The 67,727-nt window shown below is 49.0% G+C and overlaps 24 non-coding genes across 24 annotated transcripts; all 24 read left to right on the plus strand.

Moving 5' to 3' along the window:
* The first annotated feature begins 14,528 nt into the window (after nucleotides 1–14,528).
* Nucleotides 14,529–14,624, plus strand: trnai-uau (transfer RNA isoleucine (anticodon UAU)). Its single transcript has 2 exons — nucleotides 14,529–14,566; nucleotides 14,589–14,624. It is a non-coding gene; the product is annotated as a tRNA-Ile (tRNA).
* A 1,278-nt stretch (nucleotides 14,625–15,902) lies between these two features.
* Nucleotides 15,903–15,998, plus strand: trnai-uau (transfer RNA isoleucine (anticodon UAU)). The gene is made up of 2 exons: nucleotides 15,903–15,940; nucleotides 15,963–15,998. It is a non-coding gene; the product is annotated as a tRNA-Ile (tRNA).
* A 1,278-nt stretch (nucleotides 15,999–17,276) lies between these two features.
* trnai-uau (transfer RNA isoleucine (anticodon UAU)) lies at nucleotides 17,277–17,372 on the plus strand. The gene is made up of 2 exons: nucleotides 17,277–17,314; nucleotides 17,337–17,372. It is a non-coding gene; the product is annotated as a tRNA-Ile (tRNA).
* A 1,278-nt stretch (nucleotides 17,373–18,650) lies between these two features.
* Nucleotides 18,651–18,746, plus strand: trnai-uau (transfer RNA isoleucine (anticodon UAU)). The gene is made up of 2 exons: nucleotides 18,651–18,688; nucleotides 18,711–18,746. It is a non-coding gene; the product is annotated as a tRNA-Ile (tRNA).
* A 1,278-nt stretch (nucleotides 18,747–20,024) lies between these two features.
* trnai-uau (transfer RNA isoleucine (anticodon UAU)) lies at nucleotides 20,025–20,120 on the plus strand. Its single transcript has 2 exons — nucleotides 20,025–20,062; nucleotides 20,085–20,120. It is a non-coding gene; the product is annotated as a tRNA-Ile (tRNA).
* A 1,278-nt stretch (nucleotides 20,121–21,398) lies between these two features.
* On the plus strand, nucleotides 21,399–21,494 carry trnai-uau (transfer RNA isoleucine (anticodon UAU)). Its single transcript has 2 exons — nucleotides 21,399–21,436; nucleotides 21,459–21,494. It is a non-coding gene; the product is annotated as a tRNA-Ile (tRNA).
* A 1,279-nt stretch (nucleotides 21,495–22,773) lies between these two features.
* On the plus strand, nucleotides 22,774–22,869 carry trnai-uau (transfer RNA isoleucine (anticodon UAU)). The gene is made up of 2 exons: nucleotides 22,774–22,811; nucleotides 22,834–22,869. It is a non-coding gene; the product is annotated as a tRNA-Ile (tRNA).
* Nucleotides 22,870–24,147: 1,278 nt separating this feature from the next.
* On the plus strand, nucleotides 24,148–24,243 carry trnai-uau (transfer RNA isoleucine (anticodon UAU)). The gene is made up of 2 exons: nucleotides 24,148–24,185; nucleotides 24,208–24,243. It is a non-coding gene; the product is annotated as a tRNA-Ile (tRNA).
* A 1,279-nt stretch (nucleotides 24,244–25,522) lies between these two features.
* On the plus strand, nucleotides 25,523–25,618 carry trnai-uau (transfer RNA isoleucine (anticodon UAU)). Its single transcript has 2 exons — nucleotides 25,523–25,560; nucleotides 25,583–25,618. It is a non-coding gene; the product is annotated as a tRNA-Ile (tRNA).
* Nucleotides 25,619–26,870: 1,252 nt separating this feature from the next.
* On the plus strand, nucleotides 26,871–26,966 carry trnai-uau (transfer RNA isoleucine (anticodon UAU)). Its single transcript has 2 exons — nucleotides 26,871–26,908; nucleotides 26,931–26,966. It is a non-coding gene; the product is annotated as a tRNA-Ile (tRNA).
* A 1,278-nt stretch (nucleotides 26,967–28,244) lies between these two features.
* On the plus strand, nucleotides 28,245–28,340 carry trnai-uau (transfer RNA isoleucine (anticodon UAU)). Its single transcript has 2 exons — nucleotides 28,245–28,282; nucleotides 28,305–28,340. It is a non-coding gene; the product is annotated as a tRNA-Ile (tRNA).
* A 1,278-nt stretch (nucleotides 28,341–29,618) lies between these two features.
* trnai-uau (transfer RNA isoleucine (anticodon UAU)) lies at nucleotides 29,619–29,714 on the plus strand. The gene is made up of 2 exons: nucleotides 29,619–29,656; nucleotides 29,679–29,714. It is a non-coding gene; the product is annotated as a tRNA-Ile (tRNA).
* Nucleotides 29,715–30,992: 1,278 nt separating this feature from the next.
* trnai-uau (transfer RNA isoleucine (anticodon UAU)) lies at nucleotides 30,993–31,088 on the plus strand. Its single transcript has 2 exons — nucleotides 30,993–31,030; nucleotides 31,053–31,088. It is a non-coding gene; the product is annotated as a tRNA-Ile (tRNA).
* Nucleotides 31,089–32,366: 1,278 nt separating this feature from the next.
* On the plus strand, nucleotides 32,367–32,462 carry trnai-uau (transfer RNA isoleucine (anticodon UAU)). Its single transcript has 2 exons — nucleotides 32,367–32,404; nucleotides 32,427–32,462. It is a non-coding gene; the product is annotated as a tRNA-Ile (tRNA).
* Nucleotides 32,463–33,740: 1,278 nt separating this feature from the next.
* trnai-uau (transfer RNA isoleucine (anticodon UAU)) lies at nucleotides 33,741–33,836 on the plus strand. The gene is made up of 2 exons: nucleotides 33,741–33,778; nucleotides 33,801–33,836. It is a non-coding gene; the product is annotated as a tRNA-Ile (tRNA).
* A 1,278-nt stretch (nucleotides 33,837–35,114) lies between these two features.
* On the plus strand, nucleotides 35,115–35,210 carry trnai-uau (transfer RNA isoleucine (anticodon UAU)). The gene is made up of 2 exons: nucleotides 35,115–35,152; nucleotides 35,175–35,210. It is a non-coding gene; the product is annotated as a tRNA-Ile (tRNA).
* Nucleotides 35,211–36,488: 1,278 nt separating this feature from the next.
* trnai-uau (transfer RNA isoleucine (anticodon UAU)) lies at nucleotides 36,489–36,584 on the plus strand. The gene is made up of 2 exons: nucleotides 36,489–36,526; nucleotides 36,549–36,584. It is a non-coding gene; the product is annotated as a tRNA-Ile (tRNA).
* Nucleotides 36,585–37,862: 1,278 nt separating this feature from the next.
* On the plus strand, nucleotides 37,863–37,958 carry trnai-uau (transfer RNA isoleucine (anticodon UAU)). The gene is made up of 2 exons: nucleotides 37,863–37,900; nucleotides 37,923–37,958. It is a non-coding gene; the product is annotated as a tRNA-Ile (tRNA).
* Nucleotides 37,959–39,236: 1,278 nt separating this feature from the next.
* trnai-uau (transfer RNA isoleucine (anticodon UAU)) lies at nucleotides 39,237–39,332 on the plus strand. The gene is made up of 2 exons: nucleotides 39,237–39,274; nucleotides 39,297–39,332. It is a non-coding gene; the product is annotated as a tRNA-Ile (tRNA).
* Nucleotides 39,333–40,610: 1,278 nt separating this feature from the next.
* On the plus strand, nucleotides 40,611–40,706 carry trnai-uau (transfer RNA isoleucine (anticodon UAU)). The gene is made up of 2 exons: nucleotides 40,611–40,648; nucleotides 40,671–40,706. It is a non-coding gene; the product is annotated as a tRNA-Ile (tRNA).
* A 1,278-nt stretch (nucleotides 40,707–41,984) lies between these two features.
* Nucleotides 41,985–42,080, plus strand: trnai-uau (transfer RNA isoleucine (anticodon UAU)). The gene is made up of 2 exons: nucleotides 41,985–42,022; nucleotides 42,045–42,080. It is a non-coding gene; the product is annotated as a tRNA-Ile (tRNA).
* Nucleotides 42,081–43,358: 1,278 nt separating this feature from the next.
* trnai-uau (transfer RNA isoleucine (anticodon UAU)) lies at nucleotides 43,359–43,454 on the plus strand. Its single transcript has 2 exons — nucleotides 43,359–43,396; nucleotides 43,419–43,454. It is a non-coding gene; the product is annotated as a tRNA-Ile (tRNA).
* Nucleotides 43,455–44,732: 1,278 nt separating this feature from the next.
* On the plus strand, nucleotides 44,733–44,828 carry trnai-uau (transfer RNA isoleucine (anticodon UAU)). Its single transcript has 2 exons — nucleotides 44,733–44,770; nucleotides 44,793–44,828. It is a non-coding gene; the product is annotated as a tRNA-Ile (tRNA).
* A 1,540-nt stretch (nucleotides 44,829–46,368) lies between these two features.
* Nucleotides 46,369–46,464, plus strand: trnai-uau (transfer RNA isoleucine (anticodon UAU)). Its single transcript has 2 exons — nucleotides 46,369–46,406; nucleotides 46,429–46,464. It is a non-coding gene; the product is annotated as a tRNA-Ile (tRNA).
* The last annotated feature ends 21,263 nt before the right edge of the window (nucleotides 46,465–67,727 follow it).

Here is a 67,727-nt window from a genome sequence, read left to right on the forward strand (position 1 = left end):
CGGTGGCACAGTGGTTAGCACTGCTGCCTCACAGTGCTAGAGACCCGGGTTCAATTCCCGCCTCAGGCAACTGACTGTGTGGAGTTTGCACGTTCTCCCCGTGTCTGCGTGGGTTTTCTCCGGGTGCTCCGGTTTCCTCCCACAGTCCAAAGATGTGCAGGTCAGGTGAATTGGCCATGCTAAATTGCCCGTAGTGTTAGGTAAGGGGTAAATGTAGGGGTATGGGTGGGTTGCGCTTCGGCGGGGCGGTGTGGACTTGTTGGGCCGAAGGGCCTGTTTCCACACTGTAAGTAATCTAATCTAATCTAATCTACCTATCAGATCAATGTTCGGTGACAATTAATGATTGGGTTACTGTATTGATTGGTACTAGGACCTCAGCTATTCACAATATATGTCAATGATTTAGATGGGAGAACAGACTGGAATATTTCAAAGTTTGCAGATGACACAAAGCTGGGTAGATGGCTGCACGGTGAGGAGGATGCAATGTTTTTTGGATTGGCGCAGTGAGTGGGCAAATATATGGCATTTGCAGTCTGTGTGGAAAATGTGAGATGATTCACTTTGGTAGCAAAAATAGAAAAGCAGATTATTTGAATGGCTGTAAATTGAGAGAGACGAATTTTGACCGAGACCTCTGTGTCCTTGTGCACCAGTCACTGAAATTAAGTGTGCAGGTGCAACAAGCAGCAAAGAAGGCAAATGGTATCTTGGTCTTCATAGTGAGAGGATTCAAGGGCAGGAACACAAGGCAGTCTTGCTGCAATTATACAGGGCTATGGTGAGGCCACAGCTGGAATACCGTGTGTAGTGTTGGTATCCTTATCTGGGGAAGGATGCTCTTACTATGGTGGCAGTGCAGCAAAGGTTTACCAAATTGAATCCTGGGATATGAGAGGAGATTGCATCAGTTAGGATTGTATTGACTGGAATTAATAATAATGAGGGATGCTTCTCACAGTATTCAAAAGTTTTCTCCAGTGTGTAATCACAAAATGAATAAAACAAGCTCATAACTAAGGACTAGCTGGGTCAGTCAGAAATCAGTGGTCAATAAGGAGATTCCGTTCTTGAGGTTGGGAGATTTGTTAACAAAAAATTCACCATCTAATAATCTGATCAAATCTTAAACATTGTATTCAGAGCAGGAGATAGCCACTTGGCCCATCGATTCGAGAATGTGGTGCTGGAGAAGCACAGCAGGCCAGGCAGCATCTGAGCAGCAGGAAAATCGACATTTTCGGTAAAAGTCTTTCATCAGGAATCTTGTACAAATCATTGAGCCTGCTGTATCATTCAATACAATCAATGTCTACTTGACACATACTCAATACCTAAGCTTCCACAGCCCTCTGGAGTACAACATTCCAAAATCTGGGGGCATAAAAAGGGGAAGTGGTGGCACAAACACATGAGGTGGGTGCACAAAAATGGAGGAGGGATAACATTTGGGAGAGATCAACAGTTGGGAGAGGATGAGTCCCAAATACATGTGGGAGTGGGGGCAAGTCTCATGATTTTTGGGGTTGTGAAATCTGAGGATTGGAGAGGTGCAAAATTTAGGAACATAAAAGAGGGGGAACATAAGGGCTTGAAAATATTTTCAGGGGCTGCAAATTGTAGAGGTCACAAAATTGTGGGGTGGGGGAGTAGAATGTTGCAAAATTGTTGCAAAGGCAACACTTGGGGAGGTGCATCATTTGGGAATGGCCCTAATTTGAGGAGGGGCCACAAAACCTGGGATGGGTCACAAAATCAGAGGAGGTACTTTGCAGAGGGCTGCATAATTTGGTGACGGTGCTGCAAATGCAGCAATAGTTTGGAGGAGGAATACTTGGAGGTGCAAAATTTGGCAGGACCACAAAACCTGGGAGTGTGCAAAATGTGGAGAAGGCTGCAAAATGTTGGTTGTCATAGAAAAATGGAGAGGGGTGCAAAATTTGGGGAGGCATGCAAATTTTGAGGGAGGGCACAATATGAGGATTGCAAAATTGGAGGGCGCCACACAAACCAGGGAGGGGGAACCAAACATAGGTGTATAAAACTTATAAGAGGATGCAATACTGGAGGTGGGTTGGAATATTTGGGCGGGGGGGAGGTGAATGCATAATTTTGGAGGTGAATAATTTGTGGAGGGACTACAATACCTGGTGGGATCTGCAAAGAGACAGAAAAATAAAAGTTACAATGGAAAAGAAAGAGGGAGTGGAAAATGGGAACAGGACATAGGGCAAAAAGACACAAGGGCCGAAGTGAAGGGGCACAAAAACTGCAAAAAATAGCAGGAAAAGTGGAGATAGGAAGAAAAAGAGATGGGGAAAAGGTAGCATGAGAGAAGACAGGGAAAAAAGAGGTGGAGGGATAAAAGAGAAGGAAAAAGAAGAAAGAAAAGAGTGGGGAAGAACAGAGATAAAGCCAGAAAGATGAAGAGTCAGAAATACAAGAGAAAAGAAACAGAGAGAAAAAAAGACTGAAGCGAGGAAGAAATGAAGTGGTGAGACAGGGAAAGAAAAAATAAAGAGCAAGAAAGAACAGAAACATGGAGTAAAGACAGAAAGTCACAGCGATGCAAAGAGACACAGAGAGAGCAAGAAAATGGCAGAAAGATGTCAGACAGAGAGATAGACCAGTTAAGAAAAGACATGGAGAGACTCAGGAAAGGATTGTCACCATTACAGTAGATCCCAACACTCTCAATGGTTTCTCCTATCCCTCTCTCCCATGAGGGATAGACCCTGCTCCTGGAGCCTGCTTCAGCTTGGATGGTTCAGGGAAGGTAGGGGGAGGATAAAAATTCAAAACTGGCACTGAGGTTCTAACAATACCTCACACACACACAGAGGCAAACCCACTGATACTCACCCCTTCTACTCCGTTCAAATGGCACAAGGAGCTATGGCTGCCAGGGTCTACTTTAAATACCTTCAGTTCTGTCACTCAAAGCCCTCTCTCAACCAAAATCCCAGCTCATCCAGTCAACTCCCAGTTCCCTGTACCTGGAGTAACTTCCCCCAGGAGTAGAGCATACTAAGAGGCACTTTGTGTGAGATTAAAGAGGGGAGGGAGGAGGTGTGAGAGAAAGCAGCAGGTCAATAGTTTAGTTCGGACTGGATGCCAAAACGCTTTTTAAAGATGTACTGCCCTGCTTTAATAAAGGTAACAAGGAAAAGTGAGAGTGATTGCCTTGACATCAACGTAACATTTAGTTGAGTGTGGCACCAAGGAGTCCTACTAAAACTGAAATCAATAAAGTTCAGAATCAAAACTCTCCATAAGCCTTCTTCCAACATAACTTCCAACATCACGACGTTCACTGATAATTTTTGTTCATTTTACAATTCATCAGTCTTCTGAAGCAAGAGCTGAGAAACATCCAGGCTTGGGCAATGAATGTCAAGAAAGATCTATGTCATATGAGTGCCAAAAGGTGACCATCACCAATAAGAATTCTGTCTGTCCCTCTCCTGTCCCACATACTCACCTCATACACTGGCCACAGACTTAAAACCCACATCAAGACAAAGCTGCAGTTTCAAACCAGCAGCAGCCAGAACACATGTTAATTTAGACAATGGAAGAAAGGCTTCTGTAACCAATGGACAAATTTGTTCCACAAGGGAACACAGGATTTTCACACCCACCAACACAAGGTGTAAGTGGGACTGCAAGTCAGCAAGTTTACTTTAAACAAGATTCTGAAAATTCTATTGATGAATCAATGCAGCTTACAAACAAGTTGTGATTACACAAATCTCTTGTACGAATTAACATAGTTTATTATACAAATGAACCTGAGCTTACCGAATAGATCAATGATATACTTTGGGACATTATGTGTGCATCTGTATATGGCGGTGTTTGTGAGTGTCTGTGTCTCGATATGTCTATGACCATGTGTGTTTCTGTGTCTCTCTATCTGTACATGTATGTTTCTGTATGTATTTTTCTGTGCCTGTTTGTAATTGGTGTGATTAGGTCTGTCTGCAATAGGACACACTATCCGTGGAGGGGAGTTTGAGTGTGGCTGTGTTTACCCGTCTATGTGTGTGTCTCAGTCTGTGTCTCTCTGAATCTGGTTTTGTGCCTCTCTGTGTGTCAGTGTGTGCATGTGAATGAATGAAATAAACTGTAATGAATCAATCACGGTCTCTCTCTCTCTCTTTCTCTCTCTCTCTCTCTGTCCGACTGTTGTCGAGAAATGGCACAATGCCACCCTCTGCTGGCCACCCAACGTAACATCACAAGCATCGCATATTTCCTTATTCCACTGCGTCTGCTTACTGGTACTCCTCCAACGTATTGGTAACCCAGTTCTCCAGGGGATTGGATCAATTCACCGATCACATCGATCAACTAGTCCTCCATTACTTTCAGCAGAACCAGATCCCAATGGGCATGTTTCAATCGTCAATGCAGAAATGAGAAAAAAAAATCAAACCGCGCTAGCAAATCTTAGCAGGACTTAGACACTTAATGGGAGTGCTAGGGAATGTTGCTGAACAAAGAGATCTTGGAGTGCAGGTTCATAGCTCCTTGAAAGTAGAGTCGCAGGTAGATAGAATAGTGATGAAGGCATTTGGCATGCTTTCCTTTATTGGTTATTGAGTATAGGAATTGGGAGGTCATGTTACGGCTGTACAGGACATTGTTTAGGTCACTGTTGGAATATTGCGTGCAATTCTGGTCTCCTTCCTATCAGAAAGATGTGAAACTTGAAAGGGTTCAGAAAAGATTTACAAGGATGGTGCGAGGGTTGGCATATTTGAGCTATAGGGAGAGGCTGAACAGGCTGGGGCTGTTTTCCCTGGAGCGTCGGAGGCTGAGGGGTGAACTTATAGAGATTTATAAAATCATAGAACATAGAACATCAAAACGCAGTAAAGGCCCTTTGGCCCTCGATATTGTGCCGACCTGTGAAATTAATCTGATGCCCATCTAACCTGCACTGTTCCATTCTAATCCATATGTATGCCCAATGCCCATTTAAATGCCCTTAAGGTCGGCGAGTCTACGACTGTTGCGGGCAGGCCCTTCCACTCCCCGACTACTCTTGAGTGAGGGAAGTGCCCCTGATATCTGTCCTAAATCTATCACCCCTCAATTTAAAGCTTTATCCTCTCTTGTTAGCCTTCACGATCCGAGGGAAAATGTTCCCCCTATTTAACCTCTGATTATTACGTCTCGATTAAGTTTCCTCTCAACCTTCTCTCCAACGAAAACAGCCTCAGCCTTTTCAGGCACGACTTTCCTTCCACACCAGGTAACATCCTAATAGAACATGGAACGTGCAATGAGGGGCATGGATAGGATAAAGCCCTGGGGTGAGGGAGTCCAGAACTAGCGGGCATAGGTTCAGGGTGAGAGGGGAAAGATATAAGAGAGACCTAAGGGGCTTTTTTTTCATGGAGAAGGTGATGCGTGTATGGAATGAACTTCCAGAGGATGTGGTGGAGGCTGGTACAATTACATCATTTAAAAGGCATCTGGTTGGGTATATGAACAGGAAGTGGTCCGAGGGATATGTGTCAAGTGCTAGCAAATGGGAATAGATTAGGTTAGGATATCTGGTTGATATGGACGAGTTGGACAGAAGAATGTGTTTCCGTTCTGTACACCTTTATGTCTCCATGATTCCAAAACTCAGACGAAGGACAACCTCGGGAATCTGGTGCCCCACATGCGGTGCAGATCATTCATTGAGTCTGTTCAATAATGAGATTGACTGGTTCCTACAGACTAAAGACATCGATGGCTCAGGGGAGTGTTGAGAAAATATTGGAATGCATTTTTCAATATCAATCCAGTTTAGCACTGTGTAGTTAAGCAATTTCCTCAAATAAGTCAGGAACTACTGGTGAAGTCGATCGAAGAACCCCACGTTACAACCAATTTGCCAACCGCTGAGGTATAACCCGACATATTAAGCAATCGAAAAGAATCTAGCTCCAATGGAGGAATCGTTCCGCGCGCCGTACTTATATGGCAGAGTGAGCTATGCCGAGGTTCTGAGTTTAAGCATCACATGGAGCAGTTTCATCTTCTCATCGCCGATGCTGAGTTGACTAAAAAATACCAGTTTCCGTGGATTGAGAAATAGCTCACCAATCAACCAACACGTCCTGGAAATAATCAAAACGTGAAGAAATATATCGGGAGAAGCAAGAGAAGGTGATCTTGTTCAATTCGACGATGATTCTCAGAGAGCTGACTGCACTGAGTTAAATTGCGGGGAAAAGCTGTTCAGCTGGTATCTTTTAGTTCAATTTGCAGCAAACTCGCACAGGTTGTTTTGATAATCAAAAATGAATTAAATTTATCTCATTGAACAGTGTGAATGTTGTATTCAACTTTGTTTGGAACATTTATCAGCTTCAAATACAGAACTGCTGAGATGAACAGGATTCAAAATGCAAAAAGACAGCGCCTTGTTTGTGGGTTTCTTGAGTGGAGATCAGAGTGTACTAAATGGACCGAGCATCATCTGAATGTGATCAAATCTTTAAGGCACCAGGGTAAAGCAGGAATTGCATCTCCGAGAGACGGTTCACTTCAGACTCACGAGGGTCCAACTTTTCAAAACCATCAGCTTTTTTGCAAGTGTTCAATAAACCTCTCCACACGTGAGGTCAAAGAAATTCAGAGTTGTTCTCCATCCACTAATCGACTTTCTCCCACTGTTAAATTCTTTCCTTAGGGAATGGGGGTGCAGCCACATAATTCTTTGAAGTTTGAGGCACAATTGACAGGATGTTTAACAGTCTTTTGGTAAGCTTGCCTTTGTTGGCTCAATGTTTGTGGAATGGAATTCGGAAGCCAGGTTGAGATTGTACAGGACACTGGTGAGGGCTTTTCTGGAATGCTGTATCCTGTTCTGGCATTATCAAGCTGTCGAGGGTTCAGAAGAAATGTACCAAGATTTTGCCTGGTATGGAAGATTTGCGTTATAATGGAAGGTTAGTCAGACTGGGACTTTTTGTGTTCGAGGGTAGGAGATGGAGAGGGGAGCTTGAGAGAAGTTTATAAAATAATGAGAGGTATAGGTGATGTTAACGATAGTTGTCTTTTCCCTAGGTTGGGAGGATTCAAGATGCAGAGGCACATTTTTAAGTTGAGAGATATTTTTAAAAAACATGAGAGGCTTTTTTTGTTTCACACAGGGTGCTTTGCGTGTGGAATGAACCCCTTGAGGAAGTGTGGATGCAGGTACAATTACAACGTTTAAGAGTCATTAGAACAGGTACACGAATAGGAAAGGTTTGGAGGGACAGGGAGCAGGATCTGGCAGGTAGGACGAGTTTAGCTTGGGATTCTGTTCGGCATGGAGTCTTTGGACTGAAGCGTTTGTTTTAGTGCTGTATGATTCTGTGACTCTATACTCGTGTGAATTTTAAAACATGCTGGAATCAGCTTCTGTGTACGGTTTCTGGGAAAAGAAAAACAAAACATTCAGGAGATAAATAATTCTCTGAGTGAAAGAAACTCTGCTCTCGTCCTATATTTATCATACACCGTTTTAAATCTCTGACTTATTGATTCACCTGAAAGAGGGAATTCACTTCCTACTCAGTTAGTTCGAACATCACATCATCTGGAAAATCTGTTAGTTTACTTCCCAATTTTTCCTGTTTCTGCAACAGCATTTCCAGAATCTCGTGAATAAAATCCTTCAGCCTTCCCACCATCCCGATAAACCCCGTCTGTGTCCTTTCTGTCTTCATATCCCAGGAAACACTTCTTTGTCCTTTCCAAACTTTTCACATTTGTGGTGAAGATTGAAGATCAGGATTACACACAGTGCTCTAAGTGAGGCGGAATCATGGATATTACACTTGTACAAAGATCTCTACGCTTCTGTAGTATGATTTATTCAATTATAAACTCAAGTAATCCAATTCGTTATCTAAGCACATCATGAACATTGTCTCTATGGCGACCAAGATCTCTCCACTGACTTCTCTTTATTCGTTCATAGAATATGGGACTGGCTTGGAAGGTCAATCCCCGTGATCCCCGTGACTCTCAATTGTTTCAAAACGTAAGTGAGATTTAACCACCTCACTGTGGGGTATAATCACTTCTACTGCAGGTTGAATAAGGACAATAACTACCTTTAAACTGTCATTATGATTCAGAAATCGACACTTCAATGCAAACCTGTCCTATATATCGTGTGCTTTCTTTCTATATCAGTGTCCCGTTTGTGTACATTTCTTCATTTTACCCTTGGTCGAATTGTACACGATGATTAATTTTAGTGGATGAAGATATTGTCCTCAAATCTCATTATTCTAAACTCCATGGCACATGGACTGATTTTTTTGATATGCTCCCGGGGGACAATCTTCTCATTCCTTTGAATCCACTGAATATTTCTGATATGATCTTGAAGGCATATTTCCTTCTCCGGGTTTGGTAATCATCACCACACTGGCCGACATCGGTGTGCTCATTAATACCAAGACAATTGCAGTTAGAGTCATATCCAAATTTCACAATCTGATTTCAAGAAAGTTTGTCCCAACAGTTACATTCCTCACTGTTGTTTGTTTGTGGATGATAAGCTTTCCTGAATTGTACAGCTTCCTGACTCACTGTGCACAGTGATTTACAAAATTCTGAGAATGCTATCACTCACTGTTATCCCTTTCGAATCCCGTTCTATATATTGCTATCACATAATTGATCGAATTACCTTAGTTTTCCAACTATTCCAACCAATCTCACTCATGATTATCATGTGGGAGATGCTGGTGTTGGACTGGCATGGACAAAGTCAGAAGCCTCACGATATCAGGTTTATTTGAAATAACAAGCTTTCGGAGCGCTGCTCATTGATCAAGATAAATTATTAATTTATTAGAGCGGTACTTTCTAGACGCAACCACGAAAATGAAACTGAGGTAATTAATGACCTCAGAGTGCAGGACCCCCTCTGTAACTGAGTTTCCCGTTTACTTTGAGGGAGAGAAGGTTGGCCCTAAGCCAATCGTTTAAATCCTAAGCAAGGGCAATGGTATCAGGATGATGTTAGGGCTGAAGTTAAGTTGAAAATTAAATGAAGAGAGGGGTCAGCGTAGATGCTTTGCTGAAAAACTGCATGAATCCATGTAAGATAGTGTTAATTCATTTTTTTAAAGATTAGAATCAATCCAAACATTTTGACACAGAGAGCAGCACACAGAGGTGCTCAATACATTATCTGGGCTGACACCAAGTTTTGCGATTTACATATGAAAGAAATGACACTATCACGGTCATTCTAACAGGTGAGAGATTTAACAAACAATCAAGATATTTTTCAATCTATAATTTCAGTTACATCACACTGTAAACTTTTACTATAAGTTCTGTGTCTTACAATCGTGGACTCCACAACCACCTGCTGAAGGAGCAGCACACGGAAAGCTAGTGTTTCCAATTAAACCTGTTGGGCTGTAACCTGTGATTTTTAACTTTGTACACCCCAGTTCAACACCGGCATCTCCAAATTATGAAGTCAGGCCAGTTTAACACAAGCTCCTCAGCGACGATCGTGACCCGAGACAAAGGAGCCGGTGAAATTGTGGCATTTCGACCACCGAACCAGCTGAGAGTCGCTCAGAGCGAAGTACATCCCACGTTGCAGCAGGAATTCCAAGCAGCAAAGAATGTCAAGAATATCTGCTTCTCGTTCAGTCTCCTTGCTCTCGGGATGGTGCTGTTTGTCCCTTCCCCCTCGGACCAAGCTGTCTCCATTAGCGGAGAATTCAGCCATACAGGCAGCGCCAGGGCAGGGAAGGGCAAATGCTGCCATTTTGCCTCCTCCAACTTTGATTGTGAACTTCCTCATTTACCTGAGACAGAGAGAAAGGTGCTGAGCTGGTGGGAAAGAGCGAAATGGACACCAGGGACACGTGGGTAACTTAATATGGGATCTTTCTATGCAGCCTATTTGCTGTTGAGGATCCGTCTTCACACAGTATTCCTGCAGAAAGATCTTCGCAATGCGGGGTCGCTTTCTCTGCTGTGATCGGGCAGCAGTTAGTATCTGATCCCCAACGGTCCCAGATTAAGAGAATCCGATGGAAACCCTCACTCCCGGAGAGTCACCCCACGGCCCGGAGCTGGGGGGCTGCGGACAGTCGAAAGCGAAAGGTAGGGTTAAAAATGGGCCATTGCTTCTCCCTCAGCCGCTCTGTCCCAGAGACAGGGAGAGGGGCTTCACAAACATGTGGGTTCCTTCCCGCACAGATAGAAGCTGTTCAGCCCATCGAATCCACTGCGATTGTCTGTTGCTTCTGTCTCTCTGAGGTCATTCACAATTGGTGATATCTGTCGGAATAATGGGGAACTGTGTCTGTGTGGTGATGCTGTCTCCTATTTGTTGTTATTTACAATTTCCCATCTTCCCGGGAGGAGGCTGCTGTGTGGAACAGCGTGGGGAATTACTGCAGGGCGTCCTGAGCATCAAACACACTGTAACTGATGTGTTTCACCTTCACGCATTTATTATGGAGGATTCATTCAAGGTCGGATTGCGAGGGCAAACAACGTGAGATATTTAACAAAACCCAACAGTGCTGCGGATGCTGTAAGTCAAGAACAGCTGAAACGTATCAGCAGGTTGAAAACAACTACCATCATGCACTCCCCACACAACGGGAGCAAGAGACAGGGCTTGTAGGGGATTTGAACCCGGGACATCTCACAGATGCGAAAGTTTACCCCAAGCGAGAATCGTACCGGGAGAGCAACGAGTGCGCCGTAGCATAACTGTCTTTGAATATAAACCCAGTGACACTCAGGCGGTGACAATGTCCCCACCTCGGATGCAGGGGACCCGGGTTCAAGTTCCATCTGCTTCAGAGCTGCGCAGGGTGTTTCCATAAAAATACTATTGTCGTTGCTTCAGCCAGTAAAAACTACAATGAACAGCTCCTTCCCATTCTGTCTCTCTGCTCACAGGAGGCTTCCCTTTGCTCCCTCCCCGCGGGACCGGGATCTCTCCACGGGAAGATAGATGCAACCATTTCCCTCCACGGGGAGGCAGTGCTGGGGGCTAGTCCAAGCTCTGCAGCTCCCTCTCAAATCACTGGAAGCGGGGAGATGCAGGAGCAGCAGAATCAGGCGACTGGGATCTTCTGTCAATGACATTGATCAAAGACAGAGAGAAGGATACGGAGCTGCTGGGAAAGAATGAAGTCAAAATGGGATCCTTTTCTCTGGTAACTTAATGTGGGATCTTTCTGTGCAGCCCTTTTGCTGTTCAGGATTATTTTTCACACATCAATCCTGCAGTAAGACTTTAGCAATACGAATGTACGTTCATTTGCTTGGACCGGGCTTGATTTAAAATCTGACATGAATGGTCCCAGATTACCAGAATTTGAGGGAAGCCCTCACTCACCGAGAGTCATCCCCATGGCCCAGGCTGCGGGGCTCCAGACAGTCCAACACGGAAGGGTGAGTTAAAAATGGACCATTATTTCTCCCTCAGCCGCTCTGTCCCAGAGACAGGAGATGAGCATCACAACCGCGTTTTGTCATTCAGACAGAAGCCGTTCAACCTATCGAGTTCACGGCCACTCTGTCGCTTGCATTTGTCTAAGGTTATGACTAATGGGGAATTGGGGAATTGTGTCTTTGTGGTGATGCGGATTCAACATGCTGATCCTTTTGTTATTCACCGCTTTCCATGTCACCGGGAGGAGGCTGCTGTGTGGAACAGCGTGGGGAATTACTGCAGGGCGCCCTGAGCATCAAACACACTGTAACTGAGGTGTTTCACCTTCGCCCGTTTATTCCTATCTCAGAGAGCAGCGTTTGCAAATTAGATCAGAGCAGACCCATCGAGAACAGAAGAGCATCCAGACCTTCACAAGCGCGTCACCCCACCCTGTGTAAATGTGGCCCGTGTATCAATATGAAAGATTTATTTCAGATCCATGGAGTGACGGGAAGCAGAAAGCTGATTAAAAATGCAGCGAGTAGAACAGAGTTGTGTTACAGAGGAACACTGTCGGGACGGGGCACACATGCAGCAACATGCAGCTCGCTCACAGACCCGGACCACTCCCTGTGTGAAAACAGTCTTGCTCATGGCACTTTTACTCCTTTTCCCGGAGACTTAAAATCTCTGTCTAATCGTTCTCGATCCTTTCAGATGTGGCAGCATTTTCACTCCCGTATTTCCTCTGTCCAGATCCCCGATGACTTGGAAAGCTTCAATCAGACCAGCTTTCAGATTTCTGTTCTCCAAGGAGAAGTGTGTCTACTTCCCAATCTCTCTTCATTGCTGACATTCCTCAAACACTGCACCTTTCCTGTGAACCTGTCTCCAACCACTTCACCGCTTCCTGACGTTTCACACCCAGAATTCAGCAATGATGCAGCTGGGGGGATTCACTCAGAGTCGGATGGCGGGGGCGAACACTCGGAGACACTTGTTTTCACTTTGACCAAGTGATAGCCAATGCCCCATCTCTACTTCAGGTAGTCAAACCGCATTGAGCGAAGCTACTTTGTTGGAAAGCGGATCGTGCATTTTAGCGAAACTGAGAACAAGCAACAAGAGCTCGTCCGGGATTGGAACTGCTGACCTCTCCCATGTGTACAATATAACAAAGCGGAATCACAGGCTTCCAAGACCGAACCATCGGAGAAAACGAACAGCGCGCGTCTTATCAGCTGAGACTGTCTCAGAGCGAAGTCCATCCCACCTTGTTCCGGGAATTTGAAGCAGTGAAGAGTTTCAAGAACAGACGTTTCGTCCCCTGTCTAGATGACATCCTCAGTGCTTGGGAGCCTCCTGTGAAGCGCTTCTGTTACCTCCAACATTTATAGTGGTTTGTTTCTGCCGCTTCCGGTTGTCAGTTCTAGCTGGCCGCTTCAGTGGCCGGGAAATTGGGTGCAGGTCGAAGTTTTTTTGATAGAATCTATGGATGAGTGCCATGCCGCTAGGAATTCCCTGACTGTTCTCTGTTTGGCTTGTCCTATAAAAGTAGTGTTGTCCCAGTCGAACTCATGTTGCTGGTCATCCGCGTGTGTGACGACGAAGGATAGCTGGTCATGTCGTTTCCTGGCTAGTGGGTATTCACCAGCGGCAAAAATATGCGGCTCCAGAGACGCAATCAGTCGGCGCGCAGAACTCATACGTGAATGTTTCGGCGAGCGCAATGCCGAGGGAGTTAATTCGAGCCTCACCTGGAGCAGTTTTGAGGTTTGAGGCAGTACTTATATGTCAGTGTCTCGGCGTGCGCAATGCCGAGGTTGTGAGTTCGAGCCTCACCTGGAGCAGTTTTGTCTGCTCATGGCCAAAGCGTCTATTGGAAATTTCCAGTTTCTCTGCTTTGACAAATGTCTCGGCAATCAATCAACGTATCCTGGAAATATTTGAAATCTGAACAGATATCTGGGGGAGCACATGAGCAGGTGATCTTGTTCAGCTCAAAAATGCTTCGAATCAGCGGCCTGCTTGATTTAAATTGCCGGCAAGCCATGTTTAGTTGGTATTTCTTTATTCAACTGGCTACAAACTCACACAGGTCGATGTAGTAATCTAAAAGGAATTAGATTTATCTCATTGAACCGTATGAATGTTATATTCGGCTTTGCTTGGAACATTTGTCTGATTCAAATAAAGAACTGCTGAGAAGAAGAGGATCAAAATGCAAAAATACAGAACCTTGTTTGTGGGTTTCTTGGGCGGAGATCAGAGTGTTCCAAATGGACCTAGCATCATCTGAGTGTGATCAAACCTTTAAGGCACCAGGGTAAAGTAGGAAGTGCGTCTCCGGGAGATGGTTCATTTCAGACTCACGGGGGTCTAACTTTTCAAAACTCTCAGCTTTTTTCATACTCAATCTGAAGTGTTCAATAATCTTCTTCACACGTGAAGTCAAAGAAATTCGAAATTGTTCCCCAACCACCGCAAGTGGCTTTCTCTGACTGTTAAATTCCCTCCTGAGGAACCGAGGGTTGCAGGCACATAATTCTTTGAGGTTTGAGGCACACGTAGACACGTTGATCGAGGGAAAACAGCCCAAGACTGTTCACCCTCGGACTTTAGCTCAAGTCTTTTTAACCTGGCAACCTCCTTGTAAATCTTTTCTGAACACATTCATGTCGGAAGGTTTGAGAGGGATATAGGACAAATGCTGGCATACAGACGAGGTTAGATTAGGATATCTGCTCGGCATGGACGGATTGGACCGAAGGGTATGTTTCTATTTGTGTATGATGCCAAAACTCAGAGCAAGATCAACTTCTGGAACTTGGTGCCGAAGATAAGATCAGTAATTGAGGCTAACAGAGAATGAGATTATAAGGTTTCTCCTGACTAAAGACCTCAATGGCTCAGAGAACAATCGAAGAAAATATTGAAAATACATTTTCCAATATCAATCCAGTTTAGCATTGCGTAATGAAGCAAATTCCTCAAATAAGTGAGGAACCACATGTGAATACAACCGGAAAATACTACATCACATTCAATTTGTCAACCGCTGAGGTATAACACGTGATATTGGGAGCCGTGTCTTTATGCAGCTCCAGTGGCGCAATCGGTCAGCGCGCGGTACTTATATGTCAGTGTCTCGGCGTGCGCAATGCCGAGGTTGTGAGTTCGAGCCTCACCTGGAGCAGTTTTGTCTGCTCATGGCCAAAGCGTCTATTGGAAATTTCCAGTTTCTCTGCTTTGACAAATGTCTCGGCAATCAATCAACGTATCCTGGAAATATTTGAAATCTGAACAGGTATCTGCGGAAGCACATGAGCAGGTGATCTTGTTCAGCTCAAAAATGCTTCGAATCAGCGGCCTGCTTGATTTAAATTGCCGGCAAGCCATGTTTAGTTGGTATTTCTTTATTCAACTGGCTACAAACTCACACAGGTCGATGTAGTAATCAAAAAGGAATTAGATTTATCTCATTGAACCGTATGAATGTTATATTCGGCTTTGCTTGGAACATTTGTCTGATTCAAATAAAGAACTGCTGAGAAGAAGAGGATCAAAATGCAAAAATACAGAACCTTGTTTGTGGGTTTCTTGGGCGGAGATCAGAGTGTTCCAAATGGACCTAGCATCATCTGAGTGTGATCAAACCTTTAAGGCACCAGGGTAAAGTAGGAAGTGCGTCTCCGGGAGATGGTTCACTTCAGACTCACGGGGGTCTAACTTTTCAAAACTCTCAGCTTTTTTCATACTCAATCTGAAGTGTTCAATAATCTTCTTCACACGTGAAGTCAAAGAAATTCGAAATTGTTCCCCAACCACCGCAAGTGGCTTTCTCTGACTGTTAAATTCCCTCCTGAGGAACCGAGGGTTGCAGGCACATAATTCTTTGAGGTTTGAGGCACACGTAGACACGTTGTTTGAAGGTCACCACTCAGCCTCCGATGATCGAGGGAAAACAGCCCAAGACTGTTCACCCTCGGACTTTAGCTCAAGTCTTTTTAACCAGGCAACCTCCTTGTAAATCTTTTCTTAACACATTCATGTCGGAAGGTTTGAGTGGGATATAGGACAAATGCTGGCATACAGACGAGGTTAGATTAGGATATCTGCTCGGCATGGACGGATTGGACCGAAGGGTATGTTTCTATTTGTGTATGATGCCAAAACTCAGAGCAAGATCAACTTCTGGAACTTGGTGCCGAAGATAAGATCAGTAATTGAGGCTAACAGAGAATGAGATTATAAGGTTTCTCCTGACTAAAGACCTCAATGGCTCAGAGAACAATCGAAGAAAATATTGAAAATACATTTTCCAATATCAATCCAGTTTAGCATTGCGTAATGAAGCAAATTCCTCAAATAAGTGAGGAACCACATGTGAATACAACCGGAAAATATTACATCACATTCAATTTGTCAACCGCTGAGGTATAACACGTGATATTGGGAGGCGTGTCTTTATGCAGCTCCAGTGGCGCAATCGGTCAGCGTGCGGTACTTATATGTCAGTGTCTCGGCGTGCGCAATGCCGAGGTTGTGAGTTCGAGCCTCACCTGGAGCAGTTTTGTCTGCTCATGGCCAAAGCGTCTATTGGAAATTTCCAGTTTCTCTGCTTTGACAAATGTCTCGGCAATCAATCAACGTATCCTGGAAATATTTGAAATCTGAACAGATATCTGGGGAAGCACATGAGCAGGTGATCTTGTTCAGCTCAAAAATGCTTCGAATCAGCGGCCTGCTTGATTTAAATTGCCGGCAAGCCATGTTTAGTTGGTATTTCTTTATTCAACTGGCTACAAACTCACACAGGTCGATGTAGTAATCACAAAGGAATTAGATTTATCTCATTGAACCGTATGAATGTTATATTCGACTTTGCTTGGAACAATTGTCTGATTCAAATAAAGAACTGCTGAGAAGAAGAGGATCAAAATGCAAAAATACAGAACCTTGTTTGTGGGTTTCTTGGGCGGAGATCAGAGTGTTCCAAATGGACCTAGCATCATCTGAGTGTGATCAAACCTTTAAGGCACCAGGGTAAAGTAGGAAGTGCGTCTCCGGGAGATGGTTCACTTCAGACTCACGGGGGTCTAACTTTTCAAAACTCTCAGCTTTTTTCATACTCAATCTGAAGTGTTCAATAATCTTCTTCACACGTGAAGTCAAAGAAATTCGAAATTGTTCCCCAACCACCGCAAGTGGCTTTCTCTGACTGTTAAATTCCCTCCTGAGGAACCGAGGGTTGCAGGCACATAATTCTTTGAGGTTTGAGGCACACGTAGACACGTTGTTTGAAGGTCACCACTCAGCCTCCGATGATCGAGGGAAAACAGCCCAAGACTGTTCACCCTCGGACTTTAGCTCAAGTCTTTTTAACCTGGCAACCTCCTTGTAAATCTTTTCTTAACACATTCATGTCGGAAGGTTCGAGTGGGATATAGGACAAATGCTGGCATACAGACGAGGTTAGATTAGGATATCTGCTCGGCATGGACGGATTGGACCGAAGGGTATGTTTCTATTTGTGTATGATGCCAAAACTCAGAGCAAGATCAACTTCTGGAACTTGGTGCCGAAGATAAGATCAGTAATTGAGGCTAACAGAGAATGAGATTATAAGGTTTCTCCTGACTAAAGACCTCAATGGCTCAGAGAACAATCGAAGAAAATATTGAAAATACATTTTCCAATATCAATCCAGTTTAGCATTGCGTAATGAAGCAAATTCCTCAAATAAGTGAGGAACCACATGTGAATACAACCGGAAAATATTACATCACATTCAATTTGTCAACCGCTGAGGTATAACACGTGATATTGGGAGCCGTGTCTTTATGCAGCTCCAGTGGCGCAATCGGTCAGCGCGCGGTACTTATATGTCAGTGTCTCGGCGTGCGCAATGCCGAGGTTGTGAGTTCGAGCCTCACCTGGAGCAGTTTTGTCTGCTCATGGCCAAAGCGTCTATTGGAAATTTCCAGTTTCTCTGCTTTGACAAATGTCTCGGCAATCAATCAACGTATCCTGGAAATATTTGAAATCTGAACAGATATCTGGGGAAGCACATGAGCAGGTGATCTTGTTCAGCTCAAAAATGCTTCGAATCAGCGGCCTGCTTGATTTAAATTGCCGGCAAGCCATGTTTAGTTGGTATTTCTTTATTCAACTGGCTACAAACTCACACAGGTCGATGTAGTAATCAAAAAGGAATTAGATTTATCTCATTGAACCGTATGAATGTTATATTCGGCTTTGCTTGGAACATTTGTCTGATTCAAATAAAGAACTGCTGAGAAGAAGAGGATCAAAATGCAAAAATACAGAACCTTGTTTGTGGGTTTCTTGGGCGGAGATCAGAGTGTTCCAAATGGACCTAGCATCATCTGAGTGTGATCAAACCTTTAAGGCACCAGGGTAAAGTAGGAAGTGCGTCTTCGGGAGATGGTTCACTTCAGACTCACGGGGGTCTAACTTTTCAAAACTCTCAGCTTTTTTCATACTCAATCTGAAGTGTTCAATAATCTTCTTCACACGTGAAGTCAAAGAAATTCGAAATTGTTCCCCAACCACCGCAAGTGGCTTTCTCTGACTGTTAAATTCCCTCCTGAGGAACCGAGGGTTGCAGGCACATAATTCTTTGAGGTTTGAGGCACACGTAGACACGTTGTTTGAAGGTCACCACTCAGCCTCCGATGATCGAGGGAAAACAGCCCAAGACTGTTCACCCTCGGACTTTAGCTCAAGTCTTTTTAACCTGGCAACCTCCTTGTAAATCTTTTCTGAACACATTCATGTCGGAAGGTTTGAGAGGGATATAGGACAAATGCTGGCATACAGACGAGGTTAGATTAGGATATCTGCTCGGCATGGACGGATTGGACCGAAGGGTATGTTTCTATTTGTGTATGATGCCAAAACTCAGAGCAAGATCAACTTCTGGAACTTGGTGCCGAAGATAAGATCAGTAATTGAGGCTAACAGAGAATGAGATTATAAGGTTTCTCCTGACTAAAGACCTCAATGGCTCAGAGAACAATCGAAGAAAATATTGAAAATACATTTTCCAATATCAATCCAGTTTAGCATTGCGTAATGAAGCAAATTCCTCAAATAAGTGAGGAACCACATGTGAATACAACCGGAAAATATTACATCACATTCAATTTGTCAACCGCTGAGGTATAACACGTGATATTGGGAGCCGTGTCTTTATGCAGCTCCAGTGGCGCAATCGGTCAGCGCGCGGTGCTTATATGTCAGTGTCTCGGCGTGCGCAATGCCGAGGTTGTGAGTTCGAGCCTCACCTGGAGCAGTTTTGTCTGCTCATGGCCAAAGCGTCTATTGGAAATTTCCAGTTTCTCTGCTTTGACAAATGTCTCGGCAATCAATCAACGTATCCTGGAAATATTTGAAATCTGAACAGATATCTGGGGAAGCACATGAGCAGGTGATCTTGTTCAGCTCAAAAATGCTTCGAATCAGCGGCCTGCTTGATTTAAATTGCCGGCAAGCCATGTTTAGTTGGTATTTCTTTATTCAACTGGCTACAAACTCACACAGGTCGATGTAGTAATCAAAAAGGAATTAGATTTATCTCATTGAACCGAATGAATGTTATATTCGGCTTTGCTTGGAACATTTGTCTGATTCAAATAAAGAACTGCTGAGAAGAAGAGGATCAAAATGCAAAAATACAGAACCTTGTTTGTGGGTTTCTTGGGCGGAGATCAGAGTGTTCCAAATGGACCTAGCATCATCTGAGTGTGATCAAACCTTTAAGGCACCAGGGTAAAGTAGGAAGTGCGTCTCCGGGAGATGGTTCACTTCAGACTCACGGGGGTCTAACTTTTCAAAACTCTCAGCTTTTTTCATACTCAATCTGAAGTGTTCAATAATCTTCTTCACACGTGAAGTCAAAGAAATTCGAAATTGTTCCCCAACCACCGCAAGTGGCTTTCTCTGACTGTTAAATTCCCTCCTGAGGAACCGAGGGTTGCAGGCACATAATTCTTTGAGGTTTGAGGCACACGTAGACACGTTGTTTGAAGGTCACCACTCAGCCTCCGATGATCGAGGGAAAACAGCCCAAGACTGTTCACCCTCGGACTTTAGCTCAAGTCTTTTTAACCTGGCAACCTCCTTGTAAATCTTTTCTGAACACATTCATGTCGGAAGGTTTGAGAGGGATATAGGACAAATGCTGGCATACAGACGAGGTTAGATTAGGATATCTGCTCGGCATGGACGGATTGGACCGAAGGGTATGTTTCTATTTGTGTATGATGCCAAAACTCAGAGCAAGATCAACTTCTGGAACTTGGTGCCGAAGATAAGATCAGTAATTGAGGCTAACAGAGAATGAGATTATAAGGTTTCTCCTGACTAAAGACCTCAATGGCTCAGAGAACAATCGAAGAAAATATTGAAAATACATTTTCCAATATCAATCCAGTTTAGCATTGCGTAATGAAGCAAATTCCTCAAATAAGTGAGGAACCACATGTGAATACAACCGGAAAATATTACATCACATTCAATTTGTCAACCGCTGAGGTATAACACGTGATATTGGGAGCCGTGTCTTTATGCAGCTCCAGTGGCGCAATCGGTCAGCGCGCGGTACTTATATGTCAGTGTCTCGGCGTGCGCAATGCCGAGGTTGTGAGTTCGAGCCTCACCTGGAGCAGTTTTGTCTGCTCATGGCCAAAGCGTCTATTGGAAATTTCCAGTTTCTCTGCTTTGACAAATGTCTCGGCAATCAATCAACGTATCCTGGGAATATTTGAAATCTGAACAGATATCTGGGGAAGCACATGAGCAGGTGATCTTGTTCAGCTCAAAAATGCTTCGAATCAGCGGCCTGCTTGATTTAAATTGCCGGCAAGCCATGTTTAGTTGGTATTTCTTTATTCAACTGGCTACAAACTCACACAGGTCGATGTAGTAATCAAAAAGGAATTAGATTTATCTCATTGAACCGTATGAATGTTATATTCGGCTTTGCTTGGAACATTTGTCTGATTCAAATAAAGAACTGCTGAGAAGAAGAGGATCAAAATGCAAAAATACAGAACCTTGTTTGTGGGTTTCTTGGGCGGAGATCAGAGTGTTCCAAATGGACCTAGCATCATCTGAGTGTGATCAAACCTTTAAGGCACCAGGGTAAAGTAGGAAGTGCGTCTCCGGGAGATGGTTCACTTCAGACTCACGGGCGTCTAACTTTTCAAAACTCTCAGCTTTTTTCATACTCAATCTGAAGTGTTCAATAATCTTCTTCACACGTGAAGTCAAAGAAATTCGAAATTGTTCCCCAACCACCGCAAGTGGCTTTCTCTGACTGTTAAATTCCCTCCTGAGGAACCGAGGGTTGCAGGCACATAATTCTTTGAGGTTTGAGGCACACGTAGACACGTTGTTTGAAGGTCACCACTCAGCCTCCGATGATCGAGGGAAAACAGCCCAAGACTGTTCACCCTCGGACTTTAGCTCAAGTCTTTTTAACCAGGCAACCTCCTTGTAAATCTTTTCTTAACACATTCATGTCGTAAGGTTTGAGTGGGATATAGGACAAATGCTGGCATACAGACGAGGTTAGATTAGGATATCTGCTCGGCATGGACGGATTGGACCGAAGGGTATGTTTCTATTTGTGTATGATGCCAAAACTCAGAGCAAGATCAACTTCTGGAACTTGGTGCCGAAGATAAGATCAGTAATTGAGGCTAACAGAGAATGAGATTATAAGGTTTCTCCTGACTAAAGACCTCAATGGCTCAGAGAACAATCGAAGAAAATATTGAAAATACATTTTCCAATATCAATCCAGTTTAGCATTGCGTAATGAAGCAAATTCCTCAAATAAGTGAGGAACCACATGTGAATACAACCGGAAAATATTACATCACATTCAATTTGTCAACCGCTGAGGTATAACACGTGATATTGGGAGCCATGACTGTATGCAGCTCCCGTGGCGCAATCGGTCAGCGCGCGGTGCTTATATGTCAGTGTCTCGGCGTGCGCAATGCCGAGGTTGTGAGTTCGAGCCTCACCTGGAGCAGTTTTGTCTGCTCATGGCCAAAGCGTCTATTGAAAATTTCCAGTTTCTCTGCTTTGACAAATGTCTCGGCAATCAATCAACGTATCCTGGAAATATTTGAAATCTGAACAGATATCTGGGGGAGCACATGAGCAGGTGATCTTGTCCAGCTCAAAAATGCTTCGAATCAGCGGCCTGCTTGATTTAAATTGCCGGCAAGCCATGTTTAGTTGGTATTTCTTTATTCAACTGGCTACAAACTCACACAGGTCGATGTAGTAATCTAAAAGGAATTAGATTTATCTCATTGAACCGTATGAATGTTATATTCGGCTTTGCTTGGAACATTTGTCTGATTCAAATAAAGAACTGCTGAGAAGAAGAGGATCAAAATGCAAAAATACAGAACCTTGGTTTGTGGGTTTCTTGGGCGGAGATCAGAGTGTTCCAAATGGACCTAGCATCATCTGAGTGTGATCAAACCTTTAAGGCACCAGGGTAAAGTAGGAAGTGCGTCTCCGGGAGATGGTTCATTTCAGACTCACGGGGGTCTAACTTTTCAAAACTCTCAGCTTTTTTCATACTCAATCTGAAGGGTTCAATAATCTTCTTCACACGTGAAGTCAAAGAAATTCGAAATTGTTCCCCAACCACCGCAAGTGGCTTTCTCTGACTGTTAAATTCCCTCCTGAGGAACCGAGGGTTGCAGGCACATAATTCTTTGAGGTTTGAGGCACACGTAGACACGTTGTTTGAAGGTCACCACTCAGCCTCCGATGATCGAGGGAAAACAGCCCAAGACTGTTCACCCTCGGACTTTAGCTCAAGTCTTTTTAACCTGGCAACCTCCTTGTAAATCTTTTCTGAACACATTCATGTCGGAAGGTTTGAGAGGGATATAGGACAAATGCTGGCATACAGACGAGGTTAGATTAGGATATCTGCTCGGCATGGACGGATTGGACCGAAGGGTATGTTTCTATTTGTGTATGATGCCAAAACTCAGAGCAAGATCAACTTCTGGAACTTGGTGCCGAAGATAAGATCAGTAATTGAGGCTAACAGAGAATGAGATTATAAGGTTTCTCCTGACTAAAGACCTCAATGGCTCAGAGAACAATCGAAGAAAATATTGAAAATACATTTTCCAATATCAATCCAGTTTAGCATTGCGTAATGAAGCAAATTCCTCAAATAAGTGAGGAACCACATGTGAATACAACCGGAAAATATTACATCACATTCAATTTGTCAACCGCTGAGGTATAACACGTGATATTGGGAGCCGTGTCTTTATGCAGCTCCAGTGGCGCAATCGGTCAGCGCGCGGTGCTTATATGTCAGTGTCTCGGCGTGCGCAATGCCGAGGTTGTGAGTTCGAGCCTCACCTGGAGCAGTTTTGTCTGCTCATGGCCAAAGCGTCTATTGGAAATTTCCAGTTTCTCTGCTTTGACAAATGTCTCGGCAATCAATCAACGTATCCTGGAAATATTTGAAATCTGAACAGATATCTGGGGAAGCACATGAGCAGGTGATCTTGTTCAGCTCAAAAATGCTTCGAATCAGCGGCCTGCTTGATTTAAATTGCCGGCAAGCCATGTTTAGTTGGTATTTCTTTATTCAACTGGCTACAAACTCACACAGGTCGATGTAGTAATCAAAAAGGAATTAGATTTATCTCATTGAACCGAATGAATGTTATATTCGGCTTTGCTTGGAACATTTGTCTGATTCAAATAAAGAACTGCTGAGAAGAAGAGGATCAAAATGCAAAAATACAGAACCTTGTTTGTGGGTTTCTTGGGCGGAGATCAGAGTGTTCCAAATGGACCTAGCATCATCTGAGTGTGATCAAACCTTTAAGGCACCAGGGTAAAGTAGGAAGTGCGTCTCCGGGAGATGGTTCACTTCAGACTCACGGGGGTCTAACTTTTCAAAACTCTCAGCTTTTTTCATACTCAATCTGAAGTGTTCAATAATCTTCTTCACACGTGAAGTCAAAGAAATTCGAAATTGTTCCCCAACCACCGCAAGTGGCTTTCTCTGACTGTTAAATTCCCTCCTGAGGAACCGAGGGTTGCAGGCACATAATTCTTTGAGGTTTGAGGCACACGTAGACACGTTGTTTGAAGGTCACCACTCAGCCTCCGATGATCGAGGGAAAACAGCCCAAGACTGTTCACCCTCGGACTTTAGCTCAAGTCTTTTTAACCTGGCAACCTCCTTGTAAATCTTTTCTGAACACATTCATGTCGGAAGGTTTGAGAGGGATATAGGACAAATGCTGGCATACAGACGAGGTTAGATTAGGATATCTGCTCGGCATGGACGGATTGGACCGAAGGGTATGTTTCTATTTGTGTATGATGCCAAAACTCAGAGCAAGATCAACTTCTGGAACTTGGTGCCGAAGATAAGATCAGTAATTGAGGCTAACAGAGAATGAGATTATAAGGTTTCTCCTGACTAAAGACCTCAATGGCTCAGAGAACAATCGAAGAAAATATTGAAAATACATTTTCCAATATCAATCCAGTTTAGCATTGCGTAATGAAGCAAATTCCTCAAATAAGTGAGGAACCACATGTGAATACAACCGGAAAATATTACATCACATTCAATTTGTCAACCGCTGAGGTATAACACGTGATATTGGGAGCCATGACTGTATGCAGCTCCCGTGGCGCAATCGGTCAGCGCGCGGTGCTTATATGTCAGTGTCTCGGCGTGCGCAATGCCGAGTTTGTGAGTTCGAGCCTCACCTGGAGCAGTTTTGTCTGCTCATGGCCAAAGCGTCTATTGAAAATTTCCAGTTTCTCTGCTTTGACAAATGTCTCGGCAATCAATCAACGTATCCTGGAAATATTTGAAATCTGAACAGATATCTGGGGGAGCACATGAGCAGGTGATCTTGTCCAGCTCAAAAATGCTTCGAATCAGCGGCCTGCTTGATTTAAATTGCCGGCAAGCCATGTTTAGTTGGTATTTCTTTATTCAACTGGCTACAAACTCACACAGGTCGATGTAGTAATCTAAAAGGAATTAGATTTATCTCATTGAACCGTATGAATGTTATATTCGGCTTTGCTTGGAACATTTGTCTGATTCAAATAAAGAACTGCTGAGAAGAAGAGGATCAAAATGCAAAAATACAGAACCTTGGTTTGTGGGTTTCTTGGGCGGAGATCAGAGTGTTCCAAATGGACCTAGCATCATCTGAGTGTGATCAAACCTTTAAGGCACCAGGGTAAAGTAGGAAGTGCGTCTCCGGGAGATGGTTCATTTCAGACTCACGGGGGTCTAACTTTTCAAAACTCTCAGCTTTTTTCATACTCAATCTGAAGGGTTCAATAATCTTCTTCACACGTGAAGTCAAAGAAATTCGAAATTGTTCCCCAACCACCGCAAGTGGCTTTCTCTGACTGTTAAATTCCCTCCTGAGGAACCGAGGGTTGCAGGCACATAATTCTTTGAGGTTTGAGGCACACGTAGACACGTTGTTTGAAGGTCACCACTCAGCCTCCGATGATCGAGGGAAAACAGCCCAAGACTGTTCACCCTCGGACTTTAGCTCAAGTCTTTTTAACCAGGCAACCTCCTTGTAAATCTTTTCTTAACACATTCATGTCGTAAGGTTTGAGTGGGATATAGGACAAATGCTGGCATACAGACGAGGTTAGATTAGGATATCTGCTCGGCATGGACGGATTGGACCGAAGGGTATGTTTCTATTTGTGTATGATGCCAAAACTCAGAGCAAGATCAACTTCTGGAACTTGGTGCCGAAGATAAGATCAGTAATTGAGGCTAACAGAGAATGAGATTATAAGGTTTCTCCTGACTAAAGACCTCAATGGCTCAGAGAACAATCGAAGAAAATATTGAAAATACATTTTCCAATATCAATCCAGTTTAGCATTGCGTAATGAAGCAAATTCCTCAAATAAGTGAGGAACCACATGTGAATACAACCGGAAAATATTACATCACATTCAATTTGTCAACCGCTGAGGTATAACACGTGATATTGGGAGCCATGACTGTATGCAGCTCCCGTGGCGCAATCGGTCAGCGCGCGGTGCTTATATGTCAGTGTCTCGGCGTGCGCAATGCCGAGGTTGTGAGTTCGAGCCTCACCTGGAGCAGTTTTGTCTGCTCATGGCCAAAGCGTCTATTGGAAATTTCCAGTTTCTCTGCTTTGACAAATGTCTCGGCAATCAATCAACGTATCCTGGAAATATTTGAAATCTGAACAGATATCTGGGGGAGCACATGAGCAGGTGATCTTGTCCAGCTCAAAAATGCTTCGAATCAGCGGCCTGCTTGATTTAAATTGCCGGCAAGCCATGTTTAGTTGGTATTTCTTTATTCAACTGGCTACAAACTCACACAGGTCGATGTAGTAATCTAAAAGGAATTAGATTTATCTCATTGAACCGTATGAATGTTATATTCGGCTTTGCTTGGAACATTTGTCTGATTCAAATAAAGAACTGCTGAGAAGAAGAGGATCAAAATGCAAAAATACAGAACCTTGGGTTTGTGGGTTTCTTGGGCGGAGATCAGAGTGTTCCAAATGGACCTAGCATCATCTGAGTGTGATCAAACCTTTAAGGCACCAGGGTAAAGTAGGAAGTGCGTCTCCGGGAGATGGTTCATTTCAGACTCACGGGGGTCTAACTTTTCAAAACTCTCAGCTTTTTTCATACTCAATCTGAAGGGTTCAATAATCTTCTTCACACGTGAAGTCAAAGAAATTCGAAATTGTTCCCCAACCACCGCAAGTGGCTTTCTCTGACTGTTAAATTCCCTCCTGAGGAACCGAGGGTTGCAGGCACATAATTCTTTGAGGTTTGAGGCACACGTAGACACGTTGATCGAGGGAAAACAGCCCAAGACTGTTCACCCTCGGACTTTAGCTCAAGTCTTTTTAACCTGGCAACCTCCTTGTAAATCTTTTCTGAACACATTCATGTCGGAAGGTTTGAGAGGGATATAGGACAAATGCTGGCATACAGACGAGGTTAGATTAGGATATCTGCTCGGCATGGACGGATTGGACCGAAGGGTATGTTTCTATTTGTGTATGATGCCAAAACTCAGAGCAAGATCAACTTCTGGAACTTGGTGCCGAAGATAAGATCAGTAATTGAGGCTAACAGAGAATGAGATTATAAGGTTTCTCCTGACTAAAGACCTCAATGGCTCAGAGAACAATCGAAGAAAATATTGAAAATACATTTTCCAATATCAATCCAGTTTAGCATTGCGTAATGAAGCAAATTCCTCAAATAAGTGAGGAACCACATGTGAATACAACCGGAAAATATTACATCACATTCAATTTGTCAACCGCTGAGGTATAACACGTGATATTGGGAGCCGTGTCTTTATGCAGCTCCAGTGGCGCAATCGGTCAGCGCGCGGTACTTATATGTCAGTGTCTCGGCGTGCGCAATGCCGAGGTTGTGAGTTCGAGCCTCACCTGGAGCAGTTTTGTCTGCTCATGGCCAAAGCGTCTATTGGAAATTTCCAGTTTCTCTGCTTTGACAAATGTCTCGGCAATCAATCAACGTATCCTGGAAATATTTGAAATCTGAACAGATATCTGGGGAAGCACATGAGCAGGTGATCTTGTTCAGCTCAAAAATGCTTCGAATCAGCGGCCTGCTTGATTTAAATTGCCGGCAAGCCATGTTTAGTTGGTATTTCTTTATTCAACTGGCTACAAACTCACTCAGGTCGATGTAGTAATCAAAAAGGAATTAGATTTATCTCATTGAACCGTATGAATGTTATATTCGGCTTTGCTTGGAACATTTGTCTGATTCAAATAAAGAACTGCTGAGAAGAAGAGGATCAAAATGCAAAAATACAGAACCTTGTTTGTGGGTTTCTTGGGCGGAGATCAGAGTGTTCCAAATGGACCTAGCATCATCTGAGTGTGATCAAACCTTTAAGGCACCAGGGTAAAGTAGGAAGTGCGTCTCCGGGAGATGGTTCACTTCAGACTCACGGGCGTCTAACTTTTCAAAACTCTCAGCTTTTTTCATACTCAATCTGAAGTGTTCAATAATCTTCTTCACACGTGAAGTCAAAGAAATTCGAAATTGTTCCCCAACCACCGCAAGTGGCTTTCTCTGACTGTTAAATTCCCTCCTGAGGAACCGAGGGTTGCAGGCACATAATTCTTTGAGGTTTGAGGCACACGTAGACACGTTGTTTGAAGGTCACCACTCAGCCTCCGATGATCGAGGGAAAACAGCCCAAGACTGTTCACCCTCGGACTTTAGCTCAAGTCTTTTTAACCAGGCAACCTCCTTGTAAATCTTTTCTGAACACATTCATGTCGGAAGGTTTGAGAGGGATATAGGACAAATGCTGGCATACAGACGAGGTTAGATTAGGATATCTGCTCGGCATGGACGGATTGGACCGAAGGGTATGTTTCTATTTGTGTATGATGCCAAAACTCAGAGCAAGATCAACTTCTGGAACTTGGTGCCGAAGATAAGATCAGTAATTGAGGCTAACAGAGAATGAGATTATAAGGTTTCTCCTGACTAAAGACCTCAATGGCTCAGAGAACAATCGAAGAAAATATTGAAAATACATTTTCCAATATCAATCCAGTTTAGCATTGCGTAATGAAGCAAATTCCTCAAATAAGTGAGGAACCACATGTGAATACAACCGGAAAATATTACATCACATTCAATTTGTCAACCGCTGAGGTATAACACGTGATATTGGGAGCCGTGTCTTTATGCAGCTCCAGTGGCGCAATCGGTCAGCGCGCGGTGCTTATATGTCAGTGTCTCGGCGTGCGCAATGCCGAGGTTGTGAGTTCGAGCCTCACCTGGAGCAGTTTTGTCTGCTCATGGCCAAAGCGTCTATTGGAAATTTCCAGTTTCTCTGCTTTGACAAATGTCTCGGCAATCAATCAACGTATCCTGGAAATATTTGAAATCTGAACAGATATCTGGGGAAGCACATGAGCAGGTGATCTTGTTCAGCTCAAAAATGCTTCGAATCAGCGGCCTGCTTGATTTAAATTGCCGGCAAGCCATGTTTAGTTGGTATTTCTTTATTCAACTGGCTACAAACTCACACAGGTCGATGTAGTAATCAAAAAGGAATTAGATTTATCTCATTGAACCGAATGAATGTTATATTCGGCTTTGCTTGGAACATTTGTCTGATTCAAATAAAGAACTGCTGAGAAGAAGAGGATCAAAATGCAAAAATACAGAACCTTGTTTGTGGGTTTCTTGGGCGGAGATCAGAGTGTTCCAAATGGACCTAGCATCATCTGAGTGTGATCAAACCTTTAAGGCACCAGGGTAAAGTAGGAAGTGCGTCTCCGGGAGATGGTTCACTTCAGACTCACGGGGGTCTAACTTTTCAAAACTCTCAGCTTTTTTCATACTCAATCTGAAGTGTTCAATAATCTTCTTCACACGTGAAGTCAAAGAAATTCGAAATTGTTCCCCAACCACCGCAAGTGGCTTTCTCTGACTGTTAAATTCCCTCCTGAGGAACCGAGGGTTGCAGGCACATAATTCTTTGAGGTTTGAGGCACACGTAGACACGTTGTTTGAAGGTCACCACTCAGCCTCCGATGATCGAGGGAAAACAGCCCAAGACTGTTCACCCTCGGACTTTAGCTCAAGTCTTTTTAACCTGGCAACCTCCTTGTAAATCTTTTCTGAACACATTCATGTCGGAAGGTTTGAGAGGGATATAGGACAAATGCTGGCATACAGACGAGGTTAGATTAGGATATCTGCTCGGCATGGACGGATTGGACCGAAGGGTATGTTTCTATTTGTGTATGATGCCAAAACTCAGAGCAAGATCAACTTCTGGAACTTGGTGCCGAAGATAAGATCAGTAATTGAGGCTAACAGAGAATGAGATTATAAGGTTTCTCCTGACTAAAGACCTCAATGGCTCAGAGAACAATCGAAGAAAATATTGAAAATACATTTTCCAATATCAATCCAGTTTAGCATTGCGTAATGAAGCAAATTCCTCAAATAAGTGAGGAACCACATGTGAATACAACCGGAAAATATTACATCACATTCAATTTGTCAACCGCTGAGGTATAACACGTGATATTGGGAGCCGTGTCTTTATGCAGCTCCAGTGGCGCAATCGGTCAGCGCGCGGTACTTATATGTCAGTGTCTCGGCGTGCGCAATGCCGAGGTTGTGAGTTCGAGCCTCACCTGGAGCAGTTTTGTCTGCTCATGGCCAAAGCGTCTATTGGAAATTTCCAGTTTCTCTGCTTTGACAAATGTCTCGGCAATCAATCAACGTATCCTGGGAATATTTGAAATCTGAACAGATATCTGGGGAAGCACATGAGCAGGTGATCTTGTTCAGCTCAAAAATGCTTCGAATCAGCGGCCTGCTTGATTTAAATTGCCGGCAAGCCATGTTTAGTTGGTATTTCTTTATTCAACTGGCTACAAACTCACACAGGTCGATGTAGTAATCAAAAAGGAATTAGATTTATCTCATTGAACCGTATGAATGTTATATTCGGCTTTGCTTGGAACATTTGTCTGATTCAAATAAAGAACTGCTGAGAAGAAGAGGATCAAAATGCAAAAATACAGAACCTTGTTTGTGGGTTTCTTGGGCGGAGATCAGAGTGTTCCAAATGGACCTAGCATCATCTGAGTGTGATCAAACCTTTAAGGCACCAGGGTAAAGTAGGAAGTGCGTCTCCGGGAGATGGTTCACTTCAGACTCACGGGCGTCTAACTTTTCAAAACTCTCAGCTTTTTTCATACTCAATCTGAAGTGTTCAATAATCTTCTTCACACGTGAAGTCAAAGAAATTCGAAATTGTTCCCCAACCACCGCAAGTGGCTTTCTCTGACTGTTAAATTCCCTCCTGAGGAACCGAGGGTTGCAGGCACATAATTCTTTGAGGTTTGAGGCACACGTAGACACGTTGTTTGAAGGTCACCACTCAGCCTCCGATGATCGAGGGAAAACAGCCCAAGACTGTTCACCCTCGGACTTTAGCTCAAGTCTTTTTAACCAGGCAACCTCCTTGTAAATCTTTTCTTAACACATTCATGTCGGAAGGTTTGAGTGGGATATAGGACAAATGCTGGCATACAGACGAGGTTAGATTAGGATATCTGCTCGGCATGGACGGATTGGACCGAAGGGTATGTTTCTATTTGTGTATGATGCCAAAACTCAGAGCAAGATCAACTTCTGGAACTTGGTGCCGAAGATAAGATCAGTAATTGAGGCGAACAGAGAATGAGATTATAAGGTTTCTCCTGACTAAAGACCTCAATGGCTCAGAGAACAATCGAAGAAAATATTGAAAATACATTTTCCAATATCAATCCAGTTTAGCATTGCGTAATGAAGCAAATTCCTCAAATAAGTGAGGAACCACATGTGAATACAACCGGAAAATATTACATCACATTCAATTTGTCAACCGCTGAGGTATAACACGTGATATTGGGAGCCGTGTCTTTATGCAGCTCCAGTGGCGCAATCGGTCAGCGCGCGGTACTTATATGTCAGTGTCTCGGCGTGCGCAATGCCGAGGTTGTGAGTTCGAGCCTCACCTGGAGCAGTTTTGTCTGCTCATGGCCAAAGCGTCTATTGGAAATTTCCAGTTTCTCTGCTTTGACAAATGTCTCGGCAATCAATCAACGTATCCTGGAAATATTTGAAATCTGAACAGATATCTGGGGAAGCACATGAGCAGGTGATCTTGTTCAGCTCAAAAATGCTTCGAATCAGCGGCCTGCTTGATTTAAATTGCCGGCAAGCCATGTTTAGTTGGTATTTCTTTATTCAACTGGCTACAAACTCACACAGGTCGATGTAGTAATCAAAAAGGAATTAGATTTATCTCATTGAACCGTATGAATGTTATATTCGGCTTTGCTTGGAACATTTGTCTGATTCAAATAAAGAACTGCTGAGAAGAAGAGGATCAAAATGCAAAAATACAGAACCTTGTTTGTGGGTTTCTTGGGCGGAGATCAGAGTGTTCCAAATGGACCTAGCATCATCTGAGTGTGATCAAACCTTTAAGGCACCAGGGTAAAGTAGGAAGTGCGTCTCCGGGAGATGGTTCACTTCAGACTCACGCGGGTCTAACTTTTCAAAACTCTCAGCTTTTTTCATACTCAATCTGAAGTGTTCAATAATCTTCTTCACACGTGAAGTCAAAGAAATTCGAAATTGTTCCCCAACCACCGCAAGTGGCTTTCTCTGACTGTTAAATTCCCTCCTGAGGAACCGAGGGTTGCAGGCACATAATTCTTTGAGGTTTGAGGCACACGTAGACACGTTGTTTGAAGGTCACCACTCAGCCTCCGATGATCGAGGGAAAACAGCCCAAGACTGTTCACCCTCGGACTTTAGCTCAAGTCTTTTTAACCAGGCAACCTCCTTGTAAATCTTTTCTTAACACATTCATGTCGGAAGGTTTGAGTGGGATATAGGACAAATGCTGGCATACAGACGAGGTTAGATTAGGATATCTGCTCGGCATGGACGGATTGGACCGAAGGGTATGTTTCTATTTGTGTATGATGCCAAAACTCAGAGCAAGATCAACTTCTGGAACTTGGTGCCGAAGATAAGATCAGTAATTGAGGCGAACAGAGAATGAGATTATAAGGTTTCTCCTGACTAAAGACCTCAATGGCTCAGAGAACAATCGAAGAAAATATTGAAAATACATTTTCCAATATCAATCCAGTTTAGCATTGCGTAATGAAGCAAATTCCTCAAATAAGTGAGGAACCACATGTGAATACAACCGGAAAATATTACATCACATTCAATTTGTCAACCGCTGAGGTATAACACGTGATATTGGGAGCCGTGTCTTTATGCAGCTCCAGTGGCGCAATCGGTCAGCGCGCGGTACTTATATGTCAGTGTCTCGGCGTGCGCAATGCCGAGGTTGTGAGTTCGAGCCTCACCTGGAGCAGTTTTGTCTGCTCATGGCCAAAGCGTCTATTGGAAATTTCCAGTTTCTCTGCTTTGACAAATGTCTCGGCAATCAATCAACGTATCCTGGAAATATTTGAAATCTGAACAGATATCTGGGGAAGCACATGAGCAGGTGATCTTGTTCAGCTCAAAAATGCTTCGAATCAGCGGCCTGCTTGATTTAAATTGCCGGCAAGCCATGTTTAGTTGGTATTTCTTTATTCAACTGGCTACAAACTCACACAGGTCGATGTAGTAATCAAAAAGGAATTAGATTTATCTCATTGAACCGTATGAATGTTATATTCGGCTTTGCTTGGAACATTTGTCTGATTCAAATAAAGAACTGCTGAGAAGAAGAGGATCAAAATGCAAAAATACAGAACCTTGTTTGTGGGTTTCTTGGGCGGAGATCAGAGTGTTCCAAATGGACCTAGCATCATCTGAGTGTGATCAAACCTTTAAGGCACCAGGGTAAAGTAGGAAGTGCGTCTCCGGGAGATGGTTCACTTCAGACTCACGCGGGTCTAACTTTTCAAAACTCTCAGCTTTTTTCATACTCAATCTGAAGTGTTCAATAATCTTCTTCACACGTGAAGTCAAAGAAATTCGAAATTGTTCCCCAACCACCGCAAGTGGCTTTCTCTGACTGTTAAATTCCCTCCTGAGGAACCGAGGGTTGCAGGCACATAATTCTTTGAGGTTTGAGGCACACGTAGACACGTTGTTTGAAGGTCACCACTCAGCCTCCGATGATCGAGGGAAAACAGCCCAAGACTGTTCACCCTCGGACTTTAGCTCAAGTCTTTTTAACCAGGCAACCTCCTTGTAAATCTTTTCTTAACACATTCATGTCGGAAGGTTTGAGTGGGATATAGGACAAATGCTGGCATACAGACGAGGTTAGATTAGGATATCTGCTCGGCATGGACGGATTGGACCGAAGGGTATGTTTCTATTTGTGTATGATGCCAAAACTCAGAGCAAGATCAACTTCTGGAACTTGGTGCCGAAGATAAGATCAGTAATTGAGGCTAACAGAGAATGAGATTATAAGGTTTCTCCTGACTAAAGACCTCAATGGCTCAGAGAACAATCGAAGAAAATATTGAAAATACATTTTCCAATATCAATCCAGTTTAGCATTGCGTAATGAAGCAAATTCCTCAAATAAGTGAGGAACCACATGTGAATACAACCGGAAAGTATTACATCACATTCAATTTGTCAACCGCTGAGGTATAACACGTGCTATTGGGAGCCGTGTCTTTATGCAGCTCCAGTGGCGCAATCGGTCAGCGCGCGGTACTTATATGTCAGTGTCTCGGCGTGCGCAATGCCGAGGTTGTGAGTTCGAGCCTCACCTGGAGCAGTTTTGTCTGCTCATGGCCAAAGCGTCTATTGGAAATTTCCAGTTTCTCTGCTTTGACAAATGTCTCGGCAATCAATCAACGTATCCTGGAAATATTTGAAATCTGAACAGATATCTGGGGAAGCACATGAGCAGGTGATCTTGTTCAGCTCAAAAATGCTTCGAATCAGCGGCCTGCTTGATTTAAATTGCCGGCAAGCCATGTTTAGTTGGTATTTCTTTATTCAACTGGCTACAAACTCACACAGGTCGATGTAGTAATCAAAAAGGAATTAGATTTATCTCATTGAACCGTATGAATGTTATATTCGGCTTTGCTTGGAACATTTGTCTGATTCAAATAAAGAACTGCTGAGAAGAAGAGGATCAAAATGCAAAAATACAGAACCTTGTTTGTGGGTTTCTTGGGCGGAGATCAGAGTGTTCCAAATGGACCTAGCATCATCTGAGTGTGATCAAACCTTTAAGGCACCAGGGTAAAGTAGGAAGTGCGTCTCCGGGAGATGGTTCACTTCAGACTCACGCGGGTCTAACTTTTCAAAACTCTCAGCTTTTTTCATACTCAATCTGAAGTGTTCAATAATCTTCTTCACACGTGAAGTCAAAGAAATTCGAAATTGTTCCCCAACCACCGCAAGTGGCTTTCTCTGACTGTTAAATTCCCTCCTGAGGAACCGAGGGTTGCAGGCACATAATTCTTTGAGGTTTGAGGCACACGTAGACACGTTGTTTGAAGGTCACCACTCAGCCTCCGATGATCGAGGGAAAACAGCCCAAGACTGTTCACCCTCGGACTTTAGCTCAAGTCTTTTTAACCAGGCAACCTCCTTGTAAATCTTTTCTTAACACATTCATGTCGGAAGGTTTGAGTGGGATATAGGACAAATGCTGGCATACAGACGAGGTTAGATTAGGATATCTGCTCGGCATGGACGGATTGGACCGAAGGGTATGTTTCTATTTGTGTATGATGCCAAAACTCAGAGCAAGATCAACTTCTGGAACTTGGTGCCGAAGATAAGATCAGTAATTGAGGCTAACAGAGAATGAGATTATAAGGTTTCTCCTGACTAAAGACCTCAATGGCTCAGAGAACAATCGAAGAAAATATTGAAAATACATTTTCCAATATCAATCCAGTTTAGCATTGCGTAATGAAGCAAATTCCTCAAATAAGTGAGGAACCACATGTGAATACAACCGGAAAATATTACATCACATTCAATTTGTCAACCGCTGAGGTATAACACGTGATATTGGGAGCCGCGCCTTTATGCAGCTCCAGTGGCGCAATCGGTCAGCGCGCGGTACTTATATGTCAGTGTCTCGGCGTGCGCAATGCCGAGGTTGTGAGTTCGAGCCTCACCTGGAGCAGTTTTGTCTGCTCATGGCCAAAGCGTCTATTGGAAATTTCCAGTTTCTCTGCTTTGACAAATGTCTCGGCAATCAATCAACGTATCCTGGAAATATTTGAAATCTGAACAGATATCTGGGGAAGCACATGAGCAGGTGATCTTGTTCAGCTCAAAAATGCTTCGAATCAGCGGCCTGCTTGATTTAAATTGCCGGCAAGCCATGTTTAGTTGGTATTTCTTTATTCAACTGGCTACAAACTCACACAGGTCGATGTAGTAATCAAAAAGGAATTAGATTTATCTCATTGAACCGTATGAATATTATATTCGGCTTTGCTTGGAACATTTGTCTGATTCAAATAAAGAACTGCTGAGAAGAAGAGGATCAAAATGCAAAAATACAGAACCTTGTTTGTGGGTTTCTTGGGCGGAGATCAGAGTGTTCCAAATGGACCTAGCATCATCTGAGTGTGATCAAACCTTTAAGGCACCAGCGTAAAGTAGGAAGTGCGTCTCCGGGAGATGGTTCACTTCAGACTCACGCGGGTCTAACTTTTCAAAACTCTCAGCTTTTTTCATACTCAATCTGAAGTGTTCAATAATCTTCTTCACACGTGAAGTCAAAGAAATTCGAAATTGTTCCCCAACCACCGCAAGTGGCTTTCTCTGACTGTTAAATTCCCTCCTGAGGAACCGAGGGTTGCAGGCACATAATTCTTTGAGGTTTGAGGCACACGTAGACACGTTGTTTGAAGGTCACCACTCAGCCTCCGATGATCGAGGGAAAACAGCCCAAGACTGTTCACCCTCGGACTTTAGCTCAAGTCTTTTTAACCAGGCAACCTCCTTGTAAATCTTTTCTTAACACATTCATGTCGGAAGGTTTGAGTGGGATATAGGACAAATGCTGGCATACAGACGAGGTTAGATTAGGATATCTGCTCGGCATGGACGGATTGGACCGAAGGGTATGTTTCTATTTGTGTATGATGCCAAAACTCAGAGCAAGATCAACTTCTGGAACTTGGTGCCGAAGATAAGATCAGTAATTGAGGCTAACAGAGAATGAGATTATAAGGTTTCTCCTGACTAAAGACCTCAATGGCTCAGAGAACAATCGAAGAAAATATTGAAAATACATTTTCCAATATCAATCCAGTTTAGCATTGCGTAATGAAGCAAATTCCTCAAATAAGTGAGGAACCACATGTGAATACAACCGGAAAGTATTACATCACATTCAATTTGTCAACCGCTGAGGTATAACACGTGATATTGGGAGCCATGTCTTTATGCAGCTCCAGTGGCGCAATCGGTCAGCGCGCGGTACTTATATGTCAGTGTCTCGGCGTGCGCAATGCCGAGGTTGTGAGTTCGAGCCTCACCTGGAGCAGTTTTGTCTGCTCATGGCCAAAGCGTCTTTTGGAAATTTCCAGTTTCTCTGCTTTGACAAATGTCTCGGCAATCAATCAACGTATCCTGGAAATATTTGAAATCTGAACAGATATCTGGGGAAGCACATGAGCAGGTGATCTTGTTCAGCTCAAAAATGCTTCGAATCAGCGGCCTGCTTGATTTAAATTGCCGGCAAGCCATGTTTAGTTGGTATTTCTTTATTCAACTGGCTACAAACTCACACAGGTCGATGTAGTAATCAAAAAGGAATTAGATTTATCTCATTGAACCGTATGAATGTTATATTCGGCTTTGCTTGGAACATTTGTCTGATTCAAATAAAGAACTGCTGAGAAGAAGAGGATCAAAATGCAAAAATACAGAACCTTGTTTGTGGGTTTCTTGGGCGGAGATCAGAGTGTTCCAAATGGACCTAGCATCATCTGAGTGTGATCAAACCTTTAAGGCACCAGGGTAAAGTAGGAAGTGCGTCTCCGGGAGATGGTTCACTTCAGACTCACGCGGGTCTAACTTTTCAAAACTCTCAGCTTTTTTCATACTCAATCTGAAGTGTTCAATAATCTTCTTCACACGTGAAGTCAAAGAAATTCGAAATTGTTCCCCAACCACCGCAAGTGGCTTTCTCTGACTGTTAAATTCCCTCCTGAGGAACCGAGGGTTGCAGGCACATAATTCTTTGAGGTTTGAGGCACACGTAGACACGTTGTTTGAAGGTCACCACTCAGCCTCCGATGATCGAGGGAAAACAGCCCAAGACTGTTCACCCTCGGACTTTAGCTCAAGTCTTTTTAACCAGGCAACCTCCTTGTAAATCTTTTCTTAACACATTCATGTCGGAAGGTTTGAGTGGGATATAGGACAAATGCTGGCATACAGACGAGGTTAGATTAGGATATCTGCTCGGCATGGACGGATTGGACCGAAGGGTATGTTTCTATTTGTGTATGATGCCAAAACTCAGAGCAAGATCAACTTCTGGAACTTGGTGCCGAAGATAAGATCAGTAATTGAGGCTAACAGAGAATGAGATTATAAGGTTTCTCCTGACTAAAGACCTCAATGGCTCAGAGAACAATCGAAGAAAATATTGAAAATACATTTTCCAATATCAATCCAGTTTAGCATTGCGTAATGAAGCAAATTCCTCAAATAAGTGAGGAACCACATGTGAATACAACCGGAAAGTATTACATCACATTCAATTTGTCAACCGCTGAGGTATAACACGTGATATTGGGAGCCGTGTCTTTATGCAGCTCCAGTGGCGCAATCGGTCAGCGCGCGGTACTTATATGTCAGTGTCTCGGCGTGCGCAATGCCGAGGTTGTGAGTTCGAGCCTCACCTGGAGCAGTTTTGTCTGCTCATGGCCAAAGCGTCTATTGGAAATTTCCAGTTTCTCTGCTTTGACAAATGTCTCGGCAATCAATCAACGTATCCTGGAAATATTTGAAATCTGAACAGATATCTGGGGAAGCACATGAGCAGGTGATCTTGTTCAGCTCAAAAATGCTTCGAATCAGCGGCCTGCTTGATTTAAATTGCCGGCAAGCCATGTTTAGTTGGTATTTCTTTATTCAACTGGCTACAAACTCACACAGGTCGATGTAGTAATCAAAAAGGAATTAGATTTATCTCATTGAACCGTATGAATGTTATATTCGGCTTTGCTTGGAACATTTGTCTGATTCAAATAAAGAACTGCTGAGAAGAAGAGGATCAAAATGCAAAAATACAGAACCTTGTTTGTGGGTTTCTTGGGCGGAGATCAGAGTGTTCCAAATGGACCTAGCATCATCTGAGTGTGATCAAACCTTTAAGGCACCAGGGTAAAGTAGGAAGTGCGTCTCCGGGAGATGGTTCACTTCAGACTCACGCGGGTCTAACTTTTCAAAACTCTCAGCTTTTTTCATACTCAATCTGAAGTGTTCAATAATCTTCTTCACACGTGAAGTCAAAGAAATTCGAAATTGTTCCCCAACCACCGCAAGTGGCTTTCTCTGACTGTTAAATTCCCTCCTGAGGAACCGAGGGTTGCAGGCACATAATTCTTTGAGGTTTGAGGCACACGTAGACACGTTGTTTGAAGGTCACCACTCAGCCTCCGATGATCGAGGGAAAACAGCCCAAGACTGTTCACCCTCGGACTTTAGCTCAAGTCTTTTTAACCAGGCAACCTCCTTGTAAATCTTTTCTTAACACATTCATGTCGGAAGGTTTGAGTGGGATATAGGACAAATGCTGGCATACAGACGAGGTTAGATTAGGATATCTGCTCGGCATGGACGGATTGGACCGAAGGGTATGTTTCTATTTGTGTATGATGCCAAAACTCAGAGCAAGATCAACTTCTGGAACTTGGTGCCGAAGATAAGATCAGTAATTGAGGCTAACAGAGAATGAGATTATAAGGTTTCTCCTGACTAAAGACCTCAATGGCTCAGAGAACAATCGAAGAAAATATTGAAAATACATTTTCCAATATCAATCCAGTTTAGCATTGCGTAATGAAGCAAATTCCTCAAATAAGTGAGGAACCACATGTGAATACAACCGGAAAGTATTACATCACATTCAATTTGTCAACCGCTGAGGTATAACACGTGATATTGGGAGCCATGTCTTTATGCAGCTCCAGTGGCGCAATCGGTCAGCGCGCGGTACTTATATGTCAGTGTCTCGGCGTGCGCAATGCCGAGGTTGTGAGTTCGAGCCTCACCTGGAGCAGTTTTGTCTGCTCATGGCCAAAGCGTCTATTGGAAATTTCCAGTTTCTCTGCTTTGACAAATGTCTCGGCAATCAATCAACGTATCCTGGAAATATTTGAAATCTGAACAGATATCTGGGTAAGCACATGAGCAGGTGATCTTGTTCAGCTCAAAAATGCTTCGAATCAGCGGCCTGCTTGATTTAAATTGCCGGCAAGCCATGTTTAGTTGGTATTTCTTTATTCAACTGGCTACAAACTCACACAGGTCGATGTAGTAATCAAAAAGGAATTAGATTTATCTCATTGAACCGTATGAATGTTATATTCGGCTTTGCTTGGAACATTTGTCTGATTCAAATAAAGAACTGCTGAGAAGAAGAGGATCAAAATGCAAAAATACAGAACCTTGTTTGTGGGTTTCTTGGGCGGAGATCAGAGTGTTCCAAATGGACCTAGCATCATCTGAGTGTGATCAAACCTTTAAGGCACCAGGGTAAAGTAGGAAGTGCGTCTCCGGGAGATGGTTCACTTCAGACTCACGCGGGTCTAACTTTTCAAAACTCTCAGCTTTTTTCATACTCAATCTGAAGTGTTCAATAATCTTCTTCACACGTGAAGTCAAAGAAATTCGAAATTGTTCCCCAACCACCGCAAGTGGCTTTCTCTGACTGTTAAATTCCCTCCTGAGGAACCGAGGGTTGCAGGCACATAATTCTTTGAGGTTTGAGGCACACGTAGACACGTTGTTTGAAGGTCACCACTCAGCCTCCGATGATCGAGGGAAAACAGCCCAAGACTGTTCACCCTCGGACTTTAGCTCAAGTCTTTTTAACCAGGCAACCTCCTTGTAAATCTTTTCTTAACACATTCATGTCGGAAGGTTTGAGTGGGATATAGGACAAATGCTGGCATACAGACGAGGTTAGATTAGGATATCTGCTCGGCATGGACGGATTGGACCGAAGGGTATGTTTCTATTTGTGTATGATGCCAAAACTCAGAGCAAGATCAACTTCTGGAACTTGGTGCCGAAGATAAGATCAGTAATTGAGGCTAACAGAGAATGAGATTATAAGGTTTCTCCTGACTAAAGACCTCAATGGCTCAGAGAACAATCGAAGAAAATATTGAAAATACATTTTCCAATATCAATCCAGTTTAGCATTGCGTAATGAAGCAAATTCCTCAAATAAGTGAGGAACCACATGTGAATACAACCGGAAAGTATTACATCACATTCAATTTGTCAACCGCTGAGGTATAACACGTGATATTGGGAGCCGTGTCTTTATGCAGCTCCAGTGGCGCAATCGGTCAGCGCGCGGTACTTATATGCCAGTGTCTCGGCGTGCGCAATGCCGAGGTTGTGAGTTCGAGCCTCACCTGGAGCAGTTTTGTCTGCTCATGGCCAAAGCGTCTATTGGAAATTTCCAGTTTCTCTGCTTTGACAAATGTCTCGGCAATCAATCAACGTATCCTGGAAATATTTGAAATCTGAACAGATATCTGGGGAAGCACATGAGCAGGTGATCTTGTTCAGCTCAAAAATGCTTCGAATCAGCGGCCTGCTTGATTTAAATTGCCGGCAAGCCATGTTTAGTTGGTATTTCTTTATTCAACTGGCTACAAACTCACACAGGTCGATGTAGTAATCAAAAAGGAATTAGATTTATCTCATTGAACCGTATGAATGTTATATTCGGCTTTGCTTGGAACATTTGTCTGATTCAAATAAAGAACTGCTGAGAAGAAGAGGATCAAAATGCAAAAATACAGAACCTTGTTTGTGGGTTTCTTGGGCGGAGATCAGAGTGTTCCAAATGGACCTAGCATCATCTGAGTGTGATCAAACCTTTAAGGCACCAGGGTAAAGTAGGAAGTGCGTCTCCGGGAGATGGTTCACTTCAGACTCACGCGGGTCTAACTTTTCAAAACTCTCAGCTTTTTTCATACTCAATCTGAAGTGTTCAATAATCTTCTTCACACGTGAAGTCAAAGAAATTCGAAATTGTTCCCCAACCACCGCAAGTGGCTTTCTCTGACTGTTAAATTCCCTCCTGAGGAACCGAGGGTTGCAGGCACATAATTCTTTGAGGTTTGAGGCACACGTAGACACGTTGTTTGAAGGTCACCACTCAGCCTCCGATGATCGAGGGAAAACAGCCCAAGACTGTTCACCCTCGGACTTTAGCTCAAGTCTTTTTAACCAGGCAACCTCCTTGTAAATCTTTTCTTAACACATTCATGTCGGAAGGTTTGAGTGGGATATAGGACAAATGCTGGCATACAGACGAGGTTAGATTAGGATATCTGCTCGGCATGGACGGATTGGACCGAAGGGTATGTTTCTATTTGTGTATGATGCCAAAACTCAGAGCAAGATCAACTTCTGGAACTTGGTGCCGAAGATAAGATCAGTAATTGAGGCTAACAGAGAATGAGATTATAAGGTTTCTCCTGACTAAAGACCTCAATGGCTCAGAGAACAATCGAAGAAAATATTGAAAATACATTTTCCAATATCAATCCAGTTTAGCATTGCGTAATGAAGCAAATTCCTCAAATAAGTGAGGAACCACATGTGAATACAACCGGAAAATATTACATCACATTCAATTTGTCAACCGCTGAGGTATAACACGTGATATTGGGAGCCGTGTCTTTATGCAGCTCCAGTGGCGCAATCGGTCAGCGCGCGGTACTTATATGTCAGTGTCTCGGCGTGCGCAATGCCGAGGTTGTGAGTTCGAGCCTCACCTGGAGCAGTTTTGTCTGCTCATGGCCAAAGCGTCTATTGGAAATTTCCAGTTTCTCTGCTTTGACAAATGTCTCGGCAATCAATCAACGTATCCTGGAAATATTTGAAATCTGAACAGATATCTGGGGAAGCACATGAGCAGGTGATCTTGTTCAGCTCAAAAATGCTTCGAATCAGCGGCCTGCTTGATTTAAATTGCCGGCAAGCCATGTTTAGTTGGTATTTCTTTATTCAACTGGCTACAAACTCACACAGGTCGATGTAGTAATCAAAAAGGAATTAGATTTATCTCATTGAACCGTATGAATGTTATATTCGGCTTTGCTTGGAACATTTGTCTGATTCAAATAAAGAACTGCTGAGAAGAAGAGGATCAAAATGCAAAAATACAGAACCTTGTTTGTGGGTTTCTTGGGCGGAGATCAGAGTGTTCCAAATGGACCTAGCATCATCTGAGTGTGATCAAACCTTTAAGGCACCAGGGTAAAGTAGGAAGTGCGTCTCCGGGAGATGGTTCACTTCAGACTCACGCGGGTCTAACTTTTCAAAACTCTCAGCTTTTTTCATACTCAATCTGAAGTGTTCAATAATCTTCTTCACACGTGAAGTCAAAGAAATTCGAAATTGTTCCCCAACCACCGCAAGTGGCTTTCTCTGACTGTTAAATTCCCTCCTGAGGAACCGAGGGTAGCAGGCACATAATTCTTTGAGGTTTGAGGCACACGTAGACACGTTGTTTGAAGGTCACCACTCAGCCTCCGATGATCGAGGGAAAACAGCCCAAGACTGTTCACCCTCGGACTTTAGCTCAAGTCTTTTTAACCTGGCAACCTCCTTGTAAATCTTTTCTGAACACATTCATGTCGGAAGGTTTGAGTGGGATATAGGACAAATGCTGGCATACAGACGAGGTTAGATTAGGATATCTGCTCGGCATGGACGGATTGGACCGAAGGGTATGTTTCTATTTGTGTATGATGCCAAAACTCAGAGCAAGATCAACTTCTGGAACTTGGTGCCGAAGATAAGATCAGTAATTGAGGCTAACAGAGAATGAGATTATAAGGTTTCTCCTGACTAAAGACCTCAATGGCTCAGAGAACAATCGAAGAAAATATTGAAAATACATTTTCCAATATCAATCCAGTTTAGCATTGCGTAATGAAGCAAATTCCTCAAATAAGTGAGGAACCACATGTGAATACAACCGGAAAATATTACATCACATTCAATTTGTCAACCGCTGAGGTATAACACGTGATATTGGGAGCCGTGTCTTTATGCAGCTCCAGTGGCGCAATCGGTCAGCGCGCGGTACTTATATGTCAGTGTCTCGGCGTGCGCAATGCCGAGGTTGTGAGTTCAAGCCTCACCTGGAGCAGTTTTGTCTGCTCATGGCCAAAGCGTCTATTGGAAATTTCCAGTTTCTCTGCTTTGACAAATGTCTCGGCAATCAATCAACGTATCCTGGAAATATTTGAAATCTGAACAGATATCTGGGGAAGCACATGAGCAGGTGATCTTGTTCAGCTCAAAAATGCTTCGAATCAGCGGCCTGCTTGATTTAAATTGCCGGCAAGCCATGTTTAGTTGGTATTTCTTTATTCAACTGGCTACAAACTCACACAGGTCGATGTAGTAATCATAAAGGAATTAGATTTATCTCATTGAACCGTATGAATGTTATATTCGACTTTGCTTGGAACAATTGTCTGATTCAAATAAAGAACTGCTGAGAAGAAGAGGATCAAAATGCAAAAATACAGAACCTTGTTTGTGGGTTTCTTGGGCGGAGATCAGAGTGTTCCAAATGGACCTAGCATCATCTGAGTGTGATCAAACCTTTAAGGCACCAGGGTAAAGTAGGAAGTGCGTCTCCGGGAGATGGTTCACTTCAGACTCACGGGGGTCTAACTTTTCAAAACTCTCAGCTTTTTTCATACTCAATCTGAAGTGTTCAATAATCTTCTTCACACGTGAAGTCAAAGAAATTCGAAATTGTTCCCCAACCACCGCAAGTGGCTTTCTCTGACTGTTAAATTCCCTCCTGAGGAACCGAGGGTAGCAGGCACATAATTCTTTGAGGTTTGAGGCACACGTAGACACGTTGTTTGAAGGTCACCACTCAGCCTCCGATGATCGAGGGAAAACAGCCCAAGACTGTTCACCCTCGGACTTTAGCTCAAGTCTTTTTAACCTGGCAACCTCCTTGTAAATCTTTTCTGAACACATTCATGTCGGAAGGTTTGAGAGGGATATAGGACAAATGCTGGCATACAGACGAGGTTAGATTAGGATATCTGCTCGGCATGGACGGATTGGACCGAAGGGTATGTTTCTATTTGTGTATGATGCCAAAACTCAGAGCAAGATCAACTTCTGGAACTTGGTGCCGAAGATAAGATCAGTAATTGAGGCTAACAGAGAATGAGATTATAAGGTTTCTCCTGACTAAAGACCTCAATGGCTCAGAGAACAATCGAAGAAAATATTGAAAATACATTTTCCAATATCAATCCAGTTTAGCATTGCGTAATGAAGCAAATTCCTCAAATAAGTGAGGAACCACATGTGAATACAACCGGAAAATATTACATCACATTCAATTTGTCAACCGCTGAGGTATAACACGTGATATTGGGAGCTGTGTCTTTATGCAGCTCCAGTGGCACAATCGGTCAGCGCGCGGTGCTTATATGTCAGTGTCTCGGCGTGCGCAATGCCGAGGTTGTGAGTTCGAGCCTCACCTGGAGCAGTTTTGTCTGCTCATGGCCAAAGCGTCTATTGGAAATTTCCAGTTTCTCTGCTTTGACAAATGTCTCGGCAATCAATCAACGGATCCTGGAAATATTTGAAATCTGAACAGATATCTGGGGGAGCACATGAGCAGGTGATCTTGTTCAGCTCAAAAATGCTTCGAATCAGCGGCCTGCTTGATTTAAATTGCCGGCAAGCCATGTTTAGTTGGTATTTCTTTATTTAACTGGCTACAAACTCACACAGGTTGTAATCTAAAAGGAATTAGATTTATCTCATTGAACCGTATGAATGTTATATTCGGCTTTGCTTGGAACATTTGTCTGATTCAAATAAAGAACTGCTGAGAAGAAGAGGATCAAAATGCAAAAATATCTGGGGAAGCACATGAGCAGGTGATCTTGTTCAGCTCAAAAATGCTTCGAATCAGCGGCCTGCTTGATTTAAATTGCCGGCAAGCCATGTTTAGTTGGTATTTCTTTATTCAACTGGCTACAAACTCACACAGGTCGATGTAGTAATCAAAAAGGAATTAGATTTATCTCATTGAACCGAATGAATGTTATATTCGGCTTTGCTTGGAACATTTGTCTGATTCAAATAAAGAACTGCTGAGAAGAAGAGGATCAAAATGCAAAAATACAGAACCTTGTTTGTGGGTTTCTTGGGCGGAGATCAGAGTGTTCCAAATGGACCTAGCATCATCTGAGTGTGATCAAACCTTTAAGGCACCAGGGTAAAGTAGGAAGTGCGTCTCCGGGAGATGGTTCACTTCAGACTCACGCGGGTCTAACTTTTCAAAACTCTCAGCTTTTTTCATACTCAATCTGAAGTGTTCAATAATCTTCTTCACACGTGAAGTCAAAGAAATTCGAAATTGTTCCCCAACCACCGCAAGTGGCTTTCTCTGACTGTTAAATTCCCTCCTGAGGAACCGAGGGTTGCAGGCACATAATTCTTTGAGGTTTGAGGCACACGTAGACACGTTGTTTGAAGGTCACCACTCAGCCTCCGATGATCGAGGGAAAACAGCCCAAGACTGTTCACCCTCGGACTTTAGCTCAAGTCTTTTTAACCTGGCAACCTCCTTGTAAATCTTTTCTGAACACATTCATGTCGGAAGGTTTGAGAGGGATATAGGACAAATGCTGGCATACAGACGAGGTTAGATTAGGATATCTGCTCGGCATGGACGGATTGGACCGAAGGGTATGTTTCTATTTGTGTATGATGCCAAAACTCAGAGCAAGATCAACTTCTGGAACTTGGTGCCGAAGATAAGATCAGTAATTGAGGCTAACAGAGAATGAGATTATAAGGTTTCTCCTGACTAAAGACCTCAATGGCTCAGAGAACAATCGAAGAAAATATTGAAAATACATTTTCCAATATCAATCCAGTTTAGCATTGCGTAATGAAGCAAATTCCTCAAATAAGTGAGGAACCACATGTGAATACAACCGGAAAATATTACATCACATTCAATTTGTCAACCGCTGAGGTATAACACGTGATATTGGGAGCCGTGTCTTTATGCAGCTCCAGTGGCGCAATCGGTCAGCGCGCGGTACTTATATGTCAGTGTCTCGGCGTGCGCAATGCCGAGGTTGTGAGTTCGAGCCTCACCTGGAGCAGTTTTGTCTGCTCATGGCCAAAGCGTCTATTGGAAATTTCCAGTTTCTCTGCTTTGACAAATGTCTCGGCAATCAATCAACGTATCCTGGAAATATTTGAAATCTGAACAGATATCTGGGGAAGCACATGAGCAGGTGATCTTGTTCAGCTCAAAAATGCTTCGAATCAGCGGCCTGCTTGATTTAAATTGCCGGCAAGCCATGTTTAGTTGGTATTTCTTTATTCAACTGGCTACAAACTCACACAGGTCCCTGAATGTGTCCCTGAAGAGGCCAGTGTGGGAGTGTGCCTCAGTCCAGGCCAGTGCGGGAGTGTGTTCCAGACCAGACAAATGCGGGAGTGAGTCCCAGACCAGGCCAGTGCGGGGTTGAGTCCCAGACCAGGCCAGTGCGGGAGTGTGTCCCAGACTAGGCCATTGCAGGAGTGAGTCCCGGAACAAGCCAGTGCGGGAGTGTGCCCCAGACCAGACCGGTGTGGGAGTGAGTCCCAGACCAGGCCAGTATGGAAGTGTGTCCCAGACCAGGCCAGTGCAGGAATGAGTCCCAGACCAGGCTAGTGCGGGATTGAGTCACAGACCAGACTAGTGCGGGAGTGAGTCACAGACCAGGTCAGTGTGGAATTGAAAATACCGACCAGGCCAGTGCAGTGGTGTGTCCCAGACCAGGCCAGTGCAGAGTGAGTCCCTGTCTAGGCCAGTGCAGTGGTGTGTCCCAGACCAGGCCAGTGCAGGAGTGTGCCCCAGACCAGGCCAGTGCGGGAGTGTGTCCCAGGCCAGTCTAGTGCAGGAGTGTGTCCCAGACCAGACGTGTGCGGTATTGAGTCCCCGACCAGGCCAGTGTGGAAGTGACTACCAGACCAGGCCAGTGCAGGTGTGCGTCCCAGACCAAGCCAGATTGGGAGTGTGTCCCAGAGCAGGCCAGCGTGGGAGTGTGCCCCAGACCAGGCCACAGCGAGAGTGACTCACAGACCAGGCCAGTGCGGGAGTGTGTCTCAGACCATGCCAATGCGGGAGTGTGTCACAGACCAGGCCAGTGCGGGAGTGAGTCCCAGACCAGGCCAGTGTGGAAGTGAGACCCAGACCAGGCCAGTGCAGGGGTGTGTCCCAGATCAGGCCAGTGCGGGAGTGAGTCCCAGACCAGGCCAGTGCGGGAGTGATTCGCAGACCAGGCCAGTGCAGGAGTGCGTCCCAGACCACGCCAGTGCGGGAGTGAGTCCCAGAGTAGGACAGTGCGGGAGTGAGTCCCAGACCAGGCCAGTGCGGGAATGTGTCCCAGACCAGGTCAGTACGGGAGTGTGTCCCAGACCAGGTCAGTATGGGAGTGGGTCCCAGACCAGACCAGTATGGGAGTGAGTCCCAGAGTAGGACTGTGTGGGAGTGGGTCCCAGACAAGGCCAGTACAGGAGTGCGTCCCAGACCACGCCAGTGCAGGAGTGAGTCCCAGACTAGGCCAGTACAGGAGTCTGTCCCAGGCCAGGCCAGTGTGGGAGTGAGTCCCAGACCAGACCAATGCGGGAGTTACTCCCTGACCAGGCCAGGGCAGTGTATGTCCCAGAGCTGACCAATGCGGGATTGAATCTCAGACCAGGCCAGTGCAAGAGTGTGTCACAGACCAGGCCAGTGCGGGTGTGAGTCCCAGACCAGGTCAGTGCAAGAGTGAGTCCCAGATCAGGCCAGCGCGAAAGTGAGTCCCAGACCAGACCAGTACGGGTGTGTGCCACAGACTAGGCCAGCGTGGGAGTGAATCCAAGACCAGGCCAGTGCGGGAGTTAGTCCTACACGAGGCCAGTGTAGTGGTGTGTCCCAGATCACGTCAGTACGGGAGTGGGTCGCAGACCAGGCCAGTACGGGAGTGAGTCCCAGAGTAGGACAGTGCAGGAGTGAGTCCCAGACTAGGCCAGTGCGGGAATGTGTCCCAGACCAGGTCAGTACGGGAGTGTGTCCCAGACCAGGTCAGTACGGGAGTGGGTCCCAGACCAGACCAGTATGGGAGTGAGTCCCAGAGTAGGACTGTGTGGGAGTGGGTCCCAGACAAGGCCAGTACAGGAGTGCGTCCCACACCAGGCCAGCGTGGGAGTGAGTCCCAGTGTCGGACACTGCAGGAGTGAGTCCCAGACCAGGCCAGTGTTGGAGTGAGTCCCCGAGCAGGACAGTGCGGGAGTGAGTCCCAGACCAGGCCAGTGTGGGCATGTGTCCTAGACAAGGTCAGTGGGGCAGTGAGTCCCAGACAGGGCCAGTGCGGGAGATTGTCCCAGACCAAGCCACTGCAGGAGTGAGTCCCTGACCAGGCCAGTGCGGGAGAGATTCCCAGACCAGGCCAGTGTGGGAGTGAGTCCCAGACCAGGCCAGTGCGGGCATGTGTCCTAGACAAGGTCAGTGGGGCAGTGAGTCCCAGACCGGGCCAGTGCGGGAGATTGTCCCAGACCAAGCCACTGCAGGAGTGAGTCCCTGACCAGGCCAGTGCGGGAGAGATTCCCAGACCAGGCCAGATGCAGGAGTGAGTCGCAGAGCAGGCCAGTGCGGGAGTGAGTCACAGACCAGGCCAGTGCGGGAGTTACTCCCAGACCAGGCCAGTGTGGAAGTGAGTCCCCGACCAGTCCAGTACGGCAGTGTGCTCCAGATCAGGCCAGTGCGGGAGTGAGTCCCAGACCAGTCCAGTGCGGGAGTGAGTCCCAGACCAAGGCCAGTGTGGGAGTGTATCCCAATCCAGGCCAGTGTGGAAGTGTGTCCGAGACAAGGTCAGTGGGGCAGTGAGTCCCAGACCGGCCCAGTGCGGGAGATTGTCCCAGACCAAGCCACTGCAGGAGTGAGTCCCTGACCAAGCCAGTGCGGGAGCGAGTCCCAGACCAGGCCAGTGCAAAGAGCGTTCCAGACCAGGTTAGTGCTGTAATGTGTCCCAGATCAGGCCAGTGCGGGAGTGTTTCCCAGGCCAATCTAGTGCAGGAGTGTGTCCCAGACCAGACCTGTGCGGTAGTGAGTCCCCGACCAGGCCAGTGTGGAAGTGACTACCAGACCAGGCCAGTGCAGGTGTGCGTCCCAGACCAGGCCAGTGCAGGTGTGTGTCCCAGAGCAGGCCAGCATGGGAGTGTGCCCCAAACCAGGCCAGTGCGAGAGTGACTCACAGACCAGGCCAGTGCGGGATTAAGTCCCAGACCAGGCCTATGTGGGAGTGTATCCCAGACCAGGCCAGTGCGGGAGTGAGTCACAGACCAGGCCAGTGCGGGAGTTACTCCCAGACCAGGCCAGTGTGGAAGTGAGTCCCCGACAAGTCCAGTACGGCAGTGTGCTCCAGATCAGGCCAGTGCGGGAGTGAGTCCCAGACCAGTCCAGTGCGGGAGTGAGTCCCAGACCAAGGCCAATGTGGGAGTGTATCCCAATCCAGGCCAGTGTGGGAGAGAGTCCCAGAACAGGCCAGTGCAGGAGTGTATCCCAGACCAGGCCAGTGTGGAAGTGTGTCCCAGACCAGGCCAGTGCGGGCATGTGTCCTAGACAAGGTCAGTGGGGCAGTGAGTCCCAGACCGGCCCAGTGCGGGAGATTAGTCCCAGACCAAGCCACTGCAGGAGTGAGTCCCTGACCAGGCCAGTGCAGGAGTGAGTCCTAGACAAGGCAAGTTATGGAATGTGTCCCAGACCAGGCCGGTGTGGGTGGGTGTCACAGACCAGGCCAGTGCGGGAGTGTGCCTCAGTCCAGGCCAGTGTGGGAGTGTGTCCCAGACCAGGCCAGTTCGGGAGTATGTTCCAGACCAGACAAGTGCGGGATTGAGTCCCAGACCAGGCCAGAGCGGGGGTGCGTACCAGACTAGACCAGTGCGTGAGTGACTCTCAGACCAGGCCAGAGCGGGAGTGTGTCCCAGAACAGTCCAGTCGGGAGTGAGTCTCAGGCCAGGCTAGTGCAGGAGTGAGTCCCAGACCAGGCCAGTGCAGGAGTGCGTCCCACACCAGGCCAGTGCGGGATTGTGTCTCAGACCAGGCCAGCGCGGGAGTGAGTCCCAGTCCAGGCCAGTGCAGGAGTGAGTCCCTGACTAGGCCAGTGCAGGAGTGAGTTCCAGAACAGGCCAGTTCCCGAGTGAGTCCCAGACCAGGCCAGTGCGGGGGTGAGTCCCAGAGCAGGCCAGTGCAGGGGTGTGTCCCAGACTAGGCCATTGCAGGAGTGAGTCCCATAACAAGCCAGTGCGGGAATGAGTCCCAGTCCATGCCAGTGCAGGAGTGAATCACAGACCAGGCCAGTGTGGGTGTGTGTCCCAGACCAGGCCAGTGTGGGTGTGAGTCCCAGACCAGGCCTGTGCGGGTGTGTGTACCTGAACAGGGCAATGCCGGAGTTAATCCCGGGCCAGGCTAGTGCGGGAGTGAGTCCCAGAGAAGAACAGTGCAGGAGTGAATCAAACTCCAGGACAGTGTGGGAGTGTGTCCCAAACCAGGCCAGTGCGGGAGTGCATCCGAGACCAGGCTCGTGCGGTAGTGTGTCCCAGACCAGGGCAACGCGGGATTGTGTCCCAGACCAGAGCGGTGTGGGAGTGTGTCCCAGACCAGGCTAGTGCGGTAGTGCGTTGCTGAGAAGGCCAGTGTGGAAGTGACTACCAGACTAGGCCAATGCAGTTGTGCGTCCCAGACCAAGCCAGATCAGGAGTGTTTCCCAGAGCAGGCCAGCGTGGGAGTGTGCCCCAGACCAGGCAAGTGCGAGAGTGACTCACACACCAGGCCAGTGCGGGATTAAGTCCCAGACCAGGCCTATGTGGGAGTGTGTCCCAGACCAGTCCATGCAGGTGTGAGTCCCAGACCAGGCCAGTGTGGGAGTGTGTTCCAGACCAGACAAGTGCGGGAGCGAGTCCCAGACCAGGCCAGTGCAAAGAGCGTTCCAGACCAGGTTAGTGCTGTAATGTGTCCCAGATCAGGCCAGTGCGGGAGTGTTTCCCAGGTCAATCTAGTGCAGGAGTGTGTCCCAGACCAGACCTGTGCGGTAGTGAGTCCCCGACCAGGCCAGTGTGGAAGTGACTACCAGACCAGGCCAGTGCAGGTGTGCGTCCCAGACCAGGCCAGTGCAGGTGTGTGTCCCAGAGCAGGCCAGCATGGGAGTGTGCCCCAAACCAGGCCAGTGCGAGAGTGACTCACACACCAGGCCAGTGCGGGATTAAGTCCCAGACCAGGCCTATGTGGGAGTGTGTCCCAGACCAGTCCATGCAGGTGTGAGTCCCAGACCAGGCCAGTGTGGGAGTGTGTTCCAGACCAGACAAGTGCGGGAGCGAGTCCCAGACCAGGCCAGTGCAAAGAGCGTTCCAGACCAGGTTAGTGCTGTAATGTGTCCCAGATCAGGCCAGTGCGGGAGTGTTTCCCAGGTCAATCTAGTGCAGGAGTGTGTCCCAGACCAGACCTGTGCGGTAGTGAGTCCCCGACCAGGCCAGTGTGGAAGTGACTACCAGACCAGGCCAGTGCAGGTGTGCGTCCCAGACCAGGCCAGTGCAGGTGTGTGTCCCAGAGCAGGCCAGCATGGGAGTGTGCCCCAAACCAGGCCAGTGCGAGAGTGACTCACAGACCAGGCCAGTGCGGGATTAAGTCCCAGACCAGGCCTATGTGGGAGTGTATCTCAGACCAGGCCAGTGCGGGAGTGAGTCCCAGACCAGTCCAGTGCGGGAGTGAGTCCCAGACCAAGGCCAGTGTGGGAGTGTATCCCAATCCTGGCCAGTGTGAGAGAGAGTCCCAGAACAGGCCAGTGCAGGAGTGTATCCCAGACCAGGCCAGTGTGGAAGTGTGTCCCAGACCAGGCCAGTGCAGGAGTGAGTCCCAGACCAGGCCATTGCAGGAGTGAGTCCCAGGCCAGGCCAGTGCATGAATGAGTCCAAGGCCAGGCCAGTGCGGGAGAGGGTCCCAGAACAGGCCAGTGCAGGAGTGTATCCCAGACCAAGGCCAGTGTGGGAGTGTATCCCAATCCAGGCCTGTGTGGGAGAGAGTCCGAGATCAGGCCAATGCAGGAGTGTATCCCAGACCAGGCCAGTGCGGAAGTGTGTCCCAGACCAGGCCAGTGCGGGAGTGAGTCACAGACCAGGCCAGTGCGGGAGTGAGTCCCAGACCAGGCCAGTGTGGAATTGAAAACCGAGACCAGGCCAGCGCAGAGGTATGTCCCAGACCAGGCTAGTGTGGCAGCGAGACCCGGACCATTCCAGTACAGAGTTAGACCCAGACGGGGCCTGTGCGGGTCTGAGACGTAGACCAGGCCAGTGCGAGAGTGTGTCCCAGATCAATCCTGCGCGGGTGTAAGTCAAGACCAGGCCAGTGCGGGAGTCTGTCCCAGACCAGGCCTGTGCCAGAGTGTGTCCCAGACCAGGCCAGAGCAGGAGTGAGTCCCAGATCAGGCCTGTGCCAGAGTGTGTCCCAGACCAGGCCAGAGCAGGAGTGAGTCCCAGGCCAGGGCAACGCGGGAGTGAGACCCAGACGATGCCAGTGCAGGAGTGAGTCTCAGACCAGGCCAGTGCGGGAGTGAGTCCCAGACCAGGCCAGTGTGGAATTGAAAACCCAGACCAGGACAGTGCGGGGTAAGACCCAGATGAGGCCAGTGCGGGAGTGAGTCCCACACCAGGCCAGTGCGCGAGGGTGTCCCAGACCAGGCCAGTGCGGGATTGAGTCCCAGACCAGGCCAGTGCAGGAGTGAGTCCCTGTCTAGGCCAGTGCGCGAGTGAGTCCCAGACCAGGTCAGTGCAGGAATGAGTCCCAGACCAGGCCAGTGCGGGAGTGAGTCCCAGACCAGGCCAGTGTGGGAGAGAGTCCCAGAACAGGCCAGTGCAGGAGTGTATCCCAGACCAGGCCAGTGTGGAAGTGTGTCCCAGACCAGGCCAGTGCAGGAGTGAGTCCCAGACCAGGCCAGTGCAGGAGTGAGTCCCAGGCCAGGCCAGTGCAGGAATGAGTCCAAGGCCAGGCCAGTGCGGGAGAGGGTCCCAGAACAGACCAGTGCAGGAGTGTATCCCAGACCAGGCCAGTGCGGAAGTGTGTCCCAGACCAGGCCAGTGCGGGAGTGAGTCACAGACCAGGCCAGTGCGGGAGTGAGTCCCAGACCAGGCCAGTGTGGAATTGAAAACCGAGACCAGGCCAGCGCAGAGGTATGTTCTAGACCAGGCTAGTGTGGCAGCGAGACCCGGACCATTCCAGTACAGGGTTAGACCCAGACGGGACCTGTGCGGGTCTGAGTCGTAGACCAGGCCAGTGCGGGAGTGTGTCCCAGATCAATCCTGCGCGGGTGTAAGTCAAGACCAGGCCAGTGCGGGAGTCTGTCCCAGACCAGGCCTGTGCCAAAGTGTGTCCCAGACCAGGCCAGAGCAGGAGTGAGTCCCAGACCAGGCCTGTGCCAAAGTGTGTCCCAGACCAGGTCAGAGCAGGAGTGAGTCCCAGGCCAGGGCAACGCGGGAGTGGGTCCCAGACGATGCCAGTGCAGGAGTGAGTCTCAGACCAGGCCAGTGCGGGAGTGAGTCCCAGACCAGGCCAGTGTGGAATTGAAAACCTAGACCAGGACAGTGCGGGGTAAGACCCAGATGAGGCCAGTGAGGGAGTGAGTCCCACACCAGGCCAGTGCGCGAGAGTATCCCAGACCAGGCCAGTGTGGAAGTGACTACCAGACCAGGCCAATGCAGGTGTGCTTCCCAGACCAGGCCAGTGCAGGTGTGTGTCCCAGACCAAGGCAGATCAGGAGTGTGTCCCAGAGCAGGCCAGCGTGGGAATGTGCACCAGACCAGGCCAGTGGGAGAGTGACTCACACACCAGGCCAGTGCGGGATTAAGTCCCAGACCAGGCCTATGTGGGAGTGTGTCCCAGACCAGTCCATGCAGGTGTGAGTCCCAGACCAGGCCAGTGTGGGAGTGTGTTCCAGACCAGACAAGTGCGGGAGTGAGTCCCAGACCAGGCCAGTGCAAAGAGTGTTCGAGACCAGGTTAGTGCTGGAATGTGTCCCAGATCAGGCCAGTGCGGGAGTGTTTCCCAGGCCAATCTAGTGCAGGAGTGTGTCCCAGACCAGACCTGTGCGGTAGTGAGTCCCCGAGCAGGCCAGTGTGGAAGTGACTACCAGACCAGGCCAATGCAGGTGTGCTTCCCAGACCAGGCCAGTGCAGGTGTGTGTCCCAGAGCAGGCCAGCGTGGGAGTGTGCCCCAGACCAGGCCAGTGCGAGAGTGACTCACAGACCAGGCCAGTGCGGGACTAAGTCCCAGACCAGGCCTATGTGGGAGTGTATCCCAGACCAGGCCAGTGCGGGAGTGAGTCACAGACCAGGCCAGTGCGGGAGTTACTCCCAGACCAGGCCAGTGTGGAAGTGAGTCCCCGACCAGTCCAGTACGGCAGTGTGCTCCAGATCAGACCACTGCAGGAGTGAGTCCCTGACCAGGCCAGTGCGGGAGAGATTCCCAGACCAGGCCAGTGTGGGAGTGAGTCCCAGACCAGGCCAGTGCGGGCATGTGTCCTAGACAAGGTCAGTGGGGCAGTGAGTCCCAGACCGGGCCAGTGCGGGAGATTGTCCCAGACCAAGCCACTGCAGGAGTGAGTCCCTGACCAGGCCAGTGCGGGAGAGATTCCCAGACCAGGCCAGATGCAGGAGTGAGTCACAGACCAGGCCAGTGCGGGAGTTACTCCCAGATCAGGCCAGTGTGGAAGTGAGTCCCCGACCAGTCCAGTACGGCAGTGTGCTCCAGATCAGGCCAGTGCGGGAGTGAGTCCCAGACCAAGGCCAGTGTGGGAGTGTATCCCAATCCAGGCCAGTGTGGGAGAGAGTCCCAGAACAGGCCAGTGCAGGAGTGTATCCCAGACCAGGCCAGTGTGGAAGTGTGTCCCAGACCAGGCCAGTGCGGGCATGTGTCCGAGACAAGGTCAGTGGGGCAGTGAGTCCCAGACCGGCCCAGTGCGGGAGATTGTCCCAGACCAAGCCACTGCAGGAGTGAGTCCCTGACCAAGCCAGTGCGGGAGCGAGTCCCAGACCAGGTTAGTGCTGTAATGTGTCCCAGATCAGGCCAGTGCGGGAGTTTTTCCCAGGCCAATCTAGTGCAGGAGTGTGTCCCAGACCAGACCTGTGCGGTAGTGAGTCCCCGACCAGGCCAGTGTGGAAGTGACTACCAGACCAGGCCAGTGCAGGTGTGCGTCCCAGACCAGGCCAGTGCAGGTGTGTGTCCCAGAGCAGGCCAGCATGGGAGTGTGCCCCAAACCAGGCCAGTGCGAGAGTGACTCACAGACCAGGCCAGTGCGGGATTAAGTCCCAGACCAGGCCTATGTGGGAGTGTATCCCAGACCAGGCCAGTGCGGGAGTGAGTCACAGACCAGGCCAGTGCGGGAGTTACTCCCAGACCAGGCCAGTGTGGAAGTGAGTCCCCGACAAGTCCAGTACGGCAGTGTGCTCCAGATCAGGCCAGTGCGGGAGTGAGTCCCAGACCAGTCCAGTGCGGGAGTGAGTCCCAGACCAAGGCCAATGTGGGAGTGTATCCCAATCCAGGCCAGTGTGGGAGAGAGTCCCAGAACAGGCCAGTGCAGGAGTGTATCCCAGACCAGGCCAGTGTGGAAGTGTGTCCCAGACCAGGCCAGTGCGGGCATGTGTCCTAGACAAGGTCAGTGGGGCAGTGAGTCCCAGACCGGCCCAGTGCGGGAGATTAGTCCCAGACCAAGCCACTGCAGGAGTGAGTCCCTGACCAGGCCAGTGCGGGAGAGATTCCCAGACCAAGCCAGTGCAGGAGTGAGTCCTAGACAAGGCAAGTTATGGAATGTGTCCCAGACCAGGCCGGTGTGGGTGGGTGTCACAGACCAGGCCAGTGCGGGAGTGTGCCTCAGTCCAGGCCAGTGTGGGAGTGTGTCCCAGACCAGGCCAGTTCGGGAGTATGTTCCAGACCAGACAAGTGCGGGATTGAGTCCCAGACCAGGCCAGAGCGGGAGTGCGTACCAGACTAGACCAGTGCGTGAGTGAATCTCAGACCAGGCCAGAGCGGGAGTGTGTCCCAGAACAGTCCAGTCGGGAGTGAGTCTCAGGCCAGGCTAGTGCAGGAGTGAGTCCCAGACCAGGCCAGTGCAGGAGTGCGTCCCACACCAGGCCAGTGCGGGATTGTGTCTCAGACCAGGCCAGCGCGGGAGTGAGTCCCAGTCCAGGCCAGTGCAGGAGTGAGTCCCTGACTAGGCCAGTGCAGGAGTGAGTTCCAGAACAGGCCAGTTCCCGAGTGAGTCCCAGACCAGGCCAGTGCGGGGGTGAGTCCCAGAGCAGGCCAGTGCAGGGGTGTGTCCCAGACTAGGCCATTGCAGGAGTGAGTCCCATAACAAGCCAGTGCGGGAATGAGTCCCAGTCCATGCCAGTGCAGGAGTGAATCACAGACCAGGCCAGTGTGGATGTGTGTCCCAGACCAGGCCAGTGTGGGTGTGAGTCCCAGACCAGGCCTGTGCGGGTGTGTGTACCTGAACAGGGCAATGCCGGAGTTAATCCCGGGCCAGGCTAGTGCGGGAGTGAGTCCCAGAGAAGAACAGTGCAGGAGTGAATCAAACTCCAGGACAGTGTGGGAGTGTGTCCCAAACCAGGCCAGTGCGGGAGTGCATCCGAGACCAGGCTCGTGCGGTAGTGTGTCCCAGACCAGGGCAACGCGGGATTGTGTCCCAGACCAGAGCGGTGTGGGAGTGTGTCCCAGACCAGGCTAGTGCGGGAGTGAGTCACAGACCAGGCCAGTGCGGGACTGAGTCTTAGACCAGGCCAGTGTGGGACTGTGTCTTAGACCAGGCCAGTGTGGAATTGAAAACCCAGACCAGGCCAGTGCAGGGGTGTGTCCCAGACCATGCCACTGCAGGAGTGAGTCTCTGTCTAGGCCAGTGCGGGAGTGAGACCCAGACCAGGTCAGTGCAGGAATGAGTCCCAGACCAGGCCAGTGCGGGAGTGAGTCCCAGACCAGGCCAGTGTGGGAGTGAGTCCCAGACCAGGCCAGTGCGGTAGTGCGTTGCTGAGAAGGCCAGTGTGGAAGTGACTACCAGACTAGGCCAATGCAGGTGTGCGTCCCAGACCAAGCCAGATCAGGAGTGTTTCCCAGAGCAGGCCAGCGTGGGAGTGTGCCCCAGACCAGGCCAGTGCGAGAGTGACTCACACACCAGGCCAGTGCGGGATTAAGTCCCAGACCAGGCCTATGTGGGAGTGTGTCCCAGACCAGTCCATGCAGGTGTGAGTCCCAGACCAGGCCAGTGTGGGAGTGTGTTCCAGACCAGACAAGTGCGGGAGCGAGTCCCAGACCAGGCCAGTGCAAAGAGCGTTCCAGACCAGGTTAGTGCTGTAATGTGTCCCAGATCAGGCCAGTGCGGGAGTGTTTCCCAGGTCAATCTAGTGCAGGAGTGTGTCCCAGATCAGACCTGTGCGGTAGTGAGTCCCCGACCAGGCCAGTGTGGAAGTGACTACCAGACCAGGCCAGTGCAGGTGTGCGTCCCAGACCAGGCCAGTGCAGGTGTGTGTCCCAGAGCAGGCCAGCATGGGAGTGTGCCCCAAACCAGGCCAGTGCGAGAGTGACTCACAGACCAGGCCAGTGCGGGATTAAGTCCCAGACCAGGCCTATGTGGGAGTGTATCCCAGACCAGGCCAGTGCGGGAGTGAGTCACAGACCAGGCCAGTGCGGGAGTTACTCCCAGACCAGGCCAGTGTGGAAGTGAGTCCCCGACCAGTCCAATACGGCAGTGTGCTCCAGATCAGGCCAGTGCGGGAGTGAGTCCCAGACCAGTCCAGTGCGGGAGTGAGTCCCAGACCAAGGCCAGTGTGGGAGTGTATCCCAATCCAGGCCAGTGTGAGAGAGAGTCCCAGAACAGGCCAGTGCAGGAGTGTATCCCAGACCAGGCCAGTGTGGAAGTGTGTCCCAGACCAGGCCAGTGCAGGAGTGAGTCCCAGACCAGGCCATTGCAGGAGTGAGTCCCAGGCCAGGCCAGTGCATGAATGAGTCCAAGGCCAGGCCAGTGCGGGAGAGGGTCCCAGAACAGGCCAGTGCAGGAGTGTATCCCAGACCAAGGCCAGTGTGGGAGTGTATCCCAATCCAGGCCTGTGTGGGAGAGAGTCCGAGATCAGGCCAATGCAGGAGTGTATCCCAGACCAGGCCAGTGCGGAAGTGTGTCCCAGACCAGGCCAGTGCGGGAGTGAGTCACAGACCAGGCCAGTGCGGGAGTGAGTCCCAGACCAGGCCAGTGTGGAATTGAAAACCGAGACCAGGCCAGCGCAGAGGTATGTCCCAGACCAGGCTAGTGTGGCAGCGAGACCCGGACCATTCCAGTACAGAGTTAGACCCAGACGGGGCCTGTGCGGGTCTGAGACGTAGACCAGGCTAGTGCGGGAGTGTGTCCCAGATCAATCCTGCGCGGGTGTAAGTCAAGACCAGGCCAGTGCGGGAGTCTGTCCCAGACCAGGCCTGTGCCAGAGTGTGTCCCAGACCAGGCCAGAGCAGGAGTGAGTCCCAGATCAGGCCTGTGCCAGAGTGTGTCCCAGACCAGGCCAGAGCAGGAGTGAGTCCCAGGCCAGGGCAACGCGGGAGTGAGACCCAGACGATGCCAGTGCAGGAGTGAGTCTCAGACCAGGCCAGTGCGGGAGTGAGTCCCAGACCAGGCCAGTGTGGAATTGAAAACCCAGACCAGGACAGTGCGGGGTAAGACCCAGATGAGGCCAGTGCGGGAGTGAGTCCCACACCAGGCCAGTGCGCGAGGGTGTCCCAGACCAGGCCAGTGCGGGATTGAGTCCCAGACCAGGCCAGTGCAGGAGAGAGTCCCTGTCTAGGCCAGTGCGCGAGTGAGTCCCAGACCAGGTCAGTGCAGGAATGAGTCCCAGACCAGGCCAGTGCGGGAGTGAGTCCCAGACCAGGCCAGTGTGGGAGTGAGTCCCAGACCAGGCCAGTGCAGTAGTGCGTCGCAGACCAGGCCAGTGTGGAAGTGACTACCAGACTAGGCCAATGCAGGTGTGTGTCCCAGACCAAGGCAGATCAGGAGTGTGTCCCAGAGCAGGCCAGCGTGGGAATGTGCACCAGACCAGGCCAGTGGGAGAGTGACTCACACACCAGGCCAGTGCGGGATTAAGTCCCAGACCAGGCCTATGTGGGAGTGTGTCCCAGACCAGTCCATGCAGGTGTGAGTCCCAGACCAGGCCAATGTGGGAGTGTGTTTCAGACCGGACAAGTGCGGGAATGAGTCCCAGACCAGGCCAGTGCAAAGAGTGTTCGAGACCAGGTTAGTGCTGGAATGTGTCCCAGATCAGGCCAGTGCGGGAGTGTTTCCCAGGCCAATCTAGTGCAGGAGTGTGTCCCTGACCAGACCTGTGCGGTAGTGAGTCCCTGAGCAGGCCAGTGTGGAAGTGACTACCAGACCAGGCCAATGCAGGTGTGCTTCCCAGACCAGGCCAGTGCAGGTGTGTGTCCCAGAGCAGGCCAGCGTGGGAGTGTGCCCCAGACCAGGCCAGTGCGAGAGTGACTCACAGACCAGGCCAGTGCGGGATTAAGTCCCAGACCAGGCCTATGTGGGAGTGTATCCCAGACCAGGCCAGTGCGGGAGTGAGTCACAGACCAGGCCAGTGCGGGAGTTACTCCCAGACCAGGCCAGTGTGGAAGTGAGTCCCCGACCAGTCCAGTACGGCAGTGTGCTCCAGATCAGGCCAGTGCGGGAGTGAGTTCCAGACCAGTCCAGTGCGGGAGTGAGTCCCAGACCAAGGCCAGTGTGGGAGTGTATCCCAATCCAGGCCAGTGTGGGAGAGAGTCCCAGAACAGGCCAGTGCAGGAGTGTATCCCAGACCAGGCCAGTGTGGAAGTGTGTCCCAGACCAGGCCAGTGCAGGAGTGAGTCCCAGACCAGGCCAGTGCAGGAGTGAGTCCCAGGCCAGGCCAGTGCAGGAATGAGTGCAAGGCCAGGCCAGTGCGGGAGAGGGTCCCAGAACAGACCAGTGCAGGAGTGTATCCCAGACCAGGCCAGTGCGGAAGTGTGTCCCAGACCAGGCCAGTGCGGGAGTGAGTCCCAGACCAGGCCAGTGTGGAATTGAAAACCGAGACCAGGCCAGCGCAGAGGTATGTTCTAGACCAGGCTAGTGTGGCAGCGAGACCCGGACCATTCCAGTACAGGGTTAGACCCAGACGGGACCTGTGCGGGTCTGAGTCGTAGACCAGGCCAGTGCGGGAGTGTGTCCCAGATCAATCCTGCGCGGGTGTAAGTCAAGACCAGGCCAGTGCGGGAGTCTGTCCCAGACCAGGCCTGTGCCAAAGTGTGTCCCAGACCAGGCCAGAGCAGGAGTGAGTCCCAGACCAGGCCTGTGCCAAAGTGTGTCCCAGACCAGGTCAGAGCAGGAGTGAGTCCCAGGCCAGGGCAACGCGGGAGTGGGTCCCAGACGATGCCAGTGCAGGAGTGAGTCTCAGACCAGGCCAGTGCGGGAGTGAGTCCCAGACCAGGCCAGTGTGGAATTGAAAACCTAGACCAGGACAGTGCGGGGTAAGACCCAGATGAGGCCAGTGCGGGAGTGAGTCCCACACCAGGCCAGTGCGCGAGAGTATCCCAGACCAGGCCAGTGTGGAAGTGACTACCAGACCAGGCCAATGCAGGTGTGCTTCCCAGACCAGGCCAGTGCAGGTGTGTGTCCCAGACCAAGGCAAGTGCAAAGAGTGTTCGAGACCAGGTTAGTGCTGGAATGTGTCCCAGATCAGGCCAGTGCGGGAGTGTTTCCCAGGCCAATCTAGTGCAGGAGTGTGTCCCTGACCAGACCTGTGCGGTAGTGAGTCCCCGAGCAGGCCAGTGTGGAAGTGACTACCAGACCAGGCCAATGCAGGTGTGCTTCCCAGACCAGGCCAGTGCAGGTGTGTGTCCCAGAGCAGGCCAGCGTGGGAGTGTGCCCCAGACCAGGCCAGTGCGAGAGTGACTCACAGACCAGGCCAGTGCGGGATTAAGTCCCAGACCAGGCCTATGTGGGAGTGTATCCCAGACCAGGCCAGTGCGGGAGTGAGTCACAGACCAGGCCAGTGCGGGAGTTACTCCCAGACCAGGCCAGTGTGGAAGTGAGTCCCCGACCAGTCCAGTACGGCAGTGTGCTCCAGATCAGGCCAGTGCGGGAGTGAGTTCCAGACCAGTCCAGTGCGGGAGTGAGTCCCAGACCAAGGCCAGTGTGGGAGTGTATCCCAATCCAGGCCAGTGTGGGAGAGAGTCCCAGAACAGGCCAGTGCAGGAGTGTATCCCAGACCAGGCCAGTGTGGAAGTGTGTCCCAGACCAGGCCAGTGCAGGAGTGAGTCCCAGACCAGGCCAGTGCAGGAGTGAGTCCCAGGCCAGGCCAGTGCAGGAATGAGTCCAAGGCCAGGCCAGTGCGGGAGAGGGTCCCAGAACAGACCAGTGCAGGAGTGTATCCCAGACCAGGCCAGTGCGGAAGTGTGTCCCAGACCAGGCCAGTGCGGGAGTGAGTCACAGACCAGGCCAGTGCGGGAGTGAGTCCCAGACCAGGCCAGTGTGGAATTGAAAACCGAGACCAGGCCAGCGCAGAGGTATGTTCTAGACCAGGCTAGTGTGGCAGCGAGACCCGGACCATTCCAGTACAGGGTTAGACCCAGACGGGACCTGTGCGGGTCTGAGTCGTAGACCAGGCCAGTGCAGGAGTGTGTCCCAGATCAATCCTGCGCGGGTGTAAGTCAAGACCAGGCCAGTGCGGGAGTCTGTCCCAGACCAGGCCTGTGCCAAAGTGTGTCCCAGACCAGGCCAGAGCAGGAGTGAGTCCCAGACCAGGCCTGTGCCAAAGTGTGTCCCAGACCAGGCCAGTGCAGGAGTTTATCCCAGACCAGGCCAGTGTGGAATTGAAAACCCAGAGCAGGCCAGTGCAGAGGTGTGTCCTAGACCAGGCCAGTGCAGGAGTGAGTCCCTGTCTAGGCCAGTGCGGGAGAGAGTCCCAGAACAGGCCAATGCAGGAGTTTATCCCAGACCAGGCCAGTGTGGAATTGAAAACCCAGACCAGGCCAGTGCAGGTGTGTGTCCCAGAGCAGGCCAGCGTGGGAGTGTGCCCCAGACCAGGCCAGTGCGAGAGTGACTCACAGACCAGGCCAGTGCGGGATTAAGTCCCAGACCAGGCCTATGTGGGAGTGTATCCCAGACCAGGCCAGTGCGGGAGTGAGTCACAGACCAGGCCAGTGCGGGAGTTACTCCCAGACCAGGCCAGTGTGGAAGTGAGTCCCCGACCAGTCCAGTACGGCAGTGTGCTCCAGATCAGGCCAGTGCGGGAGTGAGTTCCAGACCAGTCCAGTGCGGGAGTGAGTCCCAGACCAAGGCCAGTGTGGGAGTGTATCCCAATCCAGGCCAGTGTGGGAGAGAGTCCCAGAACAGGCCAGTGCAGGAGTGTATCCCAGACCAGGCCAGTGTGGAAGTGTGTCCCAGACCAGGCCAGTGCAGGAGTGAGTCCCAGACCAGGCCAGTGCAGGAGTGAGTCCCAGGCCAGGCCAGTGCAGGAATGAGTCCAAGGCCAGGCCAGTGCGGGAGAGGGTCCCAGAACAGACCAGTGCAGGAGTGTATCCCAGACCAGGCCAGTGCGGAAGTGTGTCCCAGACCAGGCCAGTGCGGGAGTGAGTCACAGACCAGGCCAGTGCGGGAGTGAGTCCCAGACCAGGCCAGTGTGGAATTGAAAACCGAGACCAGGCCAGCGCAGAGGTATGTTCTAGACCAGGCTAGTGTGGCAGCGAGACCCGGACCATTCCAGTACAGGGTTAGACCCAGACGGGACCTGTGCGGGTCTGAGTCGTAGACCAGGCCAGTGCGGGAGTGTGTCCCAGATCAATCCTGCGCGGGTGTAAGTCAAGACCAGGCCAGTGCGGGAGTCTGTCCCAGACCAGGCCTGTGCCAAAGTGTGTCCCAGACCAGGCCAGAGCAGGAGTGAGTCCCAGACCAGGCCTGTGCCAAAGTGTGTCCCAGACCAGGTCAGAGCAGGAGTGAGTCCCAGGCCAGGGCAACGCGGGAGTGGGTCCCAGACGATGCCAGTGCAGGAGTGAGTCTCAGACCAGGCCAGTGCGGGAGTGAGTCCCAGACCAGGCCAGTGTGGAATTGAAAACCTAGACCAGGACAGTGCGGGGTAAGACCCAGATGAGGCCAGTGCGGGAGTGAGTCCCACACCAGGCCAGTGCGCGAGAGTATCCCAGACCAGGCCAGTGTGGAAGTGACTACCAGACCAGGCCAATGCAGGTGTGCTTCCCAGACCAGGCCAGTGCAGGTGTGTGTCCCAGACCAAGGCAAGTGCAAAGAGTGTTCGAGACCAGGTTAGTGCTGGAATGTGTCCCAGATCAGGCCAGTGCGGGAGTGTTTCCCAGGCCAATCTAGTGCAGGAGTGTGTCCCTGACCAGACCTGTGCGGTAGTGAGTCCCCGAGCAGGCCAGTGTGGAAGTGACTACCAGACCAGGCCAATGCAGGTGTGCTTCCCAGACCAGGCCAGTGCAGGTGTGTGTCCCAGAGCAGGCCAGCGTGGGAGTGTGCCCCAGACCAGGCCAGTGCGAGAGTGACTCACAGACCAGGCCAGTGCGGGATTAAGTCCCAGACCAGGCCTATGTGGGAGTGTATCCCAGACCAGGCCAGTGCGGGAGTGAGTCACAGACCAGGCCAGTGCGGGAGTTACTCCCAGACCAGGCCAGTGTGGAAGTGAGTCCCCGACCAGTCCAGTACGGCAGTGTGCTCCAGATCAGGCCAGTGCGGGAGTGAGTTCCAGACCAGTCCAGTGCGGGAGTGAGTCCCAGACCAAGGCCAGTGTGGGAGTGTATCCCAATCCAGGCCAGTGTGGGAGAGAGTCCCAGAACAGGCCAGTGCAGGAGTGTATCCCAGACCAGGCCAGTGTGGAAGTGTGTCGCAGACCAGGCCAGTGCAGGAGTGAGTCCCAGACCAGGCCAGTGCAGGAGTGAGTCCCAGGCCAGGCCAGTGCAGGAATGAGTCCAAGGCCAGGCCAGTGCGGGAGAGGGTCCCAGAACAGACCAGTGCAGGAGTGTATCCCAGACCAGGCCAGTGCGGAAGTGTGTCCCAGACCAGGCCAGTGCGGGAGTGAGTCACAGACCAGGCCAGTGCGGGAGTGAGTCCCAGACCAGGCCAGTGTGGAATTGAAAACCGAGACCAGGCCAGCGCAGAGGTATGTCCCAGACCAGGCTAGTGTGGCAGCGAGACCCGGACCATTCCAGTACAGGGTTAGACCCAGACGGGACCTGTGCGGGTCTGAGTCGTAGACCAGGCCAGTGCGGGAGTGTGTCCCAGATCAATCCTGCGCGGGTGTAAGTCAAGACCAGGCCAGTGCGGGAGTCTGTCCCAGACCAGGCCTGTGCCAAAGTGTGTCCCAGACCAGGTCAGAGCAGGAGTGAGTCCCAGGCCAGGGCAACGCGGGAGTGGGTCCCAGACGATGCCAGTGCAGGAGTGAGTCTCAGACCAGGCCAGTGCGGGAGTGAGTCCCAGACCAGGCCAGTGTGGAATTGAAAACCTAGACCAGGACAGTGCGGGGTAAGACCCAGATGAGGCCAGTGCGGGAGTGAGTCCCACACCAGGCCAGTGCGCGAGAGTATCCCAGACCAGGCCAGTGTGGAAGTGACTACCAGACCAGGCCAATGCAGGTGTGCTTCCCAGACCAGGCCAGTGCAGGTGTGTGTCCCAGACCAAGGCAAGTGCAAAGAGTGTTCGAGACCAGGTTAGTGCTGGAATGTGTCCCAGATCAGGCCAGTGCGGGAGTGTTTCCCAGGCCAATCTAGTGCAGGAGTGTGTCCCTGACCAGACCTGTGCGGTAGTGAGTCCCCGAGCAGGCCAGTGTGGAAGTGACTACCAGACCAGGCCAATGCAGGTGTGCTTCCCAGACCAGGCCAGTGCAGGTGTGTGTCCCAGAGCAGGCCAGCGTGGGAGTGTGCCCCAGACCAGGCCAGTGCGAGAGTGACTCACAGACCAGGCCAGTGCGGGATTAAGTCCCAGACCAGGCCTATGTGGGAGTGTATCCCAGACCAGGCCAGTGCGGGAGTGAGTCACAGACCAGGCCAGTGCGGGAGTTACTCCCAGACCAGGCCAGTGTGGAAGTGAGTCCCCGACCAGTCCAGTACGGCAGTGTGCTCCAGATCAGGCCAGTGCGGGAGTGAGTTCCAGACCAGTCCAGTGCGGGAGTGAGTCCCAGACCAAGGCCAGTGTGGGAGTGTATCCCAATCCAGGCCAGTGTGGGAGAGAGTCCCAGAACAGGCCAGTGCAGGAGTGTATCCCAGACCAGGCCAGTGTGGAAGTGTGTCGCAGACCAGGCCAGTGCAGGAGTGAGTCCCAGACCAGGCCAGTGCAGGAGTGAGTCCCAGGCCAGGCCAGTGCAGGAATGAGTCCAAGGCCAGGCCAGTGCGGGAGAGGGTCCCAGAACAGACCAGTGCAGGAGTGTATCCCAGACCAGGCCAGTGCGGAAGTGTGTCCCAGACCAGGCCAGTGCGGGAGTGAGTCACAGACCAGGCCAGTGCGGGAGTGAGTCCCAGACCAGGCCAGTGTGGAATTGAAAACCGAGACCAGGCCAGCGCAGAGGTATGTCCCAGACCAGGCTAGTGTGGCAGCGAGACCCGGACCATTCCAGTACAGGGTTAGACCCAGACGGGACCTGTGCGGGTCTGAGTCGTAGACCAGGCCAGTGCGGGAGTGTGTCCCAGATCAATCCTGCGCGGGTGTAAGTCAAGACCAGGCCAGTGCGGGAGTCTGTCCCAGACCAGGCCTGTGCCAAAGTGTGTCCCAGACCAGGTCAGAGCAGGAGTGAGTCCCAGGCCAGGGCAACGCGGGAGTGGGTCCCAGACGATGCCAGTGCAGGAGTGAGTCTCAGACCAGGCCAGTGCGGGAGTGAGTCCCAGACCAGGCCAGTGTGGAATTGAAAACCTAGACCAGGACAGTGCGGGGTAAGACCCAGATGAGGCCAGTGCGGGAGTGAGTCCCACACCAGGCCAGTGCGCGAGAGTATCCCAGACCAGGCCAGTGTGGAAGTGACTACCAGACCAGGCCAATGCAGGTGTGCTTCCCAGACCAGGCCAGTGCAGGTGTGTGTCCCAGACCAAGGCAGATCAGGAGTGTGTCCCAGAGCAGGCCAGCGTGGGAATGTGCACCAGACCAGGCCAGTGGGAGAGTGACTCACACACCAGGCCAGTGCGGGATTAAGTCCCAGACCAGGCCTATGTGGGAGTGTGTCCCAGACCAGTCCATGCAGGTGTGAGTCCCAGACCAGGCCAGTGTGGGAGTGTGTTCCAGACCAGACAAGTGCGGGAGTGAGTCCCAGACCAGGCCAGTGCAAAGAGTGTTCGAGACCAGGTTAGTGCTGGAATGTGTCCCAGATCAGGCCAGTGCGGGAGTGTTTCCCAGGCCAATCTAGTGCAGGAGTGTGTCCCAGACCAGACCTGTGCGGTAGTGAGTCCCCGAGCAGGCCAGTGTGGAAGTGACTACCAGACCAGGCCAATGCAGGTGTGCTTCCCAGACCAGGCCAGTGCAGGTGTGTGTCCCAGAGCAGGCCAGCGTGGGAGTGTGCCCCAGACCAGGCCAGTGCGAGAGTGACTCACAGACCAGGCCAGTGCGGGAGTGAGTTCCAGACCAGTCCAGTGCGGGAGTGAGTCCCAGACCAAGGCCAGTGTGGGAGTGTATCCCAATCCAGGCCAGTGTGGGAGAGAGTCCCAGAACAGGCCAGTGCAGGAGTGTATCCCAGACCAGGCCAGTGTGGAAGTGTGTCGCAGACCAGGCCAGTGCAGGAGTGAGTCCCAGACCAGGCCAGTGCAGGAGTGAGTCCCAGGCCAGGCCAGTGCAGGAATGAGTCCAAGGCCAGGCCAGTGCGGGAGAGGGTCCCAGAACAGACCAGTGCAGGAGTGTATCCCAGACCAGGCCAGTGCGGAAGTGTGTCCCAGACCAGGCCAGTGCGGTAGTGAGTCACAGACCAGGCCAGTGCAGGAGTGAGTCCCAGACCAGGCCAGTGTGGAATTGAAAACCGAGACCTGGCCAGCGCAGAGGTATGTCCCAGACCAGGCTAGTGTGGCAGCGAGACCCGGACCATTCCAGTACAGGGTTAGACCCAGACGGGACCTGTGCGGGTCTGAGTCGTAGACCAGGCCAGTGCGGGAGTGTGTCCCAGATCAATCCTGCGCGGGTTTAAGTCAAGACCAGGCCAGTGCGGGAGTCTGTCCCAGACCAGGCCTGTGCCAGAGTGTGTCCCAGACCAGGCCAGAGCAGGAGTGAGTCCCAGACCAGGCCTGTGCCAAAGTGTGTCCCAGACCAGGTCAGAGCAGGAGTGAGTCCCAGGCCAGGGCAACGCGGGAGTGGGTCCCAGACGATGCCAGTGCAGGAGTGAGTCTCAG

This window comes from Chiloscyllium plagiosum, unplaced genomic scaffold, assembly GCF_037043375.1.
Source record: "Chiloscyllium plagiosum isolate Xiang-an unplaced genomic scaffold, Cpla_swu_hap1 HiC_scaffold_21, whole genome shotgun sequence".
NCBI classification, from domain to species: Eukaryota; Metazoa; Chordata; class Chondrichthyes; order Orectolobiformes; family Hemiscylliidae; genus Chiloscyllium; species Chiloscyllium plagiosum.